The sequence below is a fragment of the Pieris napi genome, chromosome 7 (genome assembly GCF_905475465.1).
Source record: "Pieris napi chromosome 7, ilPieNapi1.2, whole genome shotgun sequence".
NCBI classification, from domain to species: Eukaryota; Metazoa; Arthropoda; class Insecta; order Lepidoptera; family Pieridae; genus Pieris; species Pieris napi.
This window is the reverse complement of record NC_062240.1, coordinates 8044112-8116200: the sequence shown is the minus strand read 5'-3', so window position 1 is coordinate 8116200 and position 72089 is coordinate 8044112. Positions and strand designations below refer to the sequence as shown.

The 72089-nt window shown below is 32.6% G+C and overlaps 3 protein-coding genes and 2 non-coding genes across 6 annotated transcripts; 2 read left to right on the top strand and 3 right to left on the bottom strand.

Annotated features, from left to right (window-relative positions):
• Positions 1-5275: 5275 nt before the first annotated feature.
• Positions 5276-8591, bottom strand: LOC125050966 (uncharacterized protein K02A2.6-like). The gene is made up of 2 exons (XM_047651066.1): positions 7407-8591; positions 5276-6647 (listed from the first exon to the last, which is right to left on the bottom strand). Exons 1-2 carry the CDS (start codon positions 8580-8582, stop codon positions 5778-5780), a joined length of 2046 nt encoding a protein of 681 aa, XP_047507022.1. The 5' UTR covers positions 8583-8591; the 3' UTR covers positions 5276-5777.
• A 29341-nt stretch (positions 8592-37932) lies between these two features.
• Positions 37933-38004, bottom strand: Trnaq-cug. Its single transcript has one exon. It is a non-coding gene; the product is annotated as a tRNA-Gln (tRNA).
• A 5164-nt stretch (positions 38005-43168) lies between these two features.
• LOC125050842 (HEAT repeat-containing protein 1 homolog) lies at positions 43169-52806 on the bottom strand. 2 transcript variants are annotated; one of them, XM_047650896.1, is made up of 5 exons: positions 52612-52802; positions 51362-52541; positions 46490-50977; positions 45996-46415; positions 45490-45720 (listed from the first exon to the last, which is right to left on the bottom strand). In XM_047650896.1, the coding sequence occupies exons 2-5, from the start codon at positions 52522-52524 to the stop codon at positions 45528-45530; spliced, it is 6264 nt and encodes a 2087-aa protein (XP_047506852.1). In that variant the 5' UTR covers positions 52525-52541; positions 52612-52802; the 3' UTR covers positions 45490-45527. The 2 variants fall into 2 exon arrangements, with proteins under 2 accessions (XP_047506853.1, XP_047506852.1); XM_047650897.1 differs by lacking the exons at positions 45490-45720; positions 45996-46415 and adding an exon at positions 43169-43228 and having other exon boundaries at positions 50719-50977; positions 52612-52806.
• Positions 52807-52973: 167 nt separating this feature from the next.
• LOC125051246 (lysosomal thioesterase PPT2 homolog) lies at positions 52974-57327 on the top strand. The gene is made up of 6 exons (XM_047651458.1): positions 52974-53367; positions 53739-53880; positions 54951-55058; positions 55417-55588; positions 55954-56055; positions 56726-57327. Exons 1-6 carry the CDS (start codon positions 53233-53235, stop codon positions 56922-56924), a joined length of 858 nt encoding a protein of 285 aa, XP_047507414.1. The 5' UTR covers positions 52974-53232; the 3' UTR covers positions 56925-57327.
• Trnaq-cug lies at positions 55835-55906 on the top strand. Its single transcript has one exon. It is a non-coding gene; the product is annotated as a tRNA-Gln (tRNA).
• Positions 57328-72089: the final 14762 nt, after the last annotated feature.

The following is a 72089-nucleotide window of genomic DNA, read 5'->3' as shown; positions in this document are numbered from 1 at the left end:
CACTATAGTAATGCATGTATGCATTTGAATCTGTAATATGACGGAGAAGTTATACTTTGAGTTCGAATGATTATCCGATAGTGTCATTTTTCTAGCAGTTTCTTAAGGTGATATCAGACGGTTCACTCGAATGATTGTTCACTCGAGTGAATGCTTCATTTTTTTTCATTCTATGTTCACACGGCTTAGACGAAATGATACAGAAATGAACATTAATTGTTATTTCTTTTAAATATGTCATCGAATGAAGTCGTACGTCTTGGAGTTAGTTTAATTTGTGATCATTTAATCAAAGAGTTGACAAAAAAGAAGCAAAGAAAACGTCGACGGTTGTGGGTGCGACCATGGATTGAAAGAAGAAATTGATTAGGAGCTTCCAATACATTGTTGAGAGAACTAGCCGTTGAAATCCTGATTCATATTGTAATCATCTTCGAATGGATGAATGTAAATTTGAAGAAAAGTTAAAAAAAGTTATAACTTCGTCGACAATGTGATGTCCGTCGGCTACAGGACTCGAAACAAAATGGCCGAATCCGAATGAACGTTCTCTCAGTGTTCAGACCGTTCATTTCTCGTTCATTCGGAGTGGGAATGAAAGATACCGGATGCCAATATCCAACACTGTTGGATCGGTTCACTAATGAATTCATTCGGCACTCGTGTTTCATTTTTTGTTCAGACATTTCATTTCGAGTGAAATGTACCGAATGAAAGGTGGAAATGAACAAAAAATGAACCGTCTGATATCACCTTTAGTAATTCTTTCATTTATGCTAAAATGAAAAGGCAGCATAACAATATTTTGTGTACCTACTATATTTTTGGTGTCAATAAACATATATGTTATTGATATTTTTTCCTTATAGGATGATCAATCATTTGTTCTTGACGATGATATCTTGGTTTCCTCACTAATTAACTATTAATGTGCGCAACATATAAACAAAAATACTAACACGAGGTTATAGGTTTAAATATCGATGGCTTATCCATATTAAAAATCATATACATTTAAAAATCAGTTTTATCGTTATATTATTCGAATCGTTTTAATATTTATATATTTTAATTTTTACTCAACAGCCAACGACCCGGATAATGGAAAAACTTGAATTATCTTTCTACCACAGAGAAAACAATGAACAAAAGATGTATTGTTAAGTTTAAAACAAATAATTAAAAAATATATATTAATAGCAATGCATATGGTTTCAACTAATAAAAATGAATTGTTGCATTAATGTTTACACTTATCTACACTCAATTACACTTTCATTAGAAAGAGATAGAAATTGAAATAGCACGTGGTTAGTATGTAAAGCGAAAGCCGAAGCGAAACCGCTCGCGATATTGTAAGTGGTTAAATGATACAACGCATTGTGTCGCATGCTTGTGATTGGCGAAAAAGCGAAAGTTAGTTTTTTCCATTTTACATTCTGAAAAGAATTCGTAAGTTTAAGAAAACGATTTGAAAATGCGCTTACGCAAGCCCGCGCTACGGGTATTGTACTTCACGTAGGGACCTCGGCCTATGCCTGTGCTAGATAGGGATAGCGAGGCTATTTAAAACGGACCTTTGGGATTCATCAAGGCATTCAACGTAAGGCCATTCTGACGCTCCTGGCTAAGTCTCGTAATAGTAGTCGTGTCTACCTACATTTGTTGTCTGTGTCATTAATAATTTTAAAGGCAAGTAGACAATCGGCTTTTACGATGTATGTACGGGTAGCGCAGAAAAAAAAATTAAAGCATATATTAATTTCATCTTGATCTTAAAAATATAAAACTGAGAAACATAATTTTCATCAGTACTTTTTCATAATCGGAAAATGTTATCTGAAACAAAGACTATTGATAACTAGAAACATGAAAAACTGCATACAGATTTCTCATTAAGAGACGTACCGAGGTACAAAGCATTGAACGACAAAGGTGTTCACACACCGATAGGTACATTGTGAGCGACACTGATGAAAAAGAAAATATCACGAACTTGACTAATGTCTCATACAAGGCTTTCGTAAGGAAACACGTATCCAATGGCTTGTGACAAAATACAGAAAAATATTTTCTCGAATATGCCCAATAGTAATTAAACTTCAATAATTATATTTATTTTAAAATCTTTGATCTAAAATTTTATATAGTTACTAGCTGATCCGGCAAACGTCGTTTTGCCATGTTTAGGGGTTGATCGTAGAGGGGTGAAAATTAGGGGTTGTATGTATTTTTTAATGCTGTATCATAAAAAAAAAAATTTTTTTACTAAAAATTAAAAAAAAAAATTAGGGGTGGACTACCCTTAACATTTGGGGGGATGAAAAATAGATGTTGTCCGATCCTCAGTTATACCCAATATGCACACAAAATTTCATGAGAATCGGTCAAGCCGTTACGGAGGAGTTTAGCCACAAACACCGCTACACGAGAATTTTATATATTAGATAACCTTTACAACTTCGCATGAGAAATGAGTGTGCCGCATGCATCTTTCATATGAACTTTTTGAACTTAAATAATTAATTTCGATGTTTTTTTTACATTTTACTCTCAATAATCCAATTTAGTTCATAAATGTTTTTCGATACTTTGTGTGTCACCTGCCGATTTAATTCAAATTACACACATCGCTTTGGGATCCAAAAAGATCATAATGTGTAAATTTTATTCAAGGTGTAATTTAATAGTTATATATTTTTTTGTTATAATAATTACATGAAAAAGGTTTCGAGGACGAAACAAATATTATAGTAAAGATTACTAAATACTACTACAACTACTCATTTAATTTGAACTAAAAATAGGAAATACTTTGAATAGAGAAAATGGAGTTGTTATCAGAGAGAGCTTCGCTAGAAACGGATTAGAGGATCAATATTACCGGGTAATTGTAAGCATTAACGCATAAGCTTTTTTATTATTAAACCCTGTTTATTGCCCTTTTGAAACAAAAAGATTTGTACAAGATTTTACTTAATTTTTGCCATTCTCAAACAGTTCATGCTGTTTATAGTGTAGTAGTAATTTTTGTAAGGATTTAGTTCGTAATATTATATCTGATTTAAAAGTGTGATAGAGCCAAAAAAGCTCACTTTGTGACGACGACTTACTTAAAACTTACATGATCAGATACTCAAGCTTGCCCACAAAGACCGGATATCCGGGTAAGCGCTCTCCATTGTGAAGCCTTATCGAATATTTTATTCTTTTACAATTTTAAATCCCTTTTTATAAATTTTCAACGAATTCATTACGAGTGAAATATCCTACATATATTTACTTTATAAATAAGGTAATGTAATAAATAAAGGTAATTATTATATAAGGCTTTGCCTTTAATTTAATTTAAACTGTTTATGATTTAAGACACCAAATTACTAAATTTTTACAATATATTACTTACAGTGCAAGATAGCTCTTGCGTTGCCGGCCTTTAGGGAGCCATTTTCCATCGAGGGACGTGAATAACAAAAGATAAAACTCGTTAAGATTCTCCATGCCAATAACACTATCAGATTATCGTATAATAATTTACTAAGAAGCTATGATCGAGTAATATAAAAACATTATTCTTATCGGAAAAACTTTTTAGTATTTTGCGAAATACAGTTATAGATTTCATGCGCACGCGTTTCATGTGTGCGTGTTAATATGTGGTTATATAATTGTTATATTATTCATTTCTTGAGAAATAAGCTTATGACTAGATGATTTTAACTTGAGAGATTTACTTCTATGATATTAAAATTGAAAGTTTCGGAACCGAACGTTTCTCTCATAAAATAATCAACTTTCAGAACTAAATTTATCTTACCCATGAGATTCAAGCATTGACGGGTTATCCAAAGATGGGTGACATAAACAGAAACAATACTTATTGAAATCTTTAATTTAAATAAATGACAAAGTACAATGACGCACTGAACAATTACATATACCTCAAGGTTTTTTAAATCATTACTTTTACAATGTGATACAGTTCAAATTCTATTTCCGTGTGTTTACAAAATATCTTCGCTAAATAATACGTCAATGTGACCACGCTGGCGGCTCATTCTTCAATGATCCCTTCATTCTTTGTTACTAATCGATTTTTTTACGGAAAATAAACGCTTTGATATAGGTTAAGTGTTTGGTCGGGGCTGACTGAATCATTGCCATCTTTTACATTGTGTGAACAGTAAAATAGCCTGTTAAGTTAAATATTTAAACCTCGAAACATATTGAAAAATTTAACATCTCTATATAATTGGGTATAATTTTAATCTAAAACTATATTTCAACGTTATTATTATATTGAATATGAAGTATAGTGAAACACATTTTTCTTGGCCGGCGGCTGTAATTGGTACTACTATCGCCATTTTGGTGCGTACAATAAATAATTTTACTATCATACATCCATCTAATAAATATTTATTAAGTTAGCGTGCATGACTCCCCTTACAATGGTTTACACATTATTCCCCTTATAATGGTTAATATTTATTTACAGGCAATACTAATATCCATGATAGCGACGCTCTTACCGGCCAAGAAAAATATGTGACACTGTATATTAGTATTTTTTTTATAGAACAGGGGGAAAACGGGCAGGAGACTCACAAGTGATACCACCGTAGTAATACCTATAGAAGATTCGAGTAAAACAGCTAAGGTTATGGAAAACAGAAAAAAAAGTTGGGCTGCGGTGAAATTTTGTGATTATGTTTTTCACTTCGAATGAAATTGTTAGTATAAAATCTCTGTTGCTCACTCCTTTGTTCCCGATCATGGTGTAAATTGCCTAACTGCCGATAGAAAGAATTTATCATGCTTTTGTTGTGCGTTGGTTGGTCCAAAGTGATTTTATTTATTAAATATATACTTATCATATTGTGTAGTGTAGTAATATAGGTTGTAAACCTGCAACAAAGATCTTTCTGGAGATCATAACAATGTCACTTGTGTACGGGGAACTTTATGCGCTATAAAACTGCTTGCCAAATACTGATGCGGTTGTGGAGGTCAACGCTATATTTGTATCATATTATATATAAGTCTGCTAAGTTAGAGTAATATTTTTATTTACAACCTATAATACTGTGGCGAACAATAATACCACACTCGTCGGTGATTTTACCGCTATGTGTGACGACACGGGCGCGGTTGGTGGACCCTGCAGCCAGTGGCAGCGCGACCAGCGGACAGTGCGATTAGAACTATCAAACGCGAAACTTGTGTGCGCGAATTACGAATTCTCTCTTTGTTACTGATAAATCAAAGACACGTGCACTCTGCAAAACGTTTATTCAAGACTGGCGCTCAGTGTTGCCCACTTAGTCTGCCAAATATCTAACACCTTCCCCCTTAAATGCTAAGCTCTCTTACATAGCTAATTAATTAGTTAATAAACTCTGTGTTCTAAAGATTTTTAAGATATATCAAATACCTAGGTAAATTCACAAGTAGATAGGTTGCTGTCTTAATAACAATAGTAATTTAATAACTCAATGATGGAAATACATAATAAGGAAAACAGTAAATAACAAAAAAAAACAATAAGTATATTTCTATGTAAGCTACCTCAATACCTACCTACCTCTCTCCCTATTTACCGAAATTAAAACTTAAAAATAAACAGCTGCAATCTATTTTAAAGATTTACCTACTACTACAACGGTCTAAATCTATACTTGTTACAAGAATATAACAATTTACATTGACATACATGTGAAAAGATAAAAAAAAAATAAGTTTAATTTTAAAAAAAAATAATCTAAGATGCTTATATGCTACCTGAAAAAAAAAACATCTTCGAAGCCGTATCTACGAGGGGGTCTACGAATCCTACTAATTCTGTCTGTTTGCTGATCAGACGTTAACTCCCTGTAGACTACATTATCTTGAATCGGTCCCCCGGGCGTGGACACTGCTGGCACGGTGACGGCGGTGATAGCTTCCTGACGTGACGTATTGCCATCTGGGCTGCTCATTTCATTGTGGGATGCTCTTTGATTACGAACCGTTCTAGGTGACGTCAACATATCAGCTGTGGCAGACGACGCTGTCATAGAATCGGGGTCTCGTTCTGGGCTCTCTGAGGTTGGAAAAGCTAATGAACTTCGGGACTTAGGTTTTGGATTAACATGTGAAGGTTGACGATTTATGTCCCCTGTATTACTATCAACTACTTTGACCTTTCTAAACCTTAATTGATCGATATGTCTTTGTACTTCGGTTCCGAGAACAGATTTAACTTTGTAGTCAGTGGTTCCTAACCTATCCGTCAGCTGGCCTGCTAGCCACTTGTCCCGAGAGCGGTAGTCGCGGTACCACACCGGGTCACCGGGTGTAAGTTGACGCCGCGCTCCCCCCGCAAACTCCTCACTGCGAGCTTGGTGCGATTGAACTCTCGTCTCGCGTGAAGGCTTTAAGGCATCTAAACGCATACGTAAATCCCTGCCCAACAGAATTTTAGCAGGACTCTCTCCTGTAGTGTAATGCTCCGTATTTCTATAAGCTAATAAAAATCGAGAAAGTGCTATGTCCGGGTCTAGTTTTTGATTAACCGCTTTTTTTATGACTCTCTTACATATCTTAACTGCGTTTTCCGCTGCTCCATTTGAAGCCGGATGATACGGGGCTGAGAAAATATGCTCAATTTTATTTCTTTTCATGAACAATTCAAATTCCTTACTAGTGAAAGGTGGACCGTTGTCACTAACCACTTGTTTTACTAAACCAAAGCGAGCAAAATTATCTCTAAGAACAGCAATTACAGAATCTGCCTTTGTGCTTTTCATTCTGATTGCTTCAATCCATTTAGAGCAAGAATCTACTATTATAAAGTAAGTTACACCGGAAATAGGTCCCAAAAAATCTATGTGAATTCTGGACCAAGGTCTACTTGGCCATGGCCAGGCCTGTGGCGTGTGTGAAGGTGGAGCATTTGCGACCGCACCGCACACTTCACAAGACTGACATATTGCTTGAATACTTTCATCTACCCCAGGCCACCAGACATAGCTTCTTGCTAACGACTTAGTTTTAACAATACCCATATGGGTATCATGCAATTCTACTAATACTTTATTCCTACATGAAGCTGGAATGACTAACCTATGGCCCCATAAAATACAACCTAGTTCAGTGTAAAGTTCATTTTTTCTATTAAAATATGGTTTTAATTCTTTGATTTCATTTCCTACCGGCCAACCATCTCTAATATAAGTTAACACTCTTGATAATATCGGGTCAGACAAGGTTTCTTTTTTTAAAACTGAGTAGTCCAGAAGAAGAGCTTCTGTCGCAAAATGCAGATATGTTTGCTCTGGCAAAGTATCTTCACCTATCTCTTTATGTGCTGTAATTAATCGCGATAGTGCATCTGCTGTGTTTTTGTCGGTTTTAATATACTCAATATTAAAATCATATGCTGATAACTTGATAGCCCATCTTTGCAACCTACTCGCTGCTGTACAAGGTACTGCTGAATTCGGACCGAAAATGCTTACTAGTGGTTTATGATCTGTTTTTAATGTAAACTTCCGACCATACAAGTATTGATGGAATTTATCAACAGCAAATATAATAGCGAGGGCTTCCTTATGTATTTGGCTGTAGTGTCTCTCCGCAGAAGTGAGTGAGCGCGAGGCATAGGCCACGACCCGCTCCGAACCGTTAGGTGCGCGCGACGCTAACACACAGCCCACGCCATACGAACTTGCGTCACAGGTCACTATGGACTCTGCAGATATATCAAAATGCACTAGAACTTCTGCACTACATAACAATTTCTTTACTTTGTTAAATGCTAAACTACTCTCCTTAGACCAAATAAACTGTTTACCTGCCTTTAATAGCTCATATAAAGGAGCCAGATGAGTGCTCAAATTTTTTATGAATTTTCCATAGAAATTAACCATTCCTAAAAACGATTTTAACTCAGATACGTTCTTTGGATAAACCATACCTACAATTGCTTTTACTTTGTCTGGGTCCACTCTTATACCATCTTTATCTATAATGTATCCTAAGTACTTAACTTCGGAAGCCAAAAAATTACATTTGTTTTTCTTAATTTTTAACCCGTTGTTTTGCAAAATACTAAAGACTTTCTCTATTGTTTCCAAATGACTTTTAAAATCCCTACTTTTTAGCAATATATCATCGTAGAACGTAATCACATCTGGAATATCTTTGAACAAATTTGCCATAAATTTTTGAAATATTCCTGGACTTGAAGCTAAGCCATATACTAAGCGATTATATTTAAAAAGCCCCTTATGTGTATTGATTACAGTGTACGCTTTTGATTCTGAATCTAGTTCAAGTTGATTATAAGCCTGTGATAAATCAATTTTTGTGAAGTATTTATTTCCACTGAGGTCGCTAAACAATTCATCAATCCTCGGAACCGGATACCTATCAATCATTAAGGCTCGATTGAGTGTCACCTTGTAGTCGGCACAAATACGAATTCCCCCGTCTGCTTTGGAAGCAATGACCAGCGGAGTAGCCCAGTCGGAGTGGTCCACCGGTTCCACAACGCCGGCCTGAAGCATGGCATCTAGTTCTGCATCCACACGCGCTCGCATAGAGAAAGGCAATGGTCTCGCTCTGCAAAATATAGGCTCTGCGTCCTCACGCACCTTCAACGCCACCGTACCACCAGTGTACCTGCCCAGGGTCCCGTCAAACACCGACTTATATCTGGAAAGTATATTATTGATTTGATCATTCGATTGGCTTGCTTGCACATTATTTACATTGCAGATTTTAAATTTAGGAATATCTATATTCAGTTCTGAGAGCCATTGTCGTCCTAATAAATGGGTACAGCCATTGTCGATAACATAAAGGTCCAAAACTTTACATATGTTGCCATATTTTACACTGATTTCTAAATATCCTAATGGTTCAATGGTAGCCCCGTCATAAAACTTTAATTTTAACCTGCATGACCTTAACTTTAATTTGTTAAAGTATTTTAAAAATGTACTCTTACTAATACAGGATAAAGCGGACCCAGTATCTATTTCCATATTCAACAATGTACCGTTCACTAACAAGGAAATACACACCGGTTTGTACTTAGCTAAAGACATCTGATAGATCGGCTCCTCATCCGTGTAGTCTACTACCTCTTGCTGGCGCACCTCGCTCGCCGGCGCCGCTTTGACCACCGGTCCAGCCTCGCATCCGGCGGCTCCCTGCAGCCAGTAGGTGTCGGCGGGGGCTCCTTGTCCGGCCCCGCGCCCGGCGCCACGTGATCGACCGCCACGCTTCCCGCGCCATCGCCCGCGCCACCCGCGCGATCTGCCACTGTACCCGTAGCTGTTCATCACGCCCTCACCGCGTACCCCAGTCTTCTCTCGTCCCGTACACATACGACGGAGATGGCCTGTCGTTTTGCAGAGGCTGCACACAAAATTTTTGTAGACACAATCTTCCCAGCGATGATTTGTGTCCCCACATGCTTTACACTCACGTATTTGCATTTTATTTACTTGCTCCACAATGAGTGAACGATCCACAACGCCCGCGTCACGTTCCGCCGCCTCAAGGTTTATCGCGAGCGACACGGCTTTTTTATAACAAAGATTCTCCTCGGCAAACAGCCTCTGTCTTGTAGATTCACTTTTTAGCCCGCACACAAATTGGTCTCTAATATTATCTTCTAGTGTTGTTGAGAAATCACAAAACCGTGATAATTTTTTTAAGTCTGCCACGTAGTCGGCAATCGATTCGTTTTCTTGCTGCCTTCTTTGACGAAATCTGTAACGCTCCGCTAATATTGAAGGTTTCGGCTGCAAATGCGTTTCCATTAAATCCACAACTTCTTTGAAAGTTAGACTCGAAGGTTTCTTCGGACTGGCCAACGTAGATAGCAAGTCGTAGCTATCTTCCCCCATTACCGCTATAAGCGTGGGTAATTTGACGCCATCTTCAATTTTATTTGCCACAAAATACATCTCCACACGTTCAATATATGCTGACCAATTGCCATTTTTAACGTCAAATGCACTAATTTGACCAATCATTATAATTTTCTCAACACAGTTTAATTAATTTTTAAATTTATGTGAATTTTTTTATCCTCGTCGCCACTGATAAATCAAAGACACGTGCACTCTGCAAAACGTTTATTCATGGTCCAAGATCCCAGGGCCGCCAGACATCACGTATTTTCTGACGGATGAAATGTGGACGATTGGGTAGTGTAAGTATGTACTATGATCGTATGCCTACCTGCTAGCTTGGTCAAACGGCCAATTTCCAGGTATCAGGTAATTAAAGTACACAAAAACATTACTTACTTCACGTAAATTCTCATGGCTGATTTTTATATATGTTTTCGAGTGTATAGTTAAAAATAAATTGTCAATACTCCCAGACACTTTCCGTCGGCCATATTGCTTAACAGACGCTTTAAGGGTCTCAAAATAATTAGTCAACTTCACGTAAATTCTGACGCTCCATTTTTATATATGTTCATCCGACAACTATTTTAAAAGCTTTGACAAGAAGACAGACCGATCCAAGGGGCCAATCATCCCCTAAACTAAATTTTAATATCTCTATGAGTGAGAGAGCATTATCTACGCGCATGAGACTGAGTGAGACCGACTGCGCTGTTAAAGCCATGAAAATTACTTGAAAAATTATTATTATTCAAAAAGGGCAAGCAAAAGCCGTTTAATATTTTGAAGAAAAATGAAGAGTACCAACAAAGCATTTCACCGTTTTGGTACGTTGGATTTTGTTGGTGATGTAGATGAAGAAGAACGTGTATTCAACATAATACAAAAATTTATCTGTGATGTTTACAATTTTCCTGGAATAATTGATGTAGATGCTGCCAGACTACAGTTGTTTATCATTTACATACATGGTATCTGATATAAATGAAGAATTCAATCGAAAGAATTTAAGAAACTTCGATGCCTGTAACTTACCACCTTGTAAAAGTGAGCTTTGGCAACAGTTTCGACGGGCTAGCTTTGGAACAATGCAAGTATGAAGATGATAAATATTTTCAACCCCGAAAACAATGGCTGGACACTACAAGATGGTAAATATGATTTTCATTGGTTCGATGGAGATCAATTACCGGGTTTTGTCAGTGAGTCGCTGGAAGAACAATCAGGTAAATTATTTTCGTTTCTCATATTATTTGTATCTTTTTAGTTTTTTCAGACCTTCATTGTTTAACTTGTTTTTTACAGAGGAAGAAAATAAGGATAATGCTGATGATGACGATTACGATTTAGATATTCAATTTCAAGATTGATATGATTTGATGATGATGATAATGAAGATTAAAAGCCACTGTTAAGAAATATTGAAGAATTAATATTTTTCCACTTTGTTTCCAAATTTCCAATAAATAATTAATTAAAAAAATTGCTGCTATTTAAATATAAGTGGTATTTTTAAAAAATATTTTTTAGTTCTAATTAATAAATTGAAAAAAAAAAAATGTCGGCTAACTTTAGTATTATTTATTATGTGTCAATTTTTTTCTTATTTTTGTTGCTATAATTTACTGGTCAACAAAAGTTCTAAAAATTATAAAATATCTGTTCAAGTAATTTTCATGGCTTTAACAGCGCAGTCGGTCTCACTCAGTCTCATGCGCGTAGATAATGCTCTCTCACTCATAGAGATATTAAAATTTAGTTTAGGGGATGATTGGCCCCTTGGATCGGTCTGTCTTCTTGTCAAAGCTTTTAAAATAGTTGTCGGATGAACATATATAAAAATGGAGCGTCAGAATTTACGTGAAGTTGACTAATTATTTTGAGACCCTTAAAGCGTCTGTTAAGCAATATGGCCGACGGAAAGTGTCTGGGAGTATTGACAATTTATTTTTAACTATACACTCGAAAACATATATAAAAATCAGCCATGAGAATTTACGTGAAGTAAGTAATGTTTTTGTGTACCTTAATTACCTGATACTTGGAAATTGGCCGTTTGACCAAGCTAGCAGGTAGGCATACGATCATAGTACATACTAACACTACCCAATCGTCCACATTTCATCCGTCAGAAAATACGTGACGTCTGGCGGCCCTGGGATCTTGCTCTATCAAGACTGGCGCTCAGTGTTGCCCACTTAGTCTGCCAAATATCTAACAGTTACTTATAATTAATTTATTCTTGTCTAAACGCTTTCTTTTCTCTTATTGTGCTTACAACTCTTATCGTTAATTAACTTTGTTTCTTCTGTGTAAATTGTAATATAAATATTTAAGACGTGAAGAAGTTTCCTCTGTCTTCCTACTGCCTTGCCTATGAAACTATTATTATATGGTGCTCGCCTCACGCGCACCTATAATACTTTTGTTTTAAATATGCACTTTATACCACCGAATAACTGTTATCTGGTCACCCACAACACAGGAGCGACAAGGTTTATACTGAGGGCGATACATCATTTTTGTCTCAACCATATTTATCAATAAATGAGGTTTATTATTATTATTATTATTATAAGTACGATGTTTTATTATTGAGTTGTCGTACTCCAATTACCTATGCCGGAAGTGGATCCCAACTCCAGACAACGCGCACGGGAACCTTTTTATAAATGTATGAATAAGATTCTTCATTAAAAAGAAAATCCAATATAATACTTTTTACCATAGTATTAATTTGCCTAAAGCGTTTGAAAATAATATTAGCAATATTATTGCGAGTGAGACTACCCTCTTTTTTCATCATAGCCTGATCTCAATTTAACAGAGAAGAATTTGTTAATACAGATTCCCCTTTCTAATCACTTAATAGGGGTTTGTCATAAATAAAAACACCTACTCAATGCTATTTTTAAATGTCGAGTTTTTCACATAAGTGCTAAAAGAATTCTTTCAACAATTACTCGTAAAGCGAAAATAAATGTTAATTTTATTAGACGAAAATAAAAGGTCCAACAATGTAACGATACTGTGAACAATAAAGTAACAGAAGCAAATAAAACGAAATTGAAGAAAAGTGATAACTCCTTTCCAAAATTGAGTGTCTATAAAATTAGGAAAATCTTCTAGAAAACCTTCTACGGTAGACAATACAGATTTGTAATCACACAGAACATAAAATAGACTATACTTTTAGCGATGTTAGCGATATTTTTTGTATGGAAGCAGGAAAACTATAGAAACACTTATACGTAATTGGTACTGAAAGAAAGCACGAATGCAAATTACAATAAATCGTGGTCTATATTAAAAATTTGTATGAATAATCAATAACTTTACGTTCCTGCTTAAGAGGTGTAACTTAAGAGGATAAACAAATATTATAAGCTATAGTAATGATAATAAACAATTTTTTTTTCAAACATGACAGGAAATTTTTGGGAGGATTGAAAATCGAATGGAGAAGAGGGGGAACTTTGCCACTTGGCAAGCGGATGAGGAGCTGGTGCTAGATATAATATAATCATAATAAGAGCTATTATTGTAAATAAATTATTTTTCTAATAAAAGGCTTTCTTATTTTTTATATTGTTTTAATGATAATAAACTATAAGCCAGTTAGAAAGAAAAATTGGTCGCACAGCCGGGATTTGAACGCATCGACGCAACGACTACTGCCCTGCGATTCTGTAACTCACTTTTTGAACTCACACAGCGGTTTTCGCATCGGCGGTCGCTCTCAAAACGCTGTGTGAGTTCGAAAAGTGAGTTACAGAATCGCAGGGCTGGTTCTAAAATAATACGCTGAATCCTCTAGGTCAACACTGCTCAACCACAGTAAACCCCATATGAAAGTTAAATTAACCTACTTATTCCGTTTCCAATGCAGACTTGATAATTCTGCAAACAGACTAGACGAGTTAGATTCATTTTCCCTGTGTATTTGTGATCGATAATTCGATTCTTGTGCTGTTTACACGATGCAGTTAACTCGAGTGACTGTATTGAATAATTGACGAACGTTTGAAGTTTGTATGCAATTGTATTCAATGTTTGTATGAACTGAGGTTTAAGTACTTCTAAGTTAGAAGAATAAATTGGACAATAAAAACCTGTTAAGGTTTGATTTATGAATATGTTTTAGAAGAGATACCCCCAGTATGAATGTAAATATGATCCATTGGGCTCAATGATAGTGCGGTTAGCGCCTGAGGTAATTTCTGAGATGCAGAGGGCTTACCTTGGATTCTTAACCTCGTAAATCTCAATAGAATGTAATATAATACAATGTTAATGATGGTGTACAATGTGAGTATCGAACATTTAACTTTTATATAACTTTAGTTTCCCGATACTTAATAGTTCCTGTAAAGCTAAATTGCTTTTTTTGTTGCGTTTTGCGTTGAGTTTATATAAATAACTTTTTACAAGTTAATGATATGATAAATAATTAAGATTGACATTTTTCACATTTCCTGTAAACTTATATACTTAAATTAAGTTTGCTAAATCATTCAAGAAGAAGCCAAACTTGTTTTATTTGGCTAGTGTTGTAGGCAAATATTATAATGTATACGTTTAGTATATATAATATTAATACATTCTAAATATATATATATAATATATATTATTTGATATATTTTACTTATTATATTTTAAGGTTATTGTTTTTTGTTCTTAATTAATTGAATTAATATTTTTCGTTTAGTATATACAATATACATATATTATTTATATAATACTTAATGGCACTAAACGAGTCTTTTATAATTTTCTTTCATAGACAAGTAAGTGATCATCCTTCTGTACCTGATACATCAATTTGATATAAATCGTAGCCAAATCTGCATGATCAACAGTATATTGACGTTCTAGATGTTAGAGAAGATTTTTATAACAATTTTAACCTATAATTTTAAACAAAATTTTCGCAATTTGAAATACGTATCGAGTTTTGCAAGTACATATACATTTAAAAAAGATTGGTAATAGGACGTGCGTCTGACATATTGCAGTTTCCAACTCCATGTGAGATGAGCTGTCAACGGCAGACTGGATGAAGTGGAGTGGAAATATATCTTCTATATAACTCCTTTAAAGGTGAATTCATGCTTATTAAGAAGTAAATACCCTTTCTTAACCTTACTTGCCAATAAAATGCAACTTTTAAAGTGTTATTTTCTATTATTCTCTTTTTAATAAAACTCTTAAAGAGACGAGAACCGAGAATTATGTAATCATATTATTTCGTTAACTCCACGATTCGAATATGGCGTAAGCTTTTCCAGTTTTTGTTTACCATAACAGTAGTTTTTTTTTTCAACCAGCGCTGAAATATTGAATACTCAGTAAAAATTCATCAAAATAAGTGAATTAAGTAAAAAAAGTATTTTTGAGTGTTTGTTTAATGTATCAGTTCTCTTTACAGACATATAGATGGGTTCTGTGTAGGTCGTATTAAACGTGAATGTATATATATATATATGTATGTACATGTTTACAGCGCCTCTAGTTGTCACGGGCAAAACTAAGATCTCGGACGGTAGCGCTAATTACGTTCTTCAACTAATTCTAGTAAAAATTTAGTTACTTCGTACAAATGATAACTTTTACCACCGGAGGTCTCAAAAAAAAGTGAACTAATTTAATAAAAATAAAACCTATAATTTAATTACAATTTGAATTAAAGTTCGGTTTCTTACAAGTCTAGAGTATATCTAAATTCTATGTAAATTCTACTGAAGGGGCCCTCGGACTTTATTACGCCGAGTTTTGACAATTTGACCACTGGTACTTAGTATAACGAGGTCTACATAATTTTTTTTTTAAAACAAAGCTAAACATACACATTCGAAATTCAAACTAGCTAACTTCGTGTAAATATTCATCTCGCCGCCATATTTGCTTCAATATAGTAACCCAAAGTAATGTAAGAGGCTGTGAGACATTTATCAGGTAATGTGACCCCAGGCTCATTCAAACCATTTGTATCGGTTACGGCTTTATTGAGCTGGTCATATATATGGCTATTTTAATTAATAAAACTAGATTTTATACAACTCTTTTTACACAGTACATAGTCAATCTTATGACAACACTTTTACTCTTTCAGTGAAGAAAAATATCGCGAAAAAAAGGCTTAGCAACGAAAATCAAGGAATGCGATGCGCTTCTATCGGGAAGAGGGGAACCGAGCAGTCTGCCTGCGCTTAGTATTAATTATGTCTTAAAATACAATTCAGGTTAAGACAGGACAAATCACTAGTTCAATAAATCAGTGTACCACGTCTAATATTACTCGGGAGAGCTATTAATCCCTTTAAACTTAGTAACACAGCTTATGCCTGTCATATAATAACAATTAAAGACATACTGTTGAACATACGATCGTCGCTTTATATGACGTGTTTGTCACACCCGTGAACGGTTCCCTAATCTCAAAACTTATACAAAACTATGGAATAGTAGTTAATAGCTTTTTGTAACTGTTGATTTTATCAAGATAAGACCGCAGTATTGAAAACATAAACATACAAATAATTTATATCAAGACGAATGGGAATTGATTTTTAATCATTTAAATGTTTTGTCCATTATAAAACGTTTTTATAGAACAGGGAGCAAATGGGCAGAAGGCTCATTTGATGATAAGTGATACCGCCGCCTATGGACACTCTCAACGCCAAAAGGCTCGCAAGTGCGTTGCCAGCCTTTTAAGAATTGGTACGCTTGACGGACCCTAAGTCGAATTGGTTCGGAAATACTGGCCAGTTGGTTCCACAAAGTGGTGGTGCGCGGCAGGATCTGCCTTAAACAACACAGTTGTGGAACGGCGGACGCCGAGGTGATACGTCGTGACGTCCGTTGATGAAACTCACCCGTCACCGTAGTTTGCCAGACTTTTTCAAAACTAAATATAATTAATATATTATAATATGTGGGAGCAATGGCGTTACTGTCTATAAGCTCTGTGACATAATGACAATGTCAGCTGACAATAACGCTATTGCCCGACATAATAAATTACTTTTAATAATAATAATAGCCATGAATCACTATTACAATCGACCTTCCCCGTCTTTAATTTATGGCTTTAGTAACGTTGAGAAATCAAATTAACTAGTATTAACTGTCTTGAACTGAATAGACTTTGACGTTATTAATTTATAAGCTCACATAATAACAATGGCAGCTGACAGCAACGTCACTGTTACCGCTCTATCAGTTTAAATAATTATAGGCTTTTCTTTGTTAAAAGTATCTATGTACATTTAAAAAATATTATTTACTTTAAATTTAAGTATTCTAGCCATTTTTGAGATGCAGCTATCAAAAAAGCAAATTTCCACGTTACCCCATCAGAATATTTGGTAAATATTATTATAGATTCAAGCAAATAAATCATTATAATTGAGTCGGGAAGACCTAGGGTTATCAACGCGAAGTATCCTCACAGTACATATTATTGAATAAAACAGTGACGGTAATCTTATTATTGAAGTATTTTTGAAGTGAAAGTCTTCTTTAGCAGCGTTGTATACTGGAATGGGTAAAAAATGTTAAACTCGCATCAGGACACGTGACCTGATCGAAAATTCGTAAGACGGATGCAGAGTAGACTGCTGGCGCGGCGTCTTTAATGTAATATAAATTGTCATGTTTGTGTACGATAGCGCAATAAATAAAAACTGTATTCTACCACATAAATTATAGTACTTTTATATTAATAATTAAAGCAATTCGTGCAAAATTTAAAACCCTAACCATTCCAAAATATCAAAAATGCACAACGTTAATATTCAAGTTTTCACTCCTGCCGGCACTCCCGTAGTGCGACCCGTCATTTTTTTTTATAACCGTATGTCTATGTCCGTACCGCAACATCCCAATGGGACAATCATATATTGTTTATGACAAGTTGTTGTTGAATCGAACCAACAAGCTACGGGATACGTTTATATATTTATTTTCAGTTTATCGGTTTGACTGGACCTATCAGTAAATAAATAAAATAAGAAATTGTTTTAGCACTGAATATGATGTTTTTCATACAGGGGTCAAACTTCAGTCAGCCCCAGTGCGCTCAGTCTTAAATCTGAATTTTACCCTTAATGTAGAGATAACCCTATTCCCTGACATTATTTACAAATAGTTATTTCTTCTCCAAGCCAACGATTCAATTTGTTGAAGTCATACCTTTGAAATTGGCTGGTGCCTCCAGACTCGCGGGCACTTCACTTGATTATGTCAATTTATTCTGTGTTACAAACGTAAAATATATTATAGTAAATTCTGCCAAAATTTTGATAACAAAATATTTAACTTTGTGATTTATTAAAAGTATGGTAATGCCTATGAACAATATATATTTATTTGTTTAATGAATACTACGAGTAAGAAATAATACTCCTCAGATCAGAATTTCCGTATACGGTACAATTAGTATGAGATGATGCAAGATGCATGATATCTTGTCGATAAATCCGGCCACGTTTATAGTCGGCCTCTATTCGGCAAAGAGCGCCAACTATCCAGCTTCTTGTATGTATTTCACAACAAAATTAATATCATAGACTACATTATATAATATTAATTACGTATGTAATATTTATTTCTTCTTCCTATTCGGTGCACTCTTGACAGAGCGGTCGTGATCGCTATGAAGTAGTGGTAATAGAAGGGGCAGATATGATGCGCTTCACGATGTTTCGCCATCGTTGCCTATTAGAGGTCGTCCTGCTGCATTGATTTATTTATTTATGTTACATTTAATAAAATATGGCTGAAAAAAATATTTATTTACTTCATTAAAATTTATTTATTTCCAACAGCTTACATACCAAACACGTATCCCAGGCTTCTGATGAGAACTGTAGGGTATGTTAATATAAATTTAGAATATTTTATTTTACTTACTGCGTAGTTGAATTGTTTCTATACTAAAGTGGTCCTAGAAAGGTGTAGTATCATATTATTTATATCCAGTAGATGTTTCACATATCATTTACGTACAAGCAAGAAGGTGGTCAGTGTTTTGCACCCACACTTATAAATCTTACACAAGCCAATCCTTGCAATACTTTTAGTGTTACCTATGAAGAAAACAATATAAGAAGCATTTCGTTACATAATAATTACTGCCACGAAGCTTTGAAATATAATAACCGTGATGACGTGAAAAAGTAATGGCAGTAATGGTACAATTCGAAACAAGGTACCATTTACTTCCTGTTGTCATTGGGGAATTAAAGCTGGAATGTTAAATAGACTTTTAGTGATTAAAAATCATATGGTTGTTAAAACTATGAACTCTTCAAGTACAGATTTAAAAATCTATACAAAAATTTACATTTACATATTTATTTATAGTATGACCGTTCAAAACCAACTATAAATAATAAAACAAATGATTGATATAAAATCAAATAAAGTTCCATGATAATTGCTAGATCAATAAACACCCTTCCACTTACGTACATGAATTCAACTGATACCTCATTACCGCAACACAGTACCTTATTTGCTATAAGATGTATTCGAAGCGTGAGAATTGAACCCCAATTTCAATATTAAGCCAATATTCCTTGTAATCTTTTAACGTGAGAACGATGAGAAAATATTTTCCATAAAAATTGTTTTTTAACGAAAGATGTGAAAAAATATTTTGCTTTCTGAGCGCTGATTAATTATTCCTTAGACTTTTTGAAAGCCAGTTTTTGATTTTTTTAACGAGATTGAAATTAAACATTCTGTTTAAAAGTTAGTTGAAATCAATTAAAATTTAAATCAGTAAACATGAATCCAAAATCCTTACAGAAAAAAATAAATAAATCGGTGACCTTTTTGTACTTGGTTTCGAAAGCCTACAAAACTAAAACCTACAGCTTATCGGGTGTCGAGTACATAAATACGGTACTTTACTCGATATTATCCGTTAGTTCATTGCTGGGAACCTATAAAGGCACTATCGCAAATACACTAAAGCCTTCATTGTGGCTGTGTTTACGATAGCACGTGGCCCATATACATAGCAGAATTTCGGCTGGAACCAGCTTTGTCTAGGATTTTTTAAATTGAACACTACAAGGTTTAATTTGAATACATTTGAAACATGCTACGAAAGCTACGAACTACGTAGCAATATCTGCGTCGTAGAAGTGAACTATGTTGAATTATCTAAAGACAGATTGTAGTAGGTAATAATATAAATAATTTGTTTGGCAGAGTAGCTTATGAGTAGATTTTCTAATTTTAAGTATTCAATGTGTTTATAAAATATCCCCCTAATAACAGGTTTACTCTTCTGTGACAATAACGTTATTACCAGAAATCGATGCCTTTTCAAATTTGTAGGCCATAACTTAACGTCAAAGGCCCGGTAAAAGCTTAGCGATTTCAGATTTTCGGTGTTAGGTAAGGTGTGCGTAAAGAGAGTAAAGACAGCGGATTAAAAAAAAAGATCACTCTAACGCGTACCGGCTGCACCGGCCGCGCTTACGCTACGTCACCGATCTCGTCAGAGAGATGTGAATACGAAGTATGCGGGCTGTCCCACTCTAACGCACCTGCGCTACGTCACCGATCACGCCAGACCGGTGTCAGAAGCAGTATGCGTTCTGTCCCGCTCTAACGCGTATTGGCCGCACCTATATTACGTCATCGTGTGTTAGGTTTATTTTCATTACGGAATTTTTTGATTCGGTCGCCGCGCTCAAAGCCCGCGATAAAATCTATGCAATAGCTTAAAAATATCGTAATTTTTCGATATAGGTTGGTTAATTCAAAGATTAATAAACGATTAAATTTGACGCGGTGTGATTTCAGAGCTTTAATGAGACTTCGCAAGAGACCTTTAAAAACATGTTGATAAAACTCTTTCAGTTTTTGAAGGCGGCAATAAATTTACAAACCATATATGATAGTAACCCGTAAAATAGTCACACAATAAACCTCTCAAGCTATTCAATTTGTAACAAAATGTTAACGTTCAAGCGCTACATTATAAGTTACTCTAATGCTATTGTTGTCGTCATATTCAAGTCCATTCGGCTTGAAAGGGTATTGTTACATTATTAATCTTAGTAACCAATACCCCTTTTAGTACCGTAAGTAGACGATAGGTGGCTTAGTTATCTGAAAAACGCATAGAAAACTAAATTATATATGCCAATTACAATAATACTACGCATAGATTGCGTTCATTCATTTACGATCTCCGCTATTAAGTTGCGGAATAGGCTGCCCGACTCGATACGATTGGCTACCTCTCTGTCATCTTTTAAAACTCTTCTGTATAAACATTTCTTAACCTTATCCTATCCTGATCAATCGTGTCTTGTGTAATTCTTATGTTTCCTTTTCTTTTGCATTGCATCACTATTCGCTGTTCACGAATTATGAGATTAGCTTTAAGTTTTTAGTTTGTTATTAATATATATTTTTTTTTTGTATTACTTTAGATTAAGGTTCTATGTATATCTTCTTCTCGCACTCATCATGTTTTTTTTTTTTAGTTTTTCTCTTTAACTAGGGTTGCCTCGAAGAGATCGCTTATTAGCGATAAGGCCGCCCGTTGCATCCCTTATAATTTTTATGTATTGTGTTTCTTTTATTTTTATTGCAACGAAGTGTAAATAAATAAATAATTTAGTAGATTTTCCACATATTCATAGTTAAATGCCGTAAGCCTGTCCGCGATTACACTTTTTATACTGAAATTGAATACAGCATGTATTAGAATTTTATTGAATTGTCTTACTTGTAAATTATTGTATTTAACTCTACGTAGGAAGGTGGGGACCCTTCGTACGGTTTTCACATTTTATTTTTTTAATTTTTTCTTTTTCTATGAATCAATCACCTGATAGCTTAAATTTATAGTCTAACTATCTGAGATTCAAATAAAAAAATGACAAATGATTTCATCCGATGTTTCAACCACAATTATGATTTAAACTAAATCTGGAATACGTACGAATCTGCCCCATCAACGGGGCACCTTCGTACAGTGTTGGGGGTACCTTCTTACGCTGTGGGGTAGTTCAAAATTCATTTATTAGCAATTAAATTAAACACAAAAATAAAGATTTAACTTCTATTAAACAAAAATAAAATACTTTTCTTATGTAAAACAAAATTTAATTAGTTAGGTAACTTAAATTTAGAATCACATTTTTTACTCTTTGGTGTGGATTAGCACTTCTTATTTTCGGGTTTGGCAGTATAAATTCGTGGTTTTCCTGGCCGTCATCGTTATTTTGTTTGTTTTATTACTTCTTACAAAATGCGGATAGGGACGAAATGCCTCTGGTGTCAAAACTGACTTCGAAGGAACTACTATTTGATGGATTGGTAAATTATTCACAGCATCTGGTTCACAAGCATCAAAATCAACCTTAGTCAAGATGCCTTAACAGTAGTGTGATATGTATACGTAGAAAGTCGAAAACTTAATTTGTATGAAAATGACAGTTCGCGTCGACAAATTTTTATACAAATTTAGTTGTACAATTCGTTCAAATGTGCCCCATCTAGTGCTGTCCGAATGTACCCCACTAACTGAATAACAACAAAATATAACTTATTTTAATATTAATAGGAAAACGTCATAAATTAAGTATTGGAAACGTATCTTAAGTATATTTTGCTAGTTACTGATAGAATACTCTACACGAAAACTTATTTTATCTACGGTAACAAGAGATAAAAACATAGATCAAAAAATTACTTACCGAGCGCGAAAACACGTCCATGCCTGTAACTTCACTCTCATCGGTGCGAATTTCACGAAACTTCGTTGATGTATAGTTGGTACCTCGACTCATGCACACATACAAAAGCAAGACTGTACTTTGTTTCGTTCAAGTTTTATTTTGACTGTATGAATGTGCCCCGCGTACGAAGGGTAACGATCTTCCCCTATATTCTGCAAGTCTCCTACTGCTCACTAAAACACCCTGCGTCAAGTGATTCAAGAACTTTCTTTTTGGCCATCTTATAATTGCGATGGGGAAGGCTGAGGTTCTTTATGGTACCAAGACGCAGAACGAGTCTGTATTGGAGTGCTCCGTTAACAAAGATGTTGCACCTACTAAATGCTGTCTCCTATATAATCGACGACTGTATATGTGTATATGTCGGCGTTAGTTCCTGTGAATTTATTATTTAAATTTTATATTTTTTTCGGAATCTTAATTGTTCGATGCTATCGTATTGGTTTAGTATGTAAGGATACGTACGTTATATTAGACGGATCTTATAATGCAAATTAAAATGTAAAAAACTAAATTACACTAGCAGTATTTGAGTTCTTATCAAGACCAATACGTGTATTTGAAAGTTAATTCGCCTTTGGACCTGAAATTATAATTTGAAATGAGGATAATGAAGTTATTTAAAAGATAAAACAGATTTCTGATATGTATTTTTTATCTTTAAGAAGTATGTAATTGCTTTTTAAATTTGGATTTTTTTTTACATAAATTCAAAAAATACAATTTCGCGGTTTCGAACTTTACTTAAACCGTGCAAGGCGTAGGAACCAGTATCATATAATATTGAAGGAGAAGAGGCGAAATGTTATTTACGCTATTACTGCATCCCCCGAGTGAATATTATCTCAATTCAGTAGCGTGGACGGGTCCATTGTCCCAAAGGCAAACTTGTATTGTGATTTGCCGACTCCTGGCTTCCGTTCATATCTCAAACTAGAGGTTTTACCAAAATTACCACAGTCTTTAAACCTAAAACTTAAACCATTAATAGAACCATAAGTTACCTGCAACTATACTTATGTTTAACTTCTACTGATAACACCCGGACTAAGAGGCTTACGAGAGGGAAAAGCTCTCGCTCCTAAATGCAGGTAGGTCGCAAAAGAAATGTGACCAAAAAATTCCATTTATTCTTCAGGATTAATCATATTAAATATTGTGGATTATAACCGTATTTATGAAGTTGTGTTCAGTACAATTATTAACTAACATAACTTGTATGACATAATTGGTATGTCTTTACGTATTCCTACAAATAAAAAATATACATAATTAAGTTGCTTTAATTTTTAAAACCAAATGGCCAAAACACCGCTTAAAAGTGTAGCAAAGTAAATCAGAATAAATTACAATAACTAACTGTAATATTGATCCAAGGAATCATATGCTATATAATGACAGAGAGGTTATTACTTCCACGAGTCGCATCATAAGCTCAAAGCAAATCAATACTGTTTTAATTACTGAATATGATGTGCACTGTGGTTCGACGTTAAAGGGTTTTTGTATGGAAATATCCATGGGAATATATGAAATATTATCGGATTTGACCAAACATATTTCATCGTTTCTTTAAGTCCCATACTATGGACGCATAAGAATATTTCGAGACTTTTTTTAGACAATACAAAGAATAGCGTTTGAGACTTGAATAATAAATAAGCTGTTAATAACATTTTTGAAATAAATTTGAAAGTGTAACTAGTTATTTTTCTAGCAGCTATTAACTGTCATACGCAATTAAAAGCTATTTTATTTTCGGAAAATCTATTATTTTATTGATATTATTGGCCATATACCTTCAATTATGTCTTAAGTTACAGATAATTAAAGGAAATAGTCTTTGGTGCAGTGTTATCGTATAGTCTATGGCCTATGATCATTGACTGCTCTCAAGAACTGGGATAATATTAATTTGAATTTTCAATAATTTATTATTTTTTTAATTTTCTAAAATGCTGAATGTATGAAATTTAAAATCATCATCAAATGCCCACTAGCAATATCATTTACCACCTTTATGTGGTAGATCCATGAAAGACACAAAGTTTCAGCTTTATACACCTGTATTCAAGGATCAGAATTAACTGTTTTAAATCCCGCATAGTCATGAAAACATTCACGTATGATTTATGGAATTTATTCGCAATGTGCTGAATTGATTCAATGGAATTATTGAACTGGTAATTATGTTAATTTCTAATACATTGTATCCGGAAAAATAGGTAGAAAAATTAAGGGTGCTCAGTGCACCACAGAATGATTGTACAGCGAAGGTGAACATCCCGAGGTAAGAGACATAACCTGAAAATGTACTACTATAGAATAAAATAAATGACGAAACAAATTCAATCTAAGGCCAACTTATAAGGGGTCTTTAAGAGAGGTTAACTTAAAGCCCGAAAACGCACTTGCAAACCTCCTGGTGTAGCGGGTATCCATGGGTGGCGGCAAATGTGAGGTGACAGCTGGTATCCCAAGTCCCATAAAAACGACCATTATTGCGCTATCGGTTTGTTATTATAATATACTTCATTCATGATAATGCATTTAAAATATCCTTAAATAGTAAAGTTACTTAAAGACGTTTAATTCGCATAAGATACCTAAGATAATTTATATAGTCGCGAGATAAAAAAATGCCAAAAAAATATCTGGAATTGTAAAGGAAAAACACATTTTGTATGGCAATCAAGGTTTATAATAAATTACCAAAAACATTCAAAGATCTTCCTACTAGAGTTTTTAAAAATGTACTACTTTTGGCAAAAATGTGTTATTATTCTATTAATAATTATTGGCGTGTAAAATTATAATTAATATTAATTTGATGATGTAGTGATAAAATAATATAAGAATTGACTATAATGATATTACTCATAGTGTAATTGTTACTTCTATTCTACCGATTAAGACAAATTTGCACGGCATTATCTGTGGCAAAATATGCGAACTTTAGATTATACCACCCTAACATTTTTTTACCATATTCTTGCAAAAATATTATTATTATAAGGCTTAAGTTTTCTGGTTTACTAAAGTGTATGTAAAATCCCGGATCTGCGGCACGGGGCATATATTTCTGTACCTCCCTTATTAATTATTTTCTTTAAAAGCCAAGATCCGATTTAAGTGTAAGCCTTCTAGAACTTAGGGTCTTCTCAATTACGAGTCAATTTAGACAAACATTGGTAAAATAAGACTGACTGTTCAAGGTACTTTCAATAGGAACGTCTACAACTGGCAACAAATACTTGTTTTGATAAGGAATGCCCGTGTTCCATATCGTTTATATCGTATCGATGTCTTGAGTATATTTACAAATAACATTAGTAGGTATACACTGATTATTCAGTAAACAAGAACAGATTTTCGCTAACTCGATGTATTAATTATACAATGTTATTAGAAACACGGCATAGAGATATGTGATTAAGATCCTCGAGCCAAAATGTAATTAGACGCGATAATGTAACACTAACATACTTAGAAGCGTACCAAAATATTTATGGAAAATTAATGTATATAAATGTTTACTAAAGTTTAATTATAAGTTCGACTTCATGTATACCAAAGGTTAAAAAAAATATCGCTCGGGTTCACTTACTGTCGAAATAATATTTATTCCCTGCAGTATTTAAGTAACTGAAACAAGTAATATTGAAGACATAAACAATTCCTAATTATACAAAACTTATAATTTATCTTCAATAAGATTATTAATTTTATCAAGTTAAGATTCTCACAGCCTTAGAATTCAACTTAAGTATAATAAACGCACAAAAAGAATAATTTTAATCAATATTACTAAAACAATAACACCTTATTTGTTTCAAATAAATGAGGACATATTTCTTCGTGTTATATTTCCATTACCTTCATAATACGTTCTAATGTATAAACCAGTTTCAATTGCTACGGGTTACAAAGGAAGAATACACTTATTATTTTAGTTCTCGTTAGATAGAAATGTAAAACAGAAATATTACCAACCCACTTATATATTAAACAAACTAGAAGTAAAGCGATTTATAATATTCAAAATAGAGCCTGATATAGGCCGTTTAATCACATATTTACAAGCGTATAAAATATTTGTTATACATGAATTAGGTTTGACAAAAGCAATTTCTCAACTTATAATGAACGCAAAATTCAGTTTTCTCGCCAAATTGCGTTATACCCTCAAATTTAAAAGCTTTATCCCACGGACGTGATGTTAAAACAAGAATTTAATTTTTTCGCTTAAAATATCTAAATCGCGTAGGCAGGTATTTAATTTAAATTTAAATTAATAAAGGAAATGCTACTACATACTAATAAAAGTTTTGATATTCATTACTTATACACTCTCTTGTTTGCTACCATTTTCTAACAATATGTTTACATTAGGAGTTCAGGCTGTGGCGGAAATAGTATGTATGTATAAACGTTATTTGAAAAGAGAGAAGAAAGTGTGCAAATTACAAACTTACAGGCTAAACAAAATATTTTCTTTATAGATATAGGTCTTGACTGATATATATATGAAACGGTGAATCACTAGGTAATTAAAGAAATGCAGATATGATCCGTATTTATTATTTGTTACCTCCTACATTGGGCTAGTTTCACTCGATAACCATACGCTCTTCGTGTATGCATGTATACCACTTCTGCAACGCTAAAAGATTGTTTGAGGTGCGGGTTGACTGGTTTTTTTTCAATATCGTGCCCCTGGTGTACCAGGTACAGAACAGCTGTATATTACAGATGATTGCCATTAGAATTGATTACCCCTAATATTATTGAAGATACAAATTTTTATAATTTGCCTCCCAAGTTACAAAACATCATATATATGTCACCGTAAAATTGTAAACACCGTTAGATTGTAATCTATCTCGCGAGATTATAAACTGTCGAAAGATTGTGAACCTCAACGAACTGCTTACAATTTAACGTATTGTATTATTATTCGGTAGTTATATGAAATTGTTGGAAAGTAAAATTAATCTGTAATTGACCAAAGAAGTTTGAATGATAACTAAGTTAGTGTAGTACAATCTACCGAATAATAATACGTTAAATTGTAAGCAGTAAGCTGAGGTTCACAATCTTTCGACAGTTTATAATCTCGCGATATAGATTACAATCTAACGGTGTTTACAATTTTACGTTAACATATACATATGATGACGATATTGAAAAATGCGTAATTCAATCTCAATTCTGAGATAAAGGGTAAAAACGAAAGGCATCCTTTACAGCTTTAACAAATTCTTTAGATGCCAATGCCACAGAAACAATGGAGGCTTTGAAGTATACGTAAAATTCTTTCTTATAATTTAAATATATTTCCAATTTTCTAGAATTGCGTGCAAAGCTCCATCTTCTGAGAACTAAATGTTTATTCAGTTATTATTAGAATAATAATTTAAATTACAACCATTAGAATCAGTTATATTTACTTAAGTTAATCATATAGAAAAGGCTCAATAAAAACCATAACACTAGTGGCTTACTTATGGTGAATATTAATAATAGTCTAATAAAAAATCAATAAACTTGGTTTAATGACTTAATAATAAACAAATTAGAAAAGTGTACCAATCTCAAAGTTTTCTTATAAACCCATTCTTTTCTTTCGACCTTTTTGTCGATAAATATAGGTACATGAAAAATTAAATAATATAATAATAGAATTATTTATATATTTAAATACCTTTTAACCACTTTGAATATTGTACAATCTTTTAAATGTAAGAACAAAATGTAATGTTTTTTTGAGTCAAATAAAGTAATTTTTATTTATTATCATTTATTCATTCATTTTTTTAATTAAAATTAACACTCATAACATCAAGTTTTGTTTGGTTAAAGTTAAATTAGGCTCGACGCTATTTCTGTTATTCTCATTCTTGTTTAAGAAAACTTTCAGTGGGAAGGGTGAATTATTTGTTTTATTCGTTTTCATAATGTCTGAAATTTTAATGAGATTTTTGTTATGAATCACCTTGGTATAAATTCATATTTAATGTGACAGTTTGCTTGTTATGTTGTCACTTATTTTTAAAGATTTGATGAAAATTTTAAATTTGTGAAAAAATATTTTAGCTACATAAAAGGATTTTTTTATTTATTCACACTTAATTGCATGATATACTTGATAAGAAAAAGAAATCATTAAAAAGTACAACTAGCAGCCTTATCGCTATGAAGCGGTCTCATCAAGTCAACTCCAATAAAATAAAATGGATTTACAACATTATGCAGAAGTGTGAAATTTATAATATGTACAAATAAAATGAAAATAGTTAATCAAAACTAATAAGAAAAAGCAAACACGAATACGTTTCATCAATTATAAAACTGAAAAAACATTTATTATTAGATTATTGAAAGCATTTAAATCCAAAGTGTATTTTCTTTGGTTTTAAATGCTTTTTTCCATGTTTTCTTTTTTGATTCGTAAAGAAAAATCTTTTGAATCCTTAAAGCTTTCAGTACCAATTTGTTTGGCCAAAACTGTGAAAGGAGTCGTGATTGATGAGTTATCTTATTTTACAGCGACTCAAGACGTTCGGATTTCGTAAAGTCTTAAGAAATAATCCTGAGTAATTTTGTTTCAGTTTTGTGTTACTTATTAAACGAGTGTTACAGAAAATGTCCATTCCTTATTGGTTGGTGTAAATTCATAAAGGCGATAAAAATCTTGGATAACCTAAAACTTTGGAAGCCATTGTAATTTTTGATATTTACTTTTATTGCTCTAAAAACACCAATTAAAGACGCAGAAAAGTATACATAACGAAACCCAATTACGCCAGTACTACAATAAAACTTATTAACTGATATTATATATTATATAACTAGACATATATACTTTCAGAAATCGCAGTCAGCGAGTCTGACTGTCATGTAACATGTCATGCTTAGCAATCAAACATATAGTAAATCACGTGGTCACGGTGATCACCGTGACCACGCACGCTGTAAAGCACGCGAAACGTCGGATAAAAATATGTTAAATAGTTGTAAATTTATAATAAATAATACATAACTTTAATCCGGTTAAAAAGTTTTTTCTTTAAACATATAAAGAAATGATTTTAGTAAAAATCTATACTGTATTACCACGCTTAGAATACTTTTCATACTCAGATGAATGTTCGTAAAACATAAATATAAATCTTCGAAGTAAACTAAAAGATACGCTGAAATGGACGCCAAAAGATGTTCTCAAGATTTCTCATTTGCCTGAAAAGAACCCAACTTTGTCTCAAAGCCCTTTTTATAACTTATATTAATTGCAATAGATAAATATTCTTTTTCAGTTTAATTTACATTTGCTTCCTCAATTTCACTGTAAGTGAAATTGTGTTTATCATGAAAAAACTATAATCTAATATATAAAATTGTCGTGTCACAATGTTCGTTCCCATACTCCTCCGAAACGGCTCGACCGATTCTCATGAACTTTTTTATGCATATTCAGTAAGTCTGAGAATCAGACAACATCTATTTTTCATCCCCTTAAATGTTAAGGGTGGTCCCACCCCCAAATTTTAATATTTAATTTTTAGACAAAAGTTTTTGTTTTTATTTTTTTATGATACAGCATACGAAAATACATATAACCCCTAATCTTCACCCCTTCCCCTTCAACCCACAAATAACCCTTATTTTTAATTATAGTAGATAAGTAGTTATTTTTATTGAACTAAAAAATTTTTTCCTAGAAATAATATACATGGCAAAACAACGTTTGCTGGGTCAGCTAGTAGAATATAATTTTTTAAATACTGTCTTGTGTGTTGATCAGATATTAATGTATTTAGTATAAAATACTGTCGTACTATAATACTAATAATACTGTAAAATCTTTATATAACGAAAATATACATTATTCGAACGATATATTAATTCCCTCATTTCAGGAAATAAAAGAGAAATTACTTTTCTCTATCCATTCTAAATGATACGTTGTTTCTTAATAGAAATATTGATCCCGATAAAGTTAAACTTTTTGTTAAAAGATAACTATCAGTTCGTATCACTCGGTGCTACGGAAAAGCTTCGTTAAACCGCTCACGCGATATATTTTACGATCAAAAGAAGATATATCGGCTTTCGACGTTTGAATACTTTAGCCACAGATTTAGCTGTTTTCTATGTACACATGTAACACACCTATCTATGTCTATAATTATCTATAAAACTACCAGAACAAGTTCCTCGAATTTAGACGGTAAGTGCATGTTTATTAAACTAAAATATCGGTAGTACAACAATCTTTTTAATTACATTGGTTTTCAGACCACTTAAAACAAGGAAAATTTATACTACTTAATATACTATACTTTGTTTAGTAAGATAGAGATATAGATATTCTAAGATGTAAATAATAGTTCATATTGCAAAGATAAACATAAATCGCTTTTAAAATCTGGCTCGAAGGATCAAAATTATATGAGCTATTCGCCTATTTTAAATTATGTATTAATAACATTTCTGTTATAATTATTTGTAAAAAAAATAAAAATATAGATAAGTATTCTTATAGAGTTCTTAAAGAAAAGTGCGAACCAATTCTTAAAAGGCCGGCAACGCACTCGCGAGCCCTCTGGCATTAAGAATGTCCAAAGGCACTTAACATCAGGCGGCTCACCTGATGTTGTTCTATAAAAAAGGGTGACAAAAAGGTTACAAGGAGACAGGTGTTGACGTTTACATCAATGAAATCATATCAATTTAATAAAACACAATTTTGACCGGATTGAAGTTATGTATTATTATAAATTTACAACTATTTGACATAATTTTAAATTTATCCGACGTTTCGCGTGCTTTACAGCGTGCGTGGTCACGGTGACTGAAGACAAAAGATGTTGAATGTCAAAAAGTATCACAGCTGCAGAGAAAGTTGAATTATCTGTATTTATTTCCCCGGAGTTGGTATCGACTAAAAGATGGAGGGATTTATAATAATACATAACTTCAATCCGGTCAAAATTGTGTTTTATTAAATGAATAAAAGTTATGTCAATCAAAGACAATACTATCATATCAATTACTAAACATCCGTTGATATTTTCAAAACCATCAACAATATTGTTTCCTATGAATATATTATTATATTTTCTTATATAACACTTTACACACTTTACACATCTGTGGTGTAAAAGGATAGAGCGGAAAGGTCAAATCGGTCCAAAGATCATTTAAATGGACCCGGGAATGATTTATTATTCACAAGTCGTACCTTCATGACAAAGCGATAATTATGGTGACATTTGTAACGAAGATGCTTTTAAGCTAAATGTTTTGGTTGGTAAGCTATATAACTTAAATAATATTTGAATAAGAAAACGACATCATATATATGTTTCTACTTGGCGCGATCATTCGTGCTGTAAAATACTAAGAAACCCGTGTGTAAATCTGGTAGTAATTGGATAATAAAAAAATACAACATAAATATTTTTAGGATTAACTTAAACTATAAAAAACAACCACGCAGTTTAAACAAAATTTATTAGAATATTTCATACCGTTTATACGTAGCGTAAGTATAAATTTATAAAATTTTTATAAAAATCTTTAGAAGGAGAATTTTACACTTCCTCAAGCAGTCGAAACTTTAGCCAACTTTTGTTACTATTAAAAGTTAGAAGTAAGAAACTAAGAATAGTATTATTTCCGTACTGAAACTTTGACGCGACCTCTGAAAGGATATCCGACGTTATGCTTAGATTTTGTTAGCAACCTTCAGTAGTATCCGACTGCGCGGGATAAAATAAAGATAAATTATTATTAAGTAGTTTGTTTATAGAAACAACTTCTCATCACTGTATACAGTAAGTAGGACGATACTTTTTTTTAAGTCACCCAGTGCCATGAGGAATAATTTTATAATATACTAGTGGACCCGACAGACGTTGTCCTGCATGATATTTCAAGCAATTAGTAAAGCAAAGTATGAAAGTACCGACTTCAGCGCCATCTGGCGGGCTGATTTGTGAATCTAAACCATTCCCAGATCCCCTTGAACACACACAAAAAATTTCATCAAAATCGGTCCATTCGTTTGAGAGAAGTTCAGTGACATACACACTCACAGAAGAATTATATATATAAAGATTAATAACTAGTAACAATCTTTGTACAGTTTTCCACCGTACTTAATTGACATATATTGGCATTGACGGCCACCAATGGCCATGGCGACTAATCTTTACTAAGAAAAATTGGAACTGCCTTGCGATTCTGTAACTCACTTATCGAAGTCACACGGCGGTTTTCATTCTGATAAACAATAAACTACAAGGAGGGACCTTATCAGAATGCCAAATCATAAAATGACTGCTTAACGACTGATTTGAGCGCGACCGCCTCTGTGAAAACCGCTGTGTGAGTTCGAAAAGTGAGTTACAGAATCGCAAGGCAGACCACTACGTAAGTATGTGCGCAGGAACAGGCGGAATCGCACTGGACATGTTTCCGACACGACTAGGGTGTCATGAAATGTTAATGAATCGAAACCACATACACCAAACAAAACTGTAAGATTTGAAAGTAGATTGATTACGTTCTTGAATAATCAAGCCGAAAGTAATGAAACACTCTCTTGGGCATTACCTTGTACCCTGGCAAACTTCCACATATATGTATCCCCACTTGTTGCCCTATAACGATCACCATAAATTCTGTTAAGAGGCCTTTAAATGTCACAAGACATTTTTGTACGCCTTCCCCCTTTATTCATGAACGTATAACCCTTCTATTGCTTTTGGTTATGTTTTGAAAATAAATATACGTTCTGAAATAATAATGTACTGTTATCTGTAATCTATACTCAATGGAGGATCTGATAGAACATTACGTGGTAGGCATTAAGAGACGACACATGCTCACTATTTATATATATAAAATTCTCGTGACGCGGTGTTGTGGTTGAACTCCTCCGAAACGGCTCGACCGATTCTCATGAAATTTTGTGTCCATATTGGGAATGTCTGAGAATCAGACAACATCTATTTTTCATCCCCCTAAATGTTAAGGGGGGTGGACTACCCTAAATATTATTTTTTTATTTTTAGATATTTTTTTCTGTTTTTATGATACAACATTAAAAAAATCATACATCCCCTAATTTTCACCCCTCTACGATCAACCCCTATTTTTTTATTATAAATGATATACATGGCAAAACGACGTTTGCCCGGTCAGCTAGTAAATATAGTAAATATGTTACAACTACATACCTCAAATAATAAAAATAAATAATAATAATAATAATAGAAATAATCATGTATATTTTTGTTAGTGTTATCCCTTAAAACACGGTATCTACCTTTTTTAATCCAGGGAAGTCTACACGGATTTCTATATCTGAATAAGAATCGGTTGAATAGCGTCTACCAAATCGTGTGGAAATTTCAAAAGCGATTTTCTCTAATAAATCCAAGTGTATCCCTGATAAGTTATCAATGGGTTTGGGATACCCTTTGCCCGTATTAATTAGCTGATTAGTGATACGAATCTCAGGGATACACATATATAAAGAAGTCTTGCGGCGATTATTCTGTTATATTTGGACGAATACCGAATCGGCCTACTTTTGAGTATACGAATATAGGTTTAAAGACATTTATTTATTCTCATAACAGACAATAGTCACTTACATGAGAACTTATATACTAAAGATACAATTTATCACGTCGTGGGTCATTGAAGAGCTTCAAGGATCAATTATCGAAGTATAACTTGGGTGGACTTTCATTTACGCTGGTAACTTAGATCACTCAGGAGATGGTCTTTTAGTCTTAATTTAAATATTGCCAGGCTGTCTGCACTTTTTATATTTTGTGGAAGTATTAAAGTGAAGTTTTGCTTATTTACTCTTTGATTAGATAAATAGACGAATTCAAATAATCAATTTAGTTGTTTATATTGACTAAAGATAATATTTAATAATTTTCTTTAAAAAAAAGTATAACAGAAAGAAATTTTTAGCGCTGATTAGCGTATTCATAAAGAGTAAGGACATCCTATAAGGCTTGTTTCGGTACACAACCACAAACTGAATTTTAATAGGCAATCAAATATAATCCTTAAATAGACATTTTTGATCGTCCTGATGGTATTTAAATTTTCTCGATATTATGTATATACAGAATCGCTTTGATATTCAGAGAGTACATAACATTTATGAGCAGTGTTGGCCTAGTGGCTTCAGCGTGCGACTCTTATACCTGAGGTCGTAGGTTCGATCCCCGGCTGTGCACCAATGGACTTTCTTTCTATGTACGCATTTAACATTTGCTCGAACGGTGAAGGAAAACATCGTGACGAAACCGACATGTCTTAGACCCAAAAAGTCGGCGTGTGTCAGGCACTGGAGGCTGATCTCCTTATTGCCTATTAGATTTAAAAATGATCATGAAACAGATCCAGAAATCTGAGGCCAAGACCTAAAGAGGTTGTAACGCCACTGATTTGTTTATTTATTTTTTTACATAAAATTTATCCTTCGCATTTATCTGACGAACTCAATATCATCAGCGTCGTAATTAAGTTTTAAAGTGTGGACCACAAACTCAATAGTCAAAGAGCTAGGAACTAAAACAACACGGCTCGCGTTACGAGTTAGTTAATTGGAGTACAAACTTGTGATGTGGATGACCCTCGTGTCGCGACAGTTCGTTAGAACATATGAATGAATCCACTCTGTGAATTTGGGTCTGGCACTAGAACACGGCTTGTTGTACTTTGATTAAGTAAAAGCTTTAAAAGCTTAGAACTTAATGCTAAAAATATAAATTTAACAAATATCAATTAGTAGGTATTGAAAATGATATGTCGTGCTTACTCGTAGATTTAAGCTTTTTATAAATTTGACGAATACTTAAATGATCCTAATCCTTGGGATTGATTTGCTCCAGTTCAAACAATTTGTATGACTCATACTTGGCGATTAAAAAGCGAGTGGCGGAACGATTCTTGCCAGTTCTTCTTACCCGCTCTACTCCCTTGACTTGCGAACTGATAGTAAATATAAATTAACAATTAATTTAACTTCTTTTTGACGTTCATAAGTGTGCTTCTTTACCTATATGAATAAAGATATTTTGAGTTTGAGTTTGAAATCACTTCATCATGCCATTTGAATGAAATGGTTCTAAATTAGATATTATTATTATTTTGTGGTTGCTTGTTTAATTGTTTCCCTTGCTAGTTTCTTTATGTTCTAATAAAATTGATGTGTATATGTGTAAAATTTGTTATGTCATATTTTCTTGTATAATTTCATGCAAACACGTTGTTTTAAACTTATAAATAAATAAATCATAAAAAGCTACTAGCGTATCGTTAACGATGTATGAATTTTATGTTATATTTTTTAATATTACTCATTAATAGCTTTAACATTATAATAAACTATAGGTACAGAAACATCATGAAATAACTAAGAGATTCCATTGCATAAAACTAAAAATTAAAAAAAAAATACAATCAATACAAGAACACAGATTAAACAAACAGAGAGAGAAAAATATTTTACATAATATTTATATGATTCCGTTAACATATGTATATAAAAATTTGGTTAACATATAACAATAAAAAGGCAAAGCAAATTAGAAACCTTTTTTCCGAAAATTGAGTTGTTCTTGACTATAATAAACAAATACCATACAAAAACACATCAATATCGGACGTGTGTCATCGCGAACACGTCCTCATACGTGGTACGAGTGTTGAGAAAATCCATCTGTTCCCATACAATATTCAGTAAAATAATGTTATTTATGGGACAAGGAAACATCGTAGCTGTAGCGTAGACATGTATGACATGGGAAAAATTATAAATACCGTTAAATAACAATGTATCTCACAATATGGAATTTCCATCTGCTTCCCTGGATACGGCAATGGCCAGGTTAAACCATAAAAAAAATAATAGGTAAAGGATAGTAGAAAAAAATCAAAATCGCAGAGAAAAGATTTCGAGCGGTGGAGCTAAAAATTTATTTGTATTGTATGGAGTGCCCTTTTCCAGAACTTCCGATATGACCAAATTTTAAGTATCGGAAGGATGAACTGTGTGGAGTTAACAAAAAAGTTGTAGAAAGAGTTATTTTTATTGGAATCAAATTTTGTATGGGACATTTTTGTAGCCTATCATCAATGTGTTAAAGAATCAATACAAAACAACGACAGTAATTTTGTATGAACTGTTACTTTATCAAATTTTATAGGTCTTCGATCAGCAGCCAAAAAGGTTTGTCTTCCAGATATAGATAAAAAAATAATGCGGTAAATTTTTTCACAATATTAAAAGATACCAATGTTAAAGAACAACAAAATATCTAAAGGAATTTAAGAAGGTTGTTTGGGATCTAACTCACTAAGTAATCACAAGAATTATTAGTAATAAACAGCAGAACACACTAAAATAGTTTTCATAGAAAACGGTTCAATGTTCCGATAAACAATTTCTGTTTAGTTTGAGATTAGTTTGAAACACTAAAGCCGAGCCTTTATTAAGCAAAATTGATTTCATTATAACATCTAATGAAAACGCGAACCCTAAACCAATATTATATTATGTGCCTTGTTTTCAAAATTGTTCTTTACTTAATTTTAATTTTATCCGTAGATTATAAAAAAGGAATATGTAAATGTTTTAAGGGATAGAAGAGAAAGCATGGGCCTGAAAAGTATTTATTCCCGGATGCTGAGAGGACTCTTCTCAGCCATCAGTCATCAATTCCACTTATGATTTCGCTGAACAGTAACCTCAGTTCTGCACCAGAACTGGATATAATTGTGACAGATTTGGGAATGTAAGTTGCTTTTATTGTTTAAGTAGTAATTATATTTGTTAGTAGTTTAAGGAAGTAAGTAAGTTAGACTGTACATAATAATTAGTGTTCGGCATATAAGCTGTAAATTAATAATACATATTAATAACTATACGTACATATGTATTAGCTACTTTTGAATTAGGAAGTCTAAATTATTTTAAAGGAATGAGTATAAGTGTGGTGTACGATTTAAATTATAAATTAAAGGAACCGAAATATCAAAAAATATATTAAGGTTTAAAACTATATACAATTATATCAGAATTGATATAAACTTATATATTTAAGGTTAAAAAACAATGTCATAATTTTGCTTAATGAAATACATTTTACATTTGAGAATAGCCCGTTGAAGACATACAACAATGTAAGTAATTTGTAATTAAAAGTAAAAACAGTAGGTCCCACCGAGATTTGAACTCGGATCGCTGGATTCAGAGTCCAGAGTGCTAACCATTACACCATGGAACCTTGCAATCAGGAGATGAATCTAGAAACGGATGCAACACATTTAAAGCTTTTTGAAGAATTTTATTGAAAATATTCGTAGTCCAGTGTCTAACCTGTCATGTACACAAAACAACGAAACAGTTTTACAACTTTAAATATGAAACAAATTATAGTAGAATTAAGATTAGATTATTCGATTGAAATAAATGTAACGTTTTTGTTATATTATATAATATAGACAATTACTGTTGACATAAATTATACAAAAAATAATAAAATTATTACACTGCCAACTACAAATTTTAGTTTTTACTAGTATTTCCTATTTAAAGAAAACACTTTTTAACGGATTGAAGCTATGTAATATTATTGACTTATTTTACATATAATACATAGCAATCCGTTAAAAAAGTGTAAAAGTTATGTTAATAAAAGACAATAGTATTTCCTATTTAAAAATAGTTATTCGCTAACAATGCGGTTACGCGATAGGCGCTTAACAACCCTTTTATTAAAATTAATCAGCCAACTACTGAAAAAGTAGCGTTCATTCTGTTGTAAGAAAAAATCCGAACGACAGGTGTCTGAACGTTACGTTTATTTTTACAGAATTTGAAAGAATCTTTTGATTTTAAACATTGGAAATTAATAAGGGATGACAATGAAAAGATTCTGAAAGAGGTAGGTACTCTTCTTTTAAACAACAGTTTCAAAATCAGTGGCGCTACAACCTCTTTAGGTCTGGGCCTCAGTTTTCTGAATCTGTTTTATGATCATTTTTCAATCTAATAGGCAAGTATGTGATCAGCCTCCAGTGCCTGACACACGCCGTCGTCTTTTTGGGTCTTAGACATGGTTGGACATCGGTTTCCTCACGATGTTTTCCTACACCGTTTGAGCAAACGTTAATGCGCACATAGAAAGAAAGTCCATTGGTGCACAGCCGGGGATCGAATCTACGACCTCAGGGATGAGAGTCGCACGCTGGAGCCACTAGGCCAACACTGCTCTCTCGGAACAGTTTATTCATGCCAAAAATAAATGGAAGTGGTAGAAATAGTCAATTTTATTCATATTAATATGTATTGACAAAGAGAGGATCAGCTGTTCATCTAACGACGTAACAAATTCAATATTCAGATATGTCAAAGGAATGCGTGAGCCACATTCGATTACAATATTCATTTTTACCTCAATATTCGATCCAATAAGATAATTCAATATTAGATCAAATTTATATAAAAGAATTTTGTGTTACCTACTGTATATAATAGAGCTTTGCCTAGTGATTAACTGTGTGACTGAACTAACGGATTTTTCTACGACTTGCTTATACATTAATGAGTATAAGTATTGTGAAGAAACATAAAAAGGTGTATAAGCCCACACACAAAAATCTATATGGCAGTCACAGGTCTCTGTGAAGCTTGCCAGCCAGTGAACTGTGAAATGTGTTTAGAAATTTATATGTAACTAGCAAACCCGGCGAACTCCGTTTCGCCACCAGATGGCTTCGTTTTATGTAACATTTCGTTTGGTGATCCCGCTTTTCTGTTGAATTTTCTTTGCTATAAACCTTACGGAGCCCGAGACCTTTCCAACGAATGCAAAACCGTGGAAATCGGTTCGTGCGTTCTGGAGTTATAGCGTCAGGAAGGAAACCCCGACTTATTTTTATATAGTAGAAGACTAGCTACCTGCGAACTTCGTTTCTCCTTAACGTGATTTTACTTAGCCTACCTATTTAGTACATACCAACATGGAACATATTGCTATGCTACCCCCGAGACTGTTCGGTTTTCTGGAATGAAAACTTTTTAGGTTTTTCTGTGAATTTTTCTCTATATAAACCTCAGAGTTCAAGTCATAAGATTTTAATCAACAAATAAAAAATAGGGGTTGATCGTAGAGCGGTGAAAATTAAGGGTTGTATGTATTTTTGTATGCTGTAGGTATCATAAAAAAATAAAAACAAAAATTTTATCTATTGAGCTGGACCACCCTTAACATTAAGAGGTTTGAAAGTTACATAGTAGCCGATTCTCAGACTTACTGAATAGGCATAAACGAGATTATATTATATTAGAAGATAAATGACGGGAGTATATATATATATACATATATATATTAGCAAGCTGCATTAGGTAACTAAATATATGAGAAGTTAGAATTGTGAATATATAAATAAGTGCGGGATGTCAGCACCAAGAGACCTAAGGAAACAGACGGAGCCCTACGGGTATGATCAGAGGCTCAAATTCGGATTATCTCAATCTATCGGGCAGGCTCACCAGAGTAATTAAGGACATGAAGGAGGCATTGCAACTTTGAGATGATGCGAGAAATGAATAAGACAAAAAATATTTAAATCTGATTTATATGAAATAACGTCTTAAATACGACTTACACCTAGTCACACATATTTAAAGCTACTCTTAGGTTTTAGGGTATCGCGCATCTTCAGCTATAAAAATTTGGAACAGCCACGTGAGCCGTATCAGCAGTTGGTCAATTTCAGTGAAACCTGAATAGGCTTTACATTCATTTCAAAGAAATAAGATGCAAGAAACATATAGTCTAATAAAGGGTTCAGTATTAAGATTAATTTTCGGTAATGAATGTCGTCACAATAATGATATTTTCTCAAATTTCTTAAACCAATTTAGATATCGTTTCCATTATGTGAAAATTTATGATATGCAATTTTAACCGGAGTTAAAAGTTTAAAAACCTAACCGCCGTATTTAGCCGTGTCGCTCATTAAAAGTTCGTTCCTAAGCCATTTACGGTAAGATTCAAAGTGAAGATTGCTAAATATGACTCAAATATGTAAACAAAAATCCAATTATGATACGTCATCATTATTGTTAGCGCTAGGTCTCATATTCATTTCACTCTGTATTTATTCCCCTAGCCCTGATAAAAACAACTCAAGAACTACATATAACTATAACTTATTCATTAAATTTGTTACCGAGTTATATTCATCTTTGTATTAATTGTATTTATTAATATTTATATATCTATACCGTATTTTGTTTTAAATAAAGTTTATTTATATCTAAAAATACTGGATATTTATTTTATTAAATATTTAATAGTTAGACATATGTTATCCCGGACTCTTTTGTAGATATTGATATGTCCTATAAAACTGCAGAACATAACTTTACTCTATTGTCAATAGTTTCCGCAACGTTTCCCATACAGAGATTTTATTGGTACCTATTTCTCTCACACCTTGGGTTTCATTATCGAAGTTTTTGAAAATATTTAATATCCCATGCCTATGTGTTAATGTGGGATTCTAATGGTGAAAGAATTTCTCAAATCAGTCCAGTGGTTATGAAGCCAAACAAACAAACAACCAAACAAACACCATAGTAATACACTTAATTTATTCTCTGTAAAATTATATTTCGATATAATGAGGGCGATCCTTGGTCGGGTCGGTAGAATAAAATCACTTTCCTATGTTTAATTAGTTTAATTCTGGCTTACGCGTTCAATACTTGCTACTTATGAAAAACTTTGCACTCGAAGCCACAGATGAATTGCATTTCACAAGTTGAACATTCAGCTCTCAAGTTGCAATGCAATTGGATGGATGCCTTCTCATTGTATAGTTTGTGACTTCTCTTTGAGAATCCGTATATGTTCTTATCAATTACACCTTGTATTTCGTCGAATTTTACTGTATTCATGTTATATTAATGTACATATATGTGATAATTAAAGACACAAAAAGAATCTCTAGTTTTATAGAAATCTCCACAAACATTTATGTAATAAAAAAAGATTTAATACGAAAACTAGATGAAGTAAGCTTGATACAATATGCAAGCGTTGTTCGGAAGAAAATTGTTTATATTAGTCACAATTATAATATAGAGTCCTCACTTCCCTTTCCTGTAAATATATACATTATGATAATATAGTCGGCGAAGGGTAAGTTCTAGCGGATGACAAGCAAAATTATAGTAAACATATACTGTTAAACACAGATTAGATTTGACCCTGACTGTACTTGAAGATTGAAAAGGTTAATAAAATTAGTGATTTTAAAGATTTACGAGGCAGAAGTTAAGTTAGAGTGTTATATGATAATTATAATCTGTTAATGGCTTAATTCTTCTAAATTAATGTTATTTATTTTATTTAAACACATATCCTGTTAACTACATAAAATAAATAAATAACACTTATGTCTCGCTAGAGAAACAGCTTGTTTTCTAATAACAAAGCATGTTGAAATCCGACATCACGATGATTAATTTACGAGTTATGCCGTTACTCGTGTCAACTTAATTAGTTCGTAAACTCAAAACTAACGTAAATACGATTACATAATACTTGATTAAATTGAATCCATACTATTAAACCAGCGTTATATTAGAATTGGTTGTACGCGATTAACGCTCGATTTCTGTTGAAGTCTGCTACGAACCGTAGATTCAAGGATGTTTCCGTAGAAAAAACTGAAAAACACAACAACTACATTTCATTTCTTTATTTCAGGTTGTAAATAAAGAAATGGAATGTAGGGTTACTTTTTTCTAGATTCTACAATGATACAATGCTTTTACTGCTAAAGATTTCTGTTGATATCTGCTGTCTCTGACACGAAAAGTTGGTGTAGCTTTATAGCTAGCTTATGCTAGCTATTTCTTGTTATTTGACGACAACGTGAAATCAAGGACCGTATAATTGTCTTTGCGCATGCAGCGCGTTTAGAAAACAGAAAATAATTCCATTTCTATGAATAAGATCAACGAAAAACATAGGTTATTTGATATTAAAAGTAAGATGTCGGAAATGGCTCATGCTATAGGGTTAACACGTTCATTATTATTTTTATGTGTGTACTACAAGTAGAAGCTGACTCTTGGAATAATAAATAAATGAAACAATAAAGCATCGTAAGTGTATCACGGATATGCACCGTGTCTTAATATAATCATATTTCATAGATTTTGCATTATGTGTTATAAATAGTGGGAGTCAGTCACAGTTCTTGTACATAAATTGACAAACGCCCTTCCAAATATCGTTATCTGTTCTTTGGTTGACTACTTCTATATTCCTATTGCTCAGATCTGAGTTTCTTTATAAGAATACAAACTCATAAAACCAATTTACAGCCAGTCAGTGGATCTAGTGGTTGATGATACTCTTTTTAGGTCGAAGGAAGCGCTTGGTATCAGCTAATTTTGTGTCGACCACTTTTTCTGAATACAGTGAACATCTAGGAAGACATACTAAATGTACGGTAAATGCTATTGAATATGCAAATGTTTTAAGAATAGCTTCCTAAGTCAAAATAGTGGGGATCCTTGTGATGCAAATGAAGAAGCAAGTGCAACTGCTTTGGGAATTTCACTTGCAGATTTGTTGTTCATTATTTATTAGCTATATTTACTACTGAATACCTTACATTTAAACGTACTATAAACACAAGTAACGTAGCTATTCAATGTAATGTCATTACTTTCGTGCCACTTTGCAAATAAAAGTGATGCAACATTATTTTAATGTGTGATCGTAAGGTAAGATTACTAAGGCAAGACTTACAAGTCAAATCCAATACAATGATCTAATTCTTACACTAAAAGATTTTAATTTCTAGTCTAACATTTCGCACGCACGTTACTTAACGTACATAGTAAATACATATATAAGTAAATCTCACCTAACTTAAGTGTTATAGTATTACGTTCTATAACTCTCAAGGCATGGGCATAATAGATCTAATTCATCAATAATTTATGTTTATTAATTATTCTTGACGTGTCGATTTTTTTATTTGAATCAGTTTCATTGGCAAGATGGCTCTAATGACATTTTTCACTACCGTACGAGCAAATGTTGTGCACGTAGAAAAAAACAATGTGAACGGAGTTTTAACACCCGATCTGTGGGCCAAGAATCGCGTGCTTAACCACTAGGCTAACACGCTGCAACTGAATTTTATAATTAATATAAAATGAGTTGGTAATGTAGAAATTGGAAAATAATATGATGAAAAGTTTTGCGAAAATACGACGCTTGATTTACGTGAGTTCGGTATTGTTGAAGTTATGTTATTAATCTCTTATCGGAATAACTTTGTGACAGCTAACAGTTGGTTTGGTTTCTGGCGTAAAAATACATTTTTAATGAGCCTTCAAGAGAATACATTTTTACTAGAGAAAACGTACCTAATATTGTTTGGCCGAAGACTCGCTATTTACACATGAAACAAACTCACCACAACAAATGGTAAGTTAGCATGCCTAAACTTGATTGAATTGTTTCCTTGTTCTAAGTTAGTTTCTTAATGTTGGTAACCACTTTGTACTGGATTTAAACTCAAACAACTCACTAACAAAAGATCGTCTAATGAAATTCAATAACGAGCTCTGAAAATCTTATCTATAGATAGATAGCTAGATCTTACTTAGCTTTTTTCTTCAAAGCGAACTTATCCATGTAAGGTCAAATTAAGGCTTTATATAACAGTATGAATTAGTGCCTTCTACATATTCATACTTACACAAAATTATTTAAATCATTTAGTTATGTTTTGAATTCATAATTTTTAAAACTGTTGGTTTAAGCAAAAGTGTAGGGCCTTTGTGAATTCAGCAAAGCTTCGGAAAGATGTTTGTTCCATTAAAGCGCACGACCGTTATTTTTTTATAGGTAAATAGAAGATACTTACTCGTCTTATAAAAGTTGTATCGTCTTAGCAGTATTTGCTACGATGCGTAATACTTACTCATGACAATTTTTAAACTTTTAACAAGTTCCAAATAGTTAGTTCAAACTGATAATTAGAGCTTTGTTACATTAATAAAATGTTATTGATAGTTATTACTTGGAAAATTATTAGATACTAGTTCATTAATCTTGTAATAATTACTTAGGTACAGAGTTAATTTTAAACTTTCCTCATTAAAACTTATTGTGTTCGAGGTGTTCACGCTCTGCCTTATTTTGCTATAACGGCTTTGAAGTTAAAGGGTCAATTTATTTGTCGTTAAAATTATTAATTAACGAGTCATTAAAATGAATTGTTCATTAATTTTAAAGCTGAAATTCCAATATATTCTATATTATATATAAACAATCATACCATTTTTCATCGAATACTATACGATCAGTCTATAGAATAATTTAAAAACAATTATATTTAAATTTATTACTTAAAGTAGAAAAAAATGCAAGTTTGCAAAGGCAACTTCATTAAAATCATAATAGCGGTCTATTGTTGATATAATATGAATATTGATCCTTATAACACAGCCCTGCTTAAGTATTTTTGAAACGCTTTGAAGATAGCGCCATCTACACGTAATATACAACATCATGACGTCGACTTTCACCATGTCATGAACTTCACCGGTTGATAAAATAATGGGACCCTAGATTTACTAATTGACGAATAGTTTTTTCTAACTAAGAACTGATAATTCGATATTGTATTAAGATTTTTGGGATTTCCTGATAAAAAGCCATACAAATACGCTAACAGTATTTATTTTATTTATTTGTTAACATATACACTAAAAGTATTTTTCAAGTGGTTCTCCCAAAATCTGTTCTAATGTCCGTACTGCATTCTTTGTTGCAGTTTCGATCCTCTGATCGCCGTCTTCTAGAAGTTCAGCGAAGAAGGGAACACTCTCCGCCAATAGAGGGAGCCAGTTACTGCCTAGTTGCGTTGCTATTGCAACAAGACATTCCAGGGCTATTAATCTGTAAGCAAGAAATTGATTACAAAATATTAACGTGATAAGATGTGTCAATTGCTTAGAATTTCGTTTATTTCTTCTATTCCCTTGTGTACTAGCGTACCATCCAAGTAGCTTAGTAGTTCGGCAAAGCGTACATGGAAATTCTGAATTCATTTTTCGGCGATAATTGTTTAGAGTTAAATTCAGCGGGTAGTCTTACAACAATTATCAATGAAACAGGCTCAGAAATATACCTCAAGCCCCATGACTTAGGGTTGCATGAAACAAAAAACTTACCTTATTTCTGCATCATTATGCCTCGTCTTCAAAAGTACTTGATAATTCAGGAGCTTCCAAAGAGAATCATCGCCAGTTGCCACAGCGAACTGGGATATACAAGGGATAATAGTTTCTTCTGCCCTTTTCTTAAGGTTCGGAATCCCACCCAACGTATTTTCCAACTGATCGACCACGGGCTGCATTAACGTCTCAAATCGACTCTTATTTAAGAAACTCTGGCTATCGTATAGAAACACAATATGCAATGTTTTCAAAATATTATTTACTAAAATAATGCATTTTTCCTCAGAATCGAAGTATAATTGTTCAGTTTTGCTGTTGTTACAAGCGTCCAACAACTCTGCAGCGTTTTTGATGAAGTGTCCAGCAAATAATACGAATAAACCTTTTAGTTTATCTGCTATTGCGCTGCTTAATCTGAAAAGAGCATTTAAGGTTGCAGGGAAAAAAATGTGAATTTGGTACAGTATAAAATAGTGATTAAATCTTACCTATAGAACGTAATAGCTCTTTCCTTATGTCCTTCAATGTTAGTTCTTATTGCCCAATCGTATATTTTAAAGTAAAACGGTCTAAAGCTCGTTTCAGACAACTTCAGAACTAGAGATACCAAAGCTTTTACGACTTCACCTTCCGCTCCGTCAATCAAATCAGCATCTATATCACCTGCATCGCATCGTAATTGTAGAGCAGAAATGAAGAAAGTTGTCAAGTCTTGCTGTAAAGCTGTGAAGTCGGCTGTAGTTATGTTCGCAAAACTATCTGCCAACAATGACATAACAGGAGCAACGGCGTCGTATTTCCGTTTGTTCAATATTAATTTGTGCGTCTCATTCGCAACTGGTATTAGAACTCTTGGAGGAATTGAACTTGCAAGCTTTTTCTTTATAGTTAACAATTTAGAAATAATTGCAGACACTTTATTGCACTCCTGGTCGTTGTTTAACCATTTAGCACTCAATATTGAATACTCGTAAATTATCTTCTGCAAATATGGGCTTAAGAACAACGGCATACTCTCAACTATTTTAGAAATTGCGGTCACAGTACTTAGCAGAACCAACTCTGGAGTTTCTGCTTTACGTTGATTTTTAAGGACTTTTATAAGTGCCGGCATAAATTTGCGAAGTGAGCTCAATGAATATGCCTTCAAATTGGCACATAACTCAGCTAAGCAGAGCACAATAGACGCCATCACGTTTGGTGGAATACCCGAACTACATGTTTGATCTGTTACAAGTTCCAAGACAGGCTGGAATGCCTCTGGATCTTTAGATGCTAGCATGCGAGTAAGTAATTTTAGCGAGAGTAATGCCGTTTGCTGGTTAAGCTCCAAATCTTGAGCTTCGTCGACATTTTCCACTTCTGTTCCAATAGTTTTAACAATTCGCAACAAGCTAGGAAGCAATGAAAACATCAGTTCATGGTCCACCGTATCAAACATCTCCGGACTACATTGGATCTTTAAATTCAATAACTCCATTGATTTTCTTTGGACAGTTTGTAAGGTATGTGCCATGAGTCCTCTTATCACGGATATGAACATTGGAGCTGAGAGCAAATTATTAACGTGGTCTAAGAAATCGTAACTGTGATGCAACATAACACGCCAATACTTTGCGGTTTTATCATCTTTTATTTTCGTAATACTTTGAATGAAAGTAAGGATATTAACCACCAATGATTTAAAGTGGACTTCCATTGCCGTGATTTCAGTCGCCTGACTACACTGCTCAATGAATCTAGGCAAACTTAAGCAAGTATTCAAAAATGTTACGATAACGTATTTATAATGGCGCAGTTGTATAGCCGAATGTCCGTTTACGCTAAAAATCTCACTGGGATCTATGCTAGTCTCCATAGCATCGTCATCTTTGAGTAACGGCAGTGATTTCATATACACAGTCAGTTTGATAAAGTTTTCTAGAGCAACCTCAGGAGGGAATTCCAAAACAATACTTTGTCCAAAATCTATTCGGTTTATTGGAGATTCTTTATCAGCCAGTGACTTTGAAGTCTGTTTATTATCTTTCTTTTTCTCATCGTTAAAGTGACTAATGTGTGTTTCAAGCAACAATGCAAGGAAAACCCAGAGGAATTCGTTTGCGCCCAATGTTTCAATCAGCTTTTTATACAGTGGTAATCTCCGATGTTCTGGCACATGTAAGACGACATCTGCAAATATTCGAAGAACAGGAACTACCCTTTTTCGAAGCTGCTCCAATTCCTTCCTTGAATAATCTTGAACTTTTTTATTCATCTTCACTAGTATAGGAATCAATGTCTCTATAATTCTCGTTATAATTTGGAAGCTGTATGCATCATCGTGACGCAGGACTGACGAGCCAATGAAGGTGAATATTTCCATTGTGTGATGAAGTACTTGTTCAGGCAAAATATAGGCAGCTTGAGACAACAGCATCAATGCGTGATGATTTGTTTGAGGGTTTTGTGTTCCGCGAATGCATTGTACGATTAATTCTACGTCAAATACACTTTTTAACGCCCTAACTTGTTCCTGATCCTGATCATCTATATAATTCTTGCAATAATACCAGAGTGAAGATAATATTAACTGTTTTGTATATTCTACATAAGATTGCTCTTCAAATCTTTGACATTTATTGAGCAATTGGAACAATATGGACACAAAGGTGTTGTCTAAGCTCATTTTTCTTTTATTCTGTATGTATTCAAGTAATGTTACGCCTAAACGCCACTCATCAGTTTCAACCACTTGGTAGGAATACATTGATATGGTGGATTTTTTCTTCTTTGGCACATCTGCTGGATCTGATACATTCAACATTTTTTCAAGTAATGGTTTAAAATCTACAAGTTTCATGTGTATTTTCTTTATAGTTTTTGCGGCTACACTAGAAATATTGGGATTATTACTAGAGGTACCAGCTGCTGTAATTAAATTGATAAGGTCTTTGCATTTATCATCTGGGACTTTAGCAAACACATTTTCATTAATTTCTTTTAATATTAAAACACAAGGACTTGTATATTCCATGGTGTCTTGTAAAATACACTCTTTGTACTGTTTCAAACACGTTTCCACTATTTCCCATACCTCATGTTTAGAAATAGCAGAAATTGTATTCTCATTCAGGTGATTAAGAACATTTGTAAATAAAGTCGATTCATAGATGTCAAATATCTTTCCCTCAGATTTCAGTGCCACAAGTAAATTCTTTAGCGATAGTATGATGTGTGAATATATATTCGCGTTATTGATGTTGGACAACAATTTGACTACAGCAGATTTAATAAAAGCTGGTGTGTCACCGATTATAATTCCTGTCAGTTTCAGCATACAGTTCTTTCTAGACAATTTATTTCCAATTGATTGCTCAGTTAATATCTTCTTTATTATTTGTGAAACTTGTTCATGATCTATCAACATTTCTTCCTTATGTACTTGCAGATCTCTTAAAAACTGGATGTATATCAAATTTTTGTCCTTAGCTTGTTGTAATAAAATATCTACAAAATTTAATGTAGCTTCGCGTATCGATTTAATAGGATGATTTAAGCAACTTAGAACCATCACAATGAGAACATCAGAGTCATAAAGCCATGTTTCATCTTTCTGGACTTTTATAAAATTACTGAGCAGTTTTAAAGATCTTAGCTGCAGTGCTGGATTAATTAATTCATTTGGATTTGCTGCATACAAAATATGTCCACATGCAATGTTTGCAACGAAATCAAACTTTTCCTTGGCATTTTTGAACAGTTGCTTAAAAAGTTGCTGGAGTAATTTAATATATGTCTCGTTGTATCCTGGTATTGAACATCCAGTTATGAACAGTTCAAAGAGCCGTCTCACTAGAATGTTTTTAGGTTTGACACAAAAATTACACCATGGCTTACTAACATCACTAGGATTAAGCCTCTGCGTAATTTTAGTAAAAATAAACTCCAATAATTCAAACAAAATTTCATCTTGTTTAGCAAGCTTTATCAATTCCAAAACTGTTCCATCATTGAATACATTACTTATTTCACTGGAGATGATTGTTCTTTTTTCAACTGATTCCAACAACAAATCTAGGATGGTAATGACGTCTTCAATTGGGGTATGTTGTATAGAACATGTTTTTAAAAGCAAATAGAATACAACATCGGTTGTTTTATTCCTATTTAATCGAGTAATATCCAATATGTCATAAATTTGTATTGAATGATTTATAAACAAAGCTTTAAATATTAATTGTCTGAGAACTTGAGGTTTATCAGGCACAGAGTTATCAGCATCAATCAATTTAACCAAACCAAGCTTATTGCCCCAAGATGAAGATAAAATGTGCCAAGTAATTTGACAACTTGCATGATCAAAGGGAAAGAGATATGGCATAAGTGATAAAAGAGTATCATGGTTCACCGGAAGATTATCTATTTTACACATTTTTAAAATAGCTTGTTTGATTACAGGTTTCCATTGTTTAGATTTTTGGGATAATATGTGTGTGAAAACATTGGACAAATCAACCTCATCAAGTATTTCATTTAAATCGGTATCAGGTATTGACAAAACTTCTCTAACAACACCTGGGTCGTCATCATGTAATCGATTAACAATTGAATCTTTAACAAACTCTTTGCTTTTAAGATGAAGTGATTTGAATTCTTTAGTAATAAAAGTAACGGCTTCTCTTCGGATTTCAGGATTAGGATGATTTAAATTTTCAAACAAGTAAGCCCCACCAACCTTATGAGCAATAGCTGGATTGAATCCTAACACTTTAGAAAGGCATGCTTTACGCAGTTTATTATCAGAGCTCATTTCTTTTTTGATTACTTTGTCAAATGCATCAGGGTATTTACTTTCAAGGTCTTTGAAAAATATTGAATACCATTCTAGAAGCTTGCACGAGAAATCATTATCATCACTTATAATTTCTAAATCACTGCCTTCATCATCAGCTGGTTGGGATTTATTTTGTGCTATCCAGGCATTAAGGACACATCTGAAAAATTTATAAGATAAAATTGTATGATTTACGGGTTATATACGGTTTTATATGTATATAATGTAACCTTGTTGTTAAGTTTTGATCATAAACAACAGTTATTTTAATTTTGAAATTTAAAGAACACTGTTGCAATACCTTTATGCTTATTCACAGCCACTCTTAAATTCAAATAATTGGAATATGAGAAATATTAAGTGTGTGTTTAATTGAATTTAAGATTTTTATTTGAATGACTCAAGGTCTGATATATTTAGAATAAAATAGGTTCTTTACTTGTCATCAGATGTAATTTACAAGCATATAATAAAATAAATAAAGTTTTTGCCTTGTTGATTTTAATAATAAATTTATATGAACTGATTAGAATAAAAAACTTACTCAATTATCTTCTGAGGCTGCTGACTTTTCAAATCCACTTGATCAATAAAGAATGTTGGAAGTTTTGAAAACACTATGAATTCTTCACTACTTAGCTGAATCTTACTTAACACTCCAGAGAGAAAAGCCAATATAAATGGTAAAATATTAATATTTCCTTGGCTTAGTATTTTCAAAAAACTGCAAATAGTAGACAGTAAGTCTAGAGAAATGTTGTTTAAAAGGTCATCAGACATTTTTGTTATGTGTTTTTGGTTAGTGTAAATAAGATTCATCAGTAAGACTACGTCTTGAGTGATTTCAAATTCTGAAGATAGGAGCTTATCCATTATTTCCTTTACCATCTTTTTCTTCAATTTTGCTTTAGTTGTTAAGAAGCCTAAAATTATATAGGCACTAGATCTAAAATCATCAATAGGTGATTCCAATGCGCTGATCAAAGTAGGTAATAATGCAGTCAATATAGCTTCAGAGATAGTTTGACAATTATGCATACAACCAATTGCAGTTGAGCAGAAAAATGCGAAAACTGTATTTAACTGTGTTGCCCTTTCCCCAAAATGAGCAACATATTTTAAAGTACTTCTAGCAATAAATTGTAAGGTACTGACATTAGACATGCATTGCTTGTGCAACACTAACTTTGACAAGGGAATACCATGTTGTTTAACAGGTTCTAGCCATTTCCATTTTTTTGAGCTACTGTTCATTATCTGCACAAATCTGATGAATATTTTTGTCTCATGGTAGGGAAGAATGAGAGCCATTATGGCATCTTGATTGTACTCATGGATGTGGTACCTATTAACTAGCCATTCTAAAGCTTTGTGGGAGGACTGTAGAAGCATGTATGGTGAAAGTTCTAGAAGAATCTTTTCAATAGTTTGATCCAAGTTAATATTTACTTCCTTAGTTTGCACAGCTCTTTCAAAGTCTTTGGAGGAAAGGCTAAATAGTGAATCCTCATACACGCGAAAACCTTCATACAATGCTATTAGTTCATGAAGACCGCTTAGACCAATTTCATAGAAAGTTTCACGATCTTTTAATGCAGCTTCTTTTGGGTCGAATAATAGAGACACACGCTTTTTATCATCTTTGTAGATAGACGTTTGTGGTGTTGTTAACTTCTTCAACTGTTCACTGAGCGATGTCGAGGCCATTTTTAACTGCAGGATTTCTAAAAAAGACAAAATAACAATATAAATAAGCTTTTTGTAACCTAATAAACAAAGTGCTAAGTAACATACCCCGCAATTATATTGCAATACGATGTATTGTCATATGCAACTTACTACCACCATCAAATTATTATATTTTTATAATTATTCGTTTGAAGTTTTCCTTTTCAGTCAAAACAAATATATGAATTTTAAATTTACTTGTTAAACTAGCACGTGCGCGGCTCGCACATTCAATTCATAATATTCAAATTCAAGTGTGAACTGTGAAGTGACTGTTCAGGTTCACTGTCTCTCTCGAAACTCGAAAGTCGAAAGTGACAAGTGATAATTGACAATGGCTACATGACACTTGACAATTCTAGGGAAATGATGGCTTTAAATCAGCGAGCGCCCAATCACTAGCGCTTCTCTACAGTCTACACTCTACACTCTACAGAGTACAGACAGACGTTGTCACACGCTCTGGTACTTAGAGTTAGTTTGTAATTTGTATTAAGTAATTAAATATTTTTCAAAATTCATTAATCAGTTTATTTTAATTTTATTAATCAATTTACTTTAAGTTAAAAAATTGGCAACGGACGTGTTCAAAATAACATAGTTATGATTATTATTGGTGAAAATTAAGTAATTTATATCAGGGTTAAACAGTTGATTATTGATACAATTGGTTCGTTCTTTGTTCTGATGATGAGTTTTCAGCATCTTGTCGCGTTTTGGATGCTTTTTAGCTGCAGCTATGCATATAAACCAGTGGTTTTAATTCATGGAATTATGACGGGAAGTGGAAGTATGGAAATAATCTCTAGGAGAATTCAAGAGGTAACTAAGTACTTAATAATTATTTTTACCGAACCTTATTCAAGTGACGTGCGATATTGAAAGTTTTGGTTGACGTCTTAACACATTTTATCTTAATAAAAAAAATCAAATTTAAATAAATGCTATGTTTTCTCAGAAACTATATATAAATAAAGTCTGCATAAATTATGTTGTAGTAAATTGTTAAGATCCTTAGAGAGAGAATATTTTTTTGTCCGCTTATTCCAACATAATATTATTTCTCCTACTCCTATTAAATCCTATCATATTTTCCACGTTTTCCAAACTAATATTAATTTATTTCATGTGGTTTAAATATAAGTTTCCTCATACAAAGCTTATTTTATTACTTAATACTACTCTATTTACAGAAACATCCTGGCACTAAAGTCTATAATGTTAATAGATTTGAGAGTTGGTCGAGTTTGGAAACCATGTGGCATCAAGTGTTGGAAATTGGTCAAGATGTAGCTAATATATCTAGTCATTATCCTGAAGGAATTAATCTAATTGGTAAAACAACTTAACTGATTCTTATTACTCTTTTGGATATTGGTTTTAATAAAAATAAACATATCGGAGAAACATCAAATGGTATCTCACAGAGGGATTAGTATTAATATTTTTTGTTCCTTTACAACAATTTTTATAAGTATTTTTTTTAATATATACCAAAAGTCGCATAAGATATAGTTTACTCTATATTGAGACAGCCCAAGCTGTTTGACATTGTAGAAACAAGTGACTCAGTACTCATGATCCATTTATAGTCCATGCAAGTGATAACATTTTCTGTCATAGACAATTTTTGCAATGTTTGTTTCACAAAAACACTATGAAGTCACTATCATAAACTAAATGATGTCAATGGTATTGAAATGACCTTGTTTTGTAAATAATTTATCACTAATATACTATATATAATCATCAAACATTTGTCCTTGGTTTACATATGTACATATGTACTCTTAGTAAATAATTTAACAATAGGAAACATTACACATGTATTAATTTGATGTTACTACATGAAAATAATGGTACATGTATAGTGACAACAGTAACTGTAAATGAATTCAAACTGATAATATTGCCAAAATAGTAACTTTATTCTTATATTACATAATATTATAAAATTTGTCTTGTATATGTCACCGTAAAATTTTAAACACCGTTAGATTGTAATCTATCTCGCGAGATTATAAACTGTCGAAATATTGTGAACCTCAATGAACTGCTTACAATTTAACGTATTATTATTCGGTAGTTATATGAAATTGTTGGAAAGTAAAATTAATCTGTAATTGATCAAAGAAGTTTGAATGATAACTAAGTTAGTGTAGTACAATCTACCGAATAATAATACGTTAAATTGTAAGCAGTAGGCTGAGGTTCACAATCTTTCTACAGTTTATAATCTCGCGAGATAGATTACAATCTAACGGTTTTTACAATTTTACGTTAACATATATATTTCAATTTTACCATGAATAAGTTCACTTATGGCATAGTTTTTTATTTATTACTTTATTGTTATGAAATTACTACACCTAAACCTTTCATAATAGTGAATTCAAAAATTCCAGGGTACTCCCAAGGAGGTCTTGTTGCTCGGGGTATTGTGCAAACATTCCCAAATGTCTCGGTGAGCACTTTTATATCTCTCAGCTCTCCCCAAGCCGGTCAGTATGGAGGTAAGATAGGTTTCAAAATATTTTAGAATCTTAACGGCTGTGTTGCACACTTTGCAATAACTTGTGAATGAGTCAATTCTTAAAAATTTTTGGTTTTTCTTATATGATATATTGTTTTAATTGCCATATGTAGGAAATTCTGTTACCCCATCTATGACTCAGTCAAAGAGTTCTATGAGTTCCATGTCTATTTGTATGATTAAAATTATTATCACTATTGTGTTAACGATAACTACAAATTCTGTATAAATATTTTTAACTAGTGATTTGTATGTATGTGATTGTGTGTTATGTGGTGCAACCTTTAAAAAAAAGGATTTTTTTCAAGAAAGAATTGTTGAAAAAATGTGTTTTTCAGCTGGCTTCCTTCACGTCGTATTTCCTGGTTTAGTTAAGGAGTCGGCTTATGAATTATTCTACTCAAGAGTTGGTCAACACACATCTGTCGGGAACTACTGGAAGGACCCCTATCATCAGACGTTGTATGACGAATATAGTGTTTATCTGCCTTATATTAATAATCATATCCTGTAAGTATTATCATACCTATAATTATTTATTTTTATGGTCTATTGTAGTGTATTGATATTTAACAACTAATATCATCACAAGATGGCGCTGTAATTAAAATATTTTTATAGCTCAATTTAGGTTTTAAAATGTTTTTTTTTTTAATTTTTTCTTGTTTTTTCGATAAGATAGAAAATTAACGTTTTTTTTAATTTGATAGTGGAAATATGTGCCTGTTGAATTGAAATTTGGACATCCTTGTCATCGGTTCCATGGTGTAATGGTTAGCACTCTGGACTCTGAATCCAGCGATCCGAGTTCAAATCTCGGTGGAACCTGAACTTTTTGTATTTTTCTGCGAACTAACAGTAGTTGTTAAATCCAGGTCTGCAAAATCAAATGATTTTAAGAACAATATATTGAGTTTGAAGCGGCTTGTTTTAATTGGTGGACCAGATGATCAAGTTATTACTCCTTGGCAGAGCAGGTATTATTTATGAAGAGACAAACTCCTCAAAGACTCTAACATATTTATTTATACTTTAATTGCGTTGACGCAATCAATTCATCATGTTTTTTTGCAAATATTTATTTAAATGAAAGGTTCGTGTGGAATGTAAAATATTTTGGTTTAATTTTTTTTAAATTACAAAGAATTAAATAATAATATAAACAATAGACTTTTTGACAATTTAAAAAAATGGTACACCGGGCGGCCATATACCTAAGCGATCTCTTTTAGCTGCAACCACATTTTTTACACTTATGTAAAAAGTTTATGTTCAATTATATTTTTGTAGTGACTTTGGTAAAAAATTGCTCATAGTTTTAGCCAAGCCAACGTGCTTATACAAATAATAACATAATTGGTTTAGTATATACCTTTTGCATAACCCAAACTATTATATATATGAATATACTATTAAGTATTAACATATTATATAATAATAATTTAAAAAATATATCCTTTATCCGATCGAATATCACGTGATAGAAACGCTTTTAAATTTGTATTTGAATTATAATTTTAAAATTCCACCGAACTTTCTGATTTTTACACGTAAATTTTGATAATTAAAACCTTTTAAAAACATTACAAAAGTTTAACCATGAGTGTGAATGACTTGCCATAAACATAAATGTTTTTACAATTCCAGTCAATTTGGTTACTATGGAATGAACGAGACAGTGATAGAAATGCGTGAGCAGGACATCTATATGTCAGACCGCATTGGCTTGCGAGCGCTCGACGAGAGCGGACGTCTTCATATCGTCACGGTGCCTGGTATTAACCATTTCAATTGGCATATGAATGTAAGCATTGTAGACGATTATTTATTACCGTATTTAGATTAATTAGACGAAAGCCAAAATTATTATAAGAATCCACAAATAAATGCATAGATTTTTGATACTTTGCATTTTATCGAATAATCAGTGATTTTGAAGTTAGACATTTATACGAATTTTGAAAAATTAATGTATTATTTTTTGCTCATAAACTAGGAATTAATTATCAAACCAATTTAGGTTTGTCTTTTAACAGTGACTAGAATTATTAGACTAACTAGTAACATAGTGCATATACGATGTAGAGATATTTGGGTAATGTAGTTTAGGTAATTAAATGTGACGGGCGGAATACCCGAATTAGGATTACAATTCGAAATGTATTTTTATATAATAGTTACGAATGTACAATAAGTTACAGTCAAAGCTATGACTAAAGGGATTAAAATGAAAAAATCCTAAAAAATTGCTGTTACATACAAAAATTCAAAATATATATATGTAATTGTACCTATATGAATAATATTGTAATATTGTGGTAGATTTATTTGAGTACAACATATATAATTAAATGTATTTAACCACGATCTGAAAAGTATACGTAACGTCGAGTTATGTAAATCGGACAATACAGCATACACAATCCAAAATTACTAATGGTTCCTATTACATCTATTTACGTATAGTCAAACAAACAATTGCCAAAAAGTTAAGTGTAAAATTGCGTCAATTTAGTTCAGAGTTTATTTTAAACGGAAGATGATCAAAATTGTCAAATATGTCAATATAAAACAAAAATCTCTGAAAACTAGATTTGAATGCGAGTTGTCGTTTTAGAATACGGACCCAATACTTTACACATTGAAGTGAACGGGTATTTGGGTAAATAACCGCTAGGTGGCGCTATAATAAATTTCAAATGCACATTCAATTAACATAGATGTCGCCTAAAACGTTGGATAAATAATTAAATGTTGTTCTTAAAAGTTTATTTGTTCACTTTTACAAAGAAAGCAATCTTTAATAATTTCTTTGTAAGTTATTTTACTGCAATTGTGCCACATTTTAGTGCAAAATAGAGTTAAATAGAATTGTACAAATAAATTATTTAATATTTAAAGAACTGTGTGATCAAAAACTTTAGATAATTATGAAAAATTGTTACCAACATCTCATTTATAAACGGATTATATATTGGGGCTTATACCCAAATATTTGGTCAATTTTCTTTGAAAAGACATAAATCTGGTAATTATCAAATTTGGGCATACTGTGTATATGAATATGCTTAAATATACAATAATCATTATTTTTAAATGGTTAAGTTTTTTATCTTTATCGTTTTATGCTAATCTCTTGTCACTAATACTCCTTTTTAACTGAATGTAAAAAACTATGTTAAAATTAATGGTCTGTGAAATTACGAGAATATAATAATGTAAATTTAGAAATGGACAATTGCTATTGAAAGTTAAAATTACGCTTTATATATGATGGAATCTCAATAACGTTTTATTTTTTATGAATATGTACTAATTTTTTAAATTAATTTTCTAGATGAATTTAATATTGCCTATACAATTTTCAATTGTACATTACTATATCATTGAATATAATATATTTTATATTTCTAAATAACTCTATATGTTTTAAGTAAGACAAAGCATGGGCTGTATTTAGTATGTAAGTGAACTAGTCTATTTTAGAGAAATATACAATTTTTTACTGTAAAATACCAATTTTATTTATTTTAAACTAACTGCTTGCAATAGAGGCGTTCCGTCCGCTTTCCCGAAAAAAAAAGTTTCCTCAGCGTTTAAGTAATAAATGAGTAAATACTCGAATTTTAGGAATTAGTCCCGCCGTTAATGTTAAGCTATTCCAACTACAGTCTTTTATTTATCATAATGCAGTGACAATACAGAATTTATACGCGACAGCCTAGAAATTAATCATCATCATCATCTGAGCAGGAAACGTTAAAAACATTATAAACGTTGTGTGTTTAATTCCTGCAAAAGTGTATTAGTCTTTAAAATATATATTGTAACTGATTTTTTTTAAATACCTATATATATGCAAATAATTAGGGATATAAAATGAATCTCGTGAACGTATTGATGCTAATTTATAATTTCTTTCAACTTTTACAATGATTATAGGATTGTTTTCTTTTATTGAAGTGAAACTTCTTTAGGCGCATGAGGGTAAAATTTTTAAAAAACGTCACGAAGTGTGCAGCGTTTTTGTTGAAGAAAAGGGAGATAGCGATTGAGACAGATTGAGAGAGAGTAAGAAGGGCGAATTACCTATAGAAATTCTATTTTTAAAATTAAAGTTTCGTAAAGAGAATTTATGAAATACATATTAGTATTTTATATTTTATGCAAAATAATTTATTGAAATCTCAAATAACGAATTGTAAATTAAAATGCCACGTGTTTTTTATCGAAGAAATAAATAAAATAAAAGAATATAATTTGTATTAATTTTCGACACTTATTATTTTATTGACAATTAAATTCCTACGACATATCTTCCTTTTTCCCTCCCTCTAAATCTCGGAATCTCTAACGTTTTAGATTTTTATAAATATGAACAAGACTTAAAAATTAATTTGCCAAAGAATTTTCTTTTGACATGTGTACTTTGTACGCACGCACTATTTTTTTATTTATAAAACAGTAGACAATATGCATTGGATGAGGCAATTGTGAGGTTTCTGATAATAAGATAATATCTGACAGTTGATGATGAACTGTAGTAGATTTCGTTCATAAGTTATAAAATCACGCGTAATTATTAGGCAAGGTGATTAGCATTCAGCTAAAGTCACACGACGGTTGATTCACCAGGAATCAAACTCAGTTTCTCTGGGTCAGATTCTGTTTAGACACTAGTTGGAAATAAGCAACAAAGTTTTTAAAAGATCAATCAAAAAAGTACAATCAAAATAATTTGCAAAAACGGCTTAAATATTTGTCTTCATTCCACATACAATTAGTATTCAAAATTTCTATTTAAAGGAATTGTCATATCTTTCTAAAGAATCTATCGTAACTGTTTCACTATAAATATATTGTCAAGATAGCAATTCTTATAAAAACTCTTGGCATCGTTTCATAAGTCTTATTAAACTTTTCAGAATTCGATTGAGCGTGACAAAAATAAGCATTCTTCGTAATAGCGATTTCCTTGTGTTTTTGCATTTCTTTGAGTCGATAAACAACTATGCGTACGCGCATGAGTCATGGCTTTCCTATCGTGGACGTTGACTTATTGAATTTTTGTGATTAACAAAGATTAATAAGTGGAAAAAGGGTCATTTCGAGTAACTAAAAATGTTTAAGAATACGCGTATCTGGAAATATGATCGACGCTTTATTTTGTCAATAGAGAAGTATTTTAACATGCTTTTTTAACACAATTTTGTATGCAAAGTGAATTTTGTATTAAAAGCGTTTAACTTATGATCACATGCAAAAATGAAATCCTTTGGATTTCATAGCACAGGAGGCTAATAAAGAAATTTGTATAATTCAGAGTAGAGACAGAGACAATCCAATACATTATTTATATACTTAAACCTTGAAATGTATGAGATAAGAAGAGCTTATCTAAGTAATATATCAATCACAAAAGTATTTGTACTATTTGTAGATTTAAGTGTCAGAGTTATTGTAATTTAATCTTGGTTAAGGGTTAGTTAAAACAAAAAAAATTCTCTAATTTCGAATAATTATAAACTCGTAATACATAAACGATTAACCCCATTATGATCAAATATAAAAGTTTACAAGTTCTAAACAAAAATATGACGCTACATACCTGATTACATTAAACTTATAATATCTCCTAAGCAAAATAAACGCGTAAATAATAATTAAATTGTCAATGAGCTTTTATAAGGACCTTCTGTTCCTTGTTCTTTGACCAAGTACCTGTCTGTCTGCACGTTTTTTGTTCTTTGCCTATAATCAGCGCGCGCCACTCAGTTATGTGTGACTCATGGCATTTCTTAGGCTCAAGATTACATCAATTCGGTAAGGTGCATGTGAGTCATGACTCATGTATATGATAATATTATATCACTGAAATTATATCTTGACTTAACATTTTAGTCACTATTATCAATATTATGAAATTATTTTATTATTGGGAAAAGTTCAAGTGTCCTTTATAGATTGCAGCCTTTTTTTTAATAACATGGGGAAAACGGGCTCATATTAAGTGATACCATCGCCCATGGACACTCACATTGCCACAAGGCACGCAAGAACGTTGCCGGGCATTTTAGAATTGGTACGTTCTTTTCTTTCCCAAGTCGAATTCGTTCGGCAATATTTCAGTGGGGTCATACTTTTTTATTTATAGTCCATAACAATTATATAATAGAGTAGATATTTCTGTAAGATTTTCATTTGTATTATTATAGACCACAAGCCCATGAACAAAAAATACCTGTGAAATGACCCAACGTGAATTACACTTAAAAGGCTGTTACTATATCTGAAAATAGCTCTGAGCACTATGCCGTCATTTCTGAGCGGTACATGTGAGTACGTGAGTGAATGGACTTTCTCAGGTACAATGGGGGAATTTCGACTAATTATTAATGTACGGCTTTGTTATAAGTGTATAGATGATTAAAAATAAATGTCGAAAAACCTAGTGCCGTACAAAAGTGATGGTGCCGGAAGTCGGTGCAAATTTTTAATTCGACGACAGTTGCAGAAGCAATATAGGTCATTTATTACTGTACGGCATTTGTGTGATTCCTTTTGGACACATATACAGATACTTTACCCGTAAACGCCGTACATATTCCCAGCGGAGCGGTCGAAAGCCAAGGGTCGCAACATATGTCTGATTAGCATATAGGTGATGATGATATGAATCAACATAAAATTAAATGATCTTGAGAGTACTTCACAAATAGATAACATTTTCCAGCATGCCGTACATTTTTTGTGGAACACATAGGTGTATGGGGTAAATAACTTTTCTCAGAAAAGAGTCATTTTCCGGTGACTTTTATCTGTACGGCAATAACACAGGTTATTAATACTTTAGACAATCTTCAATAAAAGATAAATGCCGTACACTTTCGATAGTCCGCTTCCACCGCCTACCAATACAGGGCGTCCCAAAGTTATGGGAAATGAAGGGAAAGTACCTTAAATATCGTAGATAGGGTATTTTACTAAAAGAAGACTTTATGTTATTTTTAAAAGTTATTAATTCTGCATTCAACGATTTTTAAAAAATTACTTGCCTCGTCTGGGAATCGAACTGACTTAAATGTAAAAAAAAAACACCCCTACTTTTATGATGCCAATCGAAAGAATGGCCAAAAACTAATAACTCTTCTTAAGTAACATAGTATTTTAAAAGAAAGGAACAGCGTGAATATATCTTTTAACCAAATTAAAAACATTATCTATCGTATTCGGCCTAAAAAAATCCCCTACGAGTCTGTTACTTTAGAAAAGTTATTAGGTTTTGGCCATTCTTTCGATTGGCATCATAAAAGTAGGGGTGTTTTTTTTTAAATTTAAGCCGGTTCGATTTCCAGACGAGGCAAGTAGTTTTTAAAAAATCTTTGAATGCAGAATTACTAACTTTTATAAATAACATAAAGTCTTCTTTTAGTAAAATACCCTATCTGCGATATTTAAGGTACTTTCCCTTCATGTCTCATAACTTTGGGACGCCCTGTATTATATATATTTTTGTTAAAAATATTTTCCTTTACCTCTCTCTGCTGGTACGATAAGGCTGTAAATATACTTTACAGCCTTATGGTAGTATACTCAGATATGTATAGTTATTAATGACCTTAAGGGACACCTCAAACGTCGTCGAAGTTTTTATCAGCTGTAAAGAATAATCTGGAGTAAAATGTACGGCATCTGGTTTTTTTTGTTTATTTATATTTGTTACATATAAAATAACAATAATCTTTGAAAATATTACTCCCCATATTACTCGAGGAGCATTTGAAAAGTCATCTAAATTTCGGAAATTTCATATATTTTTTATCATAATATTTTTATTTGTTACCATTTATAATGAACGGCTATAATGTACAACGGTAATATTTAGTAACATTATGTAAAAAAACAAGTTGCCGTACATTATTCTCTGATCTTACAGCAGTAAGAACTTGGTAAATCCTGAAATTTCGATAAATATTTAATTACACAAATATTAACTATAATATTTGGACGGCATAATTATAAAACATTATTGTCCGTGTTAAATAATATTTTGAACATGTTGCCGTACATTTTACAATGACCTTAGGGTATATGGGTGTAGAGGTAGGGTTCCGACCCTTGGCTTTCGACCGCTCCGCTGGGAATATGTACGGCGTTTACGGGTAAAGTATCTGTATATGTGTCCAAAAGGAATGACACAAATGCCGTACAGTAATAAATGACCTATATTGCTTCTGCAACTGTCGTCGAATTAAAAATTTGCACCGACTTCCGGCACCATCACTTTTGTACGGCACTAGGTTTTTCGACATTTATTTTTAATCATCTATACACTTATAACAAAGCCGTACATTAATAATTTGTCGAAATTCCCCCATTGTACATGAGAAAGTCCATTCACTCACGTACTCACATGTACCGCTCAGAAATGACGGCATAGTGCTCAGAGCTATTTTCAGATATAGTAACAGCCTTCTAAGCGTAATTCAGGTTGGGTCATTTCACAGGTATTTTTTGTTCATGGGCTTGTGGTCTATTAATAGGATCAGTGTCTTCAAATTGTAACGGAGTTTTCGCCAAATTGACCAAATCAGCCAAGGAGGCTGTTATATTTTTCATTTCCTACCGAAGTATTTCGCTCTCAACATAAAATAAGCCGCTGAAAATGTAAAATCGAAGAGTTGACACGTGATATAATACGGCGTTAAAATATGAAGTTGTGAATCACATGGTCTAAGCATGTGATATAACAATCAAGATACTATTCTGATGTGTTATCTTTGACTTGATAAGAGTTTTTGGAATCTTGTCACTACAGGAAATCGGATATGGGGAAGGAAGTGCGACTACGAAATTGCTTTGTTCATACGATTTCAAATGTTTCAGGAATTCGGAAGGATTCCAAGATACAATACAATTTGATCCAACCAAAAAAACCTAAAATGATTATTTAAGATTTATCTATATATATAAAAATGAAACCCGTTTTCCGTTGTCACGACATAACACGAAAACGGCTTGACCGATTTGTCTGATTCTTTTTTTCTAATATTCCTTGAAGTACGAGGATGGTTCTTACGGAGAGAAAAATTAAAAAAATTGAGTGAAAAAGTCTAAAAACAACACTTTTCTATATTCCCATACAAAATATTCGTAATAATATTTAAAGGCAATTTGAACTTTAATACCATATCATAAAGTTCAAGTGTTAGTGGAGGGGTTCCGGGGTGGTAAATTTTTATTTTTTGACATAATGTATTTGTTGTATTATCAACTTTCTTTTTTTTATCTTACTAGCTAGACCGGTGTCCCGAATAGCAGAATAAGTATTAAAAAAGAATAAAGAATCGACTGTTAGGCGGTACGATGTCCGCCAGGCCAACTAGTTTAATATAAAAAGATGTCTATTTAAATAAAGTAGGTATTTGTAATCATATTGACCATATTTTTACATGGCAGAACCATGTAATGTTTTTACTATAACTAGTATTTTAGATGATTAGTCACGTTATATATATACCTATTTAAGACGCCAATAAGCCAGGACAACGCCAAATAATATTTTGATACCGTTAATTACGAACAAAAACGATCACATTAGATTCTGGTTTTATTAGAATACTGTTTCTGTGCTACCTTGTATATAATAGGTATTAAATATAATCTTCCGCACATAAGGCAGGAAAACAAATAGCTAGGAAGTCGACTCACATAACCTTTATCTATTGTAAGTGTACTTCTTGGGGAATAACATAAAAAGTAGGTTTTACTGTCAAGTGATAGTAGTTATGTTTTCTACGTATTGTTTTTTTAATATTAACCTAATCGTAAAATAATATCTATAATTAAAGAAATGAAAAGAAAAATGTATACTATACAATTCAATTGAAATAGTCTCGGCAAAATCCCAAGCAAGGTTACCAAGGGGCCAAATACATTAATTATATAATGATACTGTTTTATTACTATAAGTATTGTTTGCTTTGCTGATATAATAGAAAACTTTATTTTTAATATTAAAGCATTTAATCATCATAAACTTATTACTTTTTACCGGTTTTTTCCCTCCTAGAAATACAGCAAATAGATGTCAAACAATTTACCTAGTAGTTTATTATAACAATAACGATTGTGTTACATGAACTGTCATATAAGGCATGTGTTAAAGATTATTCTCCGCTTTAATTTAGATCATAAATACTTGTTCGGTACTTGACCATGATTGTGGGGCGGAGTTATTTTAAAACTATGATATCTCATTATTATTATACAAATCCCTACGTAAATAACATATTTTAATTCTTAAATTTATTATCATAAGAAAGGTATAGTGAGTCAATATGAAAGGATAGAACTTCTGTCGGAAACATTTAAACTCCGCCGTATGATCTTAGCCTAATTTAACCGTTTACCCAGCAAATGAAACGAAACCACGTTTCGTAGTTAAGGTCTTAAAATTTTTACAGTTTCAACATGTAGTTTCTAAGATTAGTGCACTCTTTCAAACGCTTTATATGAGTTTGTTTATTAATCTGTTAATATAATAAAAATACCTTAGACTTCGGAATACGCGAGTGCCATGACGGCCTTTTGGTTTTAGTTGCCATCTATTTCAGCCCTTATTTGGGCCCCCTAAAATTTCCAGTTCCACAATTAATGTTCTATTCTTTTTCGACTAGTTTCACGAGGTAACGAGTCTGTCATTTACATGTACTCATTTCATACAACATAATTTAACCCTGATCCACTGACCTACTTAAAAAAACCGCAAATGCGGATTCTGTTAGTGAAAGACTTTGAGGTTAAATTTTCAAGTAAGTGAAAGTACGCCACCATACATTGCCTACGTTGTTTAATATTAAAATTGTTTTTTTATTTTTCCTTATTTTTAAATTATTGTAGGTAATTTTGCATCTCTTTTATTTTATCCTTTCAGCGGTTGCGTGGAAGAGATCGCTCGAGATCGGAAAGGCTACTGCCCTTCTAATTATTTAATGTTATAATTGTACTGGTATTGTGATGCAACGAAGTATCATATAAATAAATATCTATCTAATTATTAAAAACAATGTCCCTTTGACACATTGCTGGAATCCAGAAAACGTAACCAGGCGGTTGTTTACTTTAAAATATGAAGAGGTTTCGTATATAAAATATATAAACAATATAAACTATTTTTTTAAAAAAAGGGGCACCTAAGGAAATTTACGTTGTAAGGTCTATTTCAGTTAATTGAAGGAAATGTAATTGTCTGACGTAGTCTTCATATTTATAATCGTGTAAATTAGTACGTACGATCTGTTTTATGTAGTACTTTGGTTTTTTTCCGAAAAAGCGAACAGTTTCTATGGGGTAGCATAGCCAAATGTTCCATATGTTGGTATGTAGCTACTAAAACGGTAGGCTAAGTAAATAAATCATAGGCGAAATTTAGAAAATTCAATTGATCTATATAATAATTAGATAACATCTAAGTACCATAGATATTTACATAATTATCTTTTATCGATAGAAGATTGAAAGGTAATTTATATATTTTATTATTTTATTTGATAAGCGGTAAAATCCCGATATATTGTTTTAACGATCTCGAAAAAACCTGTATCGTTATAAATCGTGTAGGTTTTTATATTATATAAGAAATAAAATAAGGTTAACAACCTACATTGCAATATGTTTGACCTTAATTATTATGATAAGACGGTGTACGATTATTTTTTAATACCTTTGTGTGAAGGTTTTTCAATATACGTATTGATTTTAAATGTATTCAAATCGATCAAATTTATTGGCCCTTATGTCGATATGGTATTAGGAGTTATTAGCGATTTAGACTTTATAATAATGAATAATTTCTAACCGCGATAGATATATGACCTTAGAAACTTACAAACATAGCCAAACCTGTATATTGTTAACTTAAAGACGAAAATAAATTATTTCGCTTTTAATTGCGTAATTAAACTTGAAGTGGTTTTGGTGGTATGTTTTTGCAGATCATTTAAACCAAAAAGTTAACATTAGTATTTTTAGATTTTTTTTTCATTTATAACCCTAGATCTGTGGCCGAGAAGCTAGGCATCAGGGGAGTGTTATCTCCCCTTTTCTAAAAAGGGACTTATTTGCTTAAACTATGGATGGTCTGGTGGATTTGGCGTCTCCCGCCAGGCGACATCTACTCCGGAAAATATATCCTCATGATATTTATCTAGTCGGAGCCCGCTCCACGGCGGTACCCGAGTTACCTCTCATTTTAGTTTATTAGTTTCAATTCAGTAATGGTTTACCATACATTATTACTACCAATATTGTATTTATTTTAATTCGATATACTAGATGTTTTTTTATTGCTTCGGGCTAAAATTCTTCAATCATTAGTTTTAGTGTAAATAATTTACCTACAGGTTGGGGAATAACATAATAATGAGAAAATAATTACAATATTTTACGCGGTAATCGTGGCCACGTGTATGTTCATCGAGAGGTCCGAGATTCAATCAATGAGTGACGCATGCCACAGGGAGTTCCCTTATCGAATCAAATGCGCGCGCGCTTATAAATGCGGCGCGCGTTCCTAATTCAAATCATACGCTCACAAACACTCGTGCTCGTAAGACGCTTAAAATAATTAAATATGAAAAAATACTCAGTTCTCGGCAACAAGAAGAAAGTGACCATGGAGGACAATGTTGCCCGGCTGAAAGTGGTCGGCAATAATTGTATAATTCGCGTACATAGTAACCAAGGTGATGTTGAAGTGATTGGCAATGATTGCCGAGTGGAAATCAAAGAAAATTATGGAAATGTCAATTTAGTCGGCAGTGGAAGTACAATCACGATTGAGAGGCGCTTAAAAGGTGATAATGTCTCTATTGTGGGACCGAATTGTCATCTTTTGGTGGACGGAAAAGAGAAGAGACTTTCCAACTATGAAGCCCAGCTATCCCCTTTCAGTAAGGACCTGGATGACGTCATCGAGTCAATCTTTACATTCGTGATGCGATGAAGATGTAGAGACTAAAAATGTGTCCCAAATTTCCGTGAACGTGTTTAGTTCAGTGAATGTACCTGCTTCGTGGACTGAAGGAGGTTGATGACCTCGTGTCAAGTTTTTTGTGATCGTTTTGAGATGAACATGCCTTCTAATCTACTAGTAATCTCAGCGAAGGTATTCTAAATATTAAACAAATTAATTTAAGAGAAAAGATCTGTGTTTTTAATAAATGTGGTTTATTGTATATGTGTGTTTATTTTTGACAGTAATTTTTAAAATACGAGATAATAGTTAGAGTTTGATAAGATTATTGAATAACATTTGCTTATGTCTTTAACAGCATCCGCTATTGACGTTTTGATAGGATGATATTCACAATTATTACTAGTAAACATGTTTCGATAGACTTACATCAGAATTAAAACAAAATTATTTGATTAGTCAACATAGTTCTTAATATTTTTTTTAAGAACTAGGCTACGCATGACATTGATTGCTAAGGTTTTCTAGAACAAATATTAAATATATTTAAAGTATAAGGTCGGAAACAAATCGGCAACATACGAAATAATCGTTAACAATAGAAAAAATTACAACTAACGACTTTTAAACAAAGATTAGGACATTAGGTTCAAACGAGAATAAGTACCAACGGAGCTTGATGGTCATACAGAAAAAAAATTAACACTGATTTAAACAACCCTATTATTAATTTACTGTTTAGTAAGAAACACAATTATCATGGTACCAATACTGTTATACTGTAGTGCCAATTATTTGGACGGTGAGTGGATTAAGACATAACGTGACTGATGTCAATTTCGTCACCCCTATCGTTAACACATTGTGTAATTATAGCAAACATAACAGTAATTACTATTTGAATTTTTTTACCAATACTATTAGTTCCTATAGTAACAGTAACTTAGAAGCTCTTTTTGGACGGACTTTTTTTATTTATTTTAAGTGGTACAGCCGTGACACTCTTAATGCCAGAGGGCTCGCGACTGCGTTGCCAGCCTTTTAAGATTTGGTTCGCTCTTTTCTTGAAGGACCCTAAGTCGAAGTCGAATGTAATTTTTTTTACATCATTGTAGCAAAAGCAATATTACTTCAATACTATTCGTTCCTGGCTGGTAATAGTAACTTAGAGATCGCACTTTTTGGACGGACAAGAAGCTTTTTTCTATTTTTTTTAGCACAGGGGGACCGGCATGAGGCTCACCTGATGTAAAGTGACACTGCGGCCCGTGGACACTCTCAATGCCAGAGGTCTCGCGAGTGCTTTGCCGGCCTATTAATAATTGGTACGCTATTTGAAAGACCCTGAATCGAAGTCGAATGTTCTAATGTATTTTATGTTTTTTTTTTCTTTTTTCATTAATGTTACAGAAGCTACATTACAACAATACTATTAGATCCTGGCTGGTAACAGTAATTTAGAAATCTTTTTTTTAGACGTACATAAAAACCTCTTTCTAATGTCATTTGTTTTTTTTCTATCTTTTGTCATTATTGTTGCAGTACCAATACGACCGCTATTAGCAAGATTGTTGCTATTAGAAAAAGCGCAATTACGAATTGTAATGGGCGCGTTTATGGTGTTTTTAAATGTCAAAATATTTAAGTATTTGTCTTGCTTTAGCGGTCATGTAAGCTATTCTATTATCAACTAAGTGTTTTATAATGTGTCTGCCTCGTTTCCTTATACAATAAGAGTACTTCATTTAGACAAACAGGCATGATCACACAGTATATTTCATCTGTAAGGCGATTACAATATAGGAACTTAGTCATAGAATTTGTACCCCAGACGAGTCACAAGTGGGGGCAGAGGATAACACTTATTTAGTAATCTTATCTTGGTTAGTCATAGAAAAATAAACGTAGGATCACCATTACAACGAAGCAAGTCATATACCTACTTTAGTCGATAAACAAAATGTCGTTACTGTACGTAGAAAATATATACAGTATTAGAAAGAAACAGAAATTTTATTAACCTAAAATACACTACATAGAAATTTACCTGAACTATTTCATAAATATTAACAATAATAGGATAAAATAGGTGTATTAAGGTATTATAAAAACATAATCATTAAATACAAGAAACTACACCATTACCGCGAACTTCGTGATAACCGTGTAATTTGCGTAAGTCGGGATGTAACATCACGTATAATAGGACCGATAACCATGAAAATTATAATTTAGTTTTAAATAAAATTTTAATATAGCGTAACTTTGAGTACGTGTTCCTACTGGCACTGTAAATGTGAAACATCTATAGCCGCACGTAAACCGATTTCTGGCGTGGCGAGGCATGCCGTGGCGACGCGTCGCCTATGTACGCTATATGATGGTATATATATGCAGTAGTGTGTACGGTGTGTGTATTTCGAAGTCACTGATTAAACGAATTAAGTAGTCACGATTTGAAATAAAAAAATAATTTTTTGTATTTAATGAAAATATATGTTTATTCAATAAATAGTCATCGTTATCTGGAAAAAAATCGTAATATTTTATTTTATCATTATGACATATTTAGTTCCTATCAAAATCTGTTCTTTTCTGCATATTACTTTTACAAAATAATGTCGATGTTTACATCTGCCAGGCGTCCCGTGACGGCTCACATTTTTTTTTAGAAAGAAATTAATTTAATTTTAATTATTATGTACTACTAAATAAATGATATTTAGTTAAAAAGTGCACTAGTATTCCCTGTGGCTGTGTCGTCGGCGTCCTTATAACATGTTAATGGTAGTTGACAATAAATTCTACATAACACTTACATTTTATAATCAACTATTGTTGTACAATAAGAAATCTGTTTCAGCATAGGACGGACAGCTTAGTAAATGTTTGCATCGTCAGTGAAAATTTTGTTTTTAAGAATTACGCCGCCCCTTGTAACGCACAAGTTTTGGGTATTATATTATGTAGGTGTGTGTTGATGTGGTGGTCGGTGTTGGTTTACAAATAAATGGCGGCTCATTGGTCTTGTGGTTAGTACCCCTGACTGCGAATCCATGGGTCCCGGGTTCGATCCCCGGCTGAGACAATCATCGATGTGATGAGCATTTTGGTGTTGTGCTTAGGTCGTGGGTGTTTAAATATGTATTTATATGTGTATCTATCTATAATATGTATGTATATCCGTTGCCTCGTACCCATAACACAAGCTTCACCAGCTTAGCATGGGACTAGGTCAACTGGTGTGAATTGTAAAAAAAATATATATATTAATTAATAATTATATAAACTATAGTTTTATTAGAAAACTTTGAAACATGCCGCAATAAAGTATATAGAGAACATTTACATGAGGTAATTATACTAAAAAACCTAGATTAAAGAGTAATACAGAACACTGGTAGTATTAATCTAGTATCTGATTCTAGATTATCTTTATTTGTCCATAGATAACGTGATAATGTATACACATTCTACGTCAGAAATGGTAATGTACCGGTCATATTATACATAATATAATTTATTGATTAGATAATTATAAACCTTTATTCATTGTTTCTTCGTAATTCAAAGTCAATAATCTATAATCAAATAATGTTAAAAAGATTTTTGTTGTTAATTTCATGACCTAACTCATCTTAATAACTTTAATAATATGAAACGAGCAGTTGTAGTGTGCTATAGATATATAGATCTCAACCAATTTGTGTGTGTACGTACACGTACGCTGAAGGAAAACATTAGGAGGAAATCGACTTTTGTGGGACGGCTGATGACTATATAAAACTAGAAAATCTTTTTAATGGCGCAAGATAGGCCTTCCTGGTATTCACTGTTTCGTATATCGTTATAAATCATACGATGGATGGGCACTGCAAGTATACCTAAAGCGTAAAGCAATAGTGATATGAAAAAAAGGGTGCGTGTACTTATGTACGCGCGTAAGAAGTTTTACTAACAAGTTATACTTCTTTGGCATTATTAAAAATAGTTTTTGATTGCATGCAAATAATTTATTACAATTAAATAATCCAA

Bases quoted from the DNA above. Each gene is read 5' to 3' on its own strand.
- LOC125050966 (XM_047651066.1), bottom strand. From the start codon at position 8,582: ATGCGAGCGCGTGTGGATGCAGAACTAGATGCCATGCTTCAGGCCGGC. The intron at 6,648-7,406 runs ATTGAGTATATT...AAAAGAAATAAA, and splicing joins TATCAGCATATGATTTTAAT to ATTGAGCATATTTTCTCAGC.
- LOC125050842 (XM_047650896.1), bottom strand. From the start codon at position 52,524: ATGGCCTCGACATCGCTCAGTGAACAGTTGAAGAAGTTAACAACACCA. The intron at 50,978-51,361 runs GTAAGTTTTTTA...TAAATTTTTCAG, and splicing joins CAGCCTCAGAAGATAATTGA to ATGTGTCCTTAATGCCTGGA. The intron at 45,721-45,995 runs GTAAGTTTTTTG...TCTTGCTTACAG, and splicing joins CATAATGATGCAGAAATAAG to ATTAATAGCCCTGGAATGTC.
- LOC125051246 (XM_047651458.1), top strand. From the start codon at position 53,233: ATGATGAGTTTTCAGCATCTTGTCGCGTTTTGGATGCTTTTTAGCTGC. The intron at 55,059-55,416 runs GTAAGATAGGTT...TGTGTTTTTCAG, and splicing joins CCAAGCCGGTCAGTATGGAG to CTGGCTTCCTTCACGTCGTA. The intron at 56,056-56,725 runs GTATTATTTATG...TTACAATTCCAG, and splicing joins ATTACTCCTTGGCAGAGCAG to TCAATTTGGTTACTATGGAA.